We start from the raw sequence: 72,089 nt of genomic DNA on the forward strand, positions 1-72,089 counted from the left end.
AGAAACATTGGCATACTAGTCAGTACCAATGTGCAAGAGTGTATTTGCTCCGGAAGAATAAATCACCTCCAATGTTGGGTCACCTACGTGTGGATATTGCTGCATTATATAACTATTAGAATAGTTTTTCACATTTTAGAATGGGGTGACTCAAGACTGTCCGTAATTTTAAAGGGTGTCTTGACTGATAAAAGGTTAGGAAACACTGCTGTAAACAAATCTTTTTCTGTCCAATTCCCACATGCTAGAACTCCCATATATCGTCCCCTTCACTGATGCACAGCCCAGCAGCAGGATCGCTTTTCCTGCGGAACTCGGAGTGCGGGCTGCTTGTTTCCGGGGGAAGGAGATCAGGACGGAGCCGGCGCTGTCATGGCTGCCTGACAACCGCACGGTGGAGCTGGATTGAGAGTGTCCTGAGCATTCTAGCGAAGCTGAAAGGTACAGAGTTGCTGGGGGCTCAGAGCTCTAGCCTCGGCTGTGAGGAGGAGTGAGTACGGGCAGACATAGAGGGGTGGCCGGGAAGAAGGGGATACTGAGGCCTGTGGAGCGGGCCCGGCCCTCCAGGGGTGACTGCATAAGAGGTTTGGGGCCTGGCCTCCTTCCAGAGGCTGTACAGTGATTAGAAGGGCCCGGGACACAGCACAGAGCACGGAGAGTGTCCGTACATGTCCTCTGACCTTTCCTGTACATGACAGGGGGAGCTGTGCTGACAGGAATGGCGCTGTACTTCCTACTTCAGCCTTGGTCCTGCTTCCTCCCGGGTCACCTTATCCCCCCCCCCGCTCCGAGCCCGTGTGTCCACTGTGTGTGCCTCTGTCCCCCGTCTATCGGTCTGTGGAGGTTCTCCTCTGTCCAGGCCATGGCATAGCTAGTAGCAGTCAGTCACATTCAGCTGGACTTGTCCTGTCACAGTGAAGACATCTGACTTCTTATCTGGAGAGCTCATAATGAGTGTCATGAACATACTCCAGGTGGCTGTAAAAACTGGGCTCTGTTCCTGACACTCATTGGGACTGAATAACCTAAACCTTTAACACTTCTGCTTTGCAGCACTTGGGGTCACTGATTGCTGTCCCAGCCAGATACCTACATGGAGTTTGCATGTTTCCCCCAGGTATTCAGGGCAGGTCACAGCAGGAATCGCACAGGAACGTGTGGTGCGGTGCAGTTCGCGCCTATTCATTTTGATGGGCTGACTCGCAGCGGACCACACCAAAAGTAGTGCATGCTTTACTGTAAAAAATGCATTGCAACCATTTTGCCTGGTACTTCTGCCCAATGCGATCCAGTGCAGGCAAACGCACTGCGTTTGGGGTGGTGCTAAAGAGGAGCTCCACCCAAAAGGGGAAGTTCTGCTTTTAAAGGAGAAGTCCAGCCAAAGCTCTTTTGGCTGTATGTTTCCTGTGGATCACAGGAGTGCAGTTCATTCTGATGTCACTCAGCCGGTCCAGGCTGAGGAACGATCCCAACTTTGAGGGCCGGTTCACACTATAGAAACGCAGTCCAGATGCGTTTTTGCGTGCGTGTTTTTTGATGCGTTCCAGTGCGTTTTTTTTTATGCATTCCAGTTTATTTTTCTCCCCCTCTTTTACTTCAATTTAAATGGAGACATATACGTTCCAGTGCGGTTTTGGTGCATTCTGGTGTGTTTTTGATGCGTTTTCTGCATTCCAGTATAGTTCTATGCAGAAAAAATGCAAAATGTTCTATTTTTTTCTACAGCTGAAACACACTGGTACTGCAAGCATTGAGTTGATCTAAGACATTGACAACTATATAACCTACTTTCTGTGTGTTTTGGATGCATAGAAAAAGCGACTGAAACGCATGTAGTGTGAACTGGCCTTAAAGTCAGGATCCACCCCAGAGCCTGGAGCGGCACCTGGCTCAGCCTCTCAGTGAGCCACTGAGAGCCTGAGGCACCCGTGCCCTCCCCTTCCACAGCCGTACGTTCCAGTCAGTACGGGGGGGGGGGGGGGGAGAGAAGGGGCAGAGTCAGTTGACAGTCACCACTCTGCTCAGAGCAGCTGTGAGAATTCAGAATTCATGTGAGTTCTCACCCGTAGAGCTGGTAGGGGACAGATGCACCTTCGGACCGATGCTGCATCTACCTAGGTAAGTATGATTTGAAAAAAATACTAATTCCCACACTTCTCTTTTAAGGCCACCTTCCCCCCTCCTCTTTACTTAACGGCACTTTTTTTTTTGGAGGGGGGGGGGGGGCCTGGAGAAGGTGCCTGGTTTTGACAGGTACCTGCTCCCACTTCCGCTCTGACTGCCTGGGCGATTGGAGCGGAAGTAAAATCCCCCCCCCTTTTCTTTCCGTAGTCTTCTGAGACACGTGACAGGTCGCAGAAGACTGCAGGACCATTCACAAAGTGCATCATGGCACGCACATGCACAGTGGGCTACAAGCTCACAGCCTGGGGCTCACAGTGTTGGGTGCCTCAATTGTGAGCACCCAGCTGTGACAGCTTGCAGCTTCACACCCAGGTGCCCACAGGTTAGATGTTGGCCTCTCTGACAGGACAGCAATGTTGAGAACAGCTTGGGTGAGCACATCACTGGTTGCTGGGACAGTTAAGTGTCTGTTTATTAAAAGTCAGGAGATACAGGTTTTCTAGTTGCTGAGTTTTTTTAATAAACACCAGTTTAACTTGAGCTCCTCTTTAACTTAACGTTTACACCCCTGCAGAATGCAGGCACAGCACATTTTTAATGTGAGATAAAAGCTGAAGTGTCTGTTCCCACTAGAATGCGGTGCAGGGAACTTGTGTTCCACGATTGTTTCCCTCACTGTGTTCTGGTGGGAACAGGCACTTCAGGCTTTATCTCACACTAAAAAAGACATGAAGGTAGGATAAAGTGGAATTCCTGCCTAACCACAACTATTCTTCGAAATGCCCAACACCCTTCCTACTACCCATCATGCCTACCCTGTATTAAAAAAAAGTGTATACTTACCTTTTTCCAGCTCACTCCAGTCTGGTCGTGTGATCCTGGGCTCCAAGAGCCTTCGACAAGGGCTGGGAATGCCAGGAGCAGTGAAGTCACCCATAGGCTCCCATGTTCCAGACATTGTTGGCGCTCCTTCCTCTTACCTTAAGCTGGCGGCGCATTGACAAAGGGGAGCCAAAGCTTGCAGGGTCACGTGCCCAGACCAGAGTGGGTTGTAAAAAAGGTAAGTATACACTTCTTTTTTACACTGCATAGACTTGATGAGTAGTAGTATGAAGGGGATGAGGGCATTTTTAAGAATAGTTATGGTTAGACAGGAATTCCACTTTCGCCTTCCTACATGTCTTTTTAAGTGTGAAATAGTACCTGGTGGAAACCCACACAAGCACAGGGAGAACATGGAAACTCTTCTCAGGTAGTGTCTTAGCTAGGACTCTGTCTTTTTTACATAGGCCAGGAAGCAGTGGATCCTTTTAAGAATAGTTGTTAGGCAGGAATTCCACTTTAAGTAACACTGAATTATATCCTTCTTCTCCAAAAATAATCAATAGAGATCATCTGGTCAGTGGCCCTGTAATCTGGTTGGTTGTTTTTCTTTTTTTTTTGTTTTTTTTTCTATTTTTCTAATGTGTTTTTTTTTTTTCAAAAACAAATTTTGAGTTTTGAGGAAGCTGAAAGAAATAGAAGGTACTGTTCTGAGTTAAGAATCCATACTTGAATAAAATGGGATTTTTTTTTTCATTTTTGTTTTTTAGACCAGAGATTAGTATCACTGTAATTGGTTCCTGTCTAAATTGCCCCTTGTTTGTGTGTGACATAGGGGCTGTAAGGCTCTTGAGAGCAGGGACTGATATGAAATTAAAAATATGTAATTGCTGTGTAAATTGTTGGCACTATATAAATGCCTGTAATAATAAAATAAAAAAATTAAAAAAGACTACTTGGATGTTTAATTGAATGTCTCTAACATTATAGAACATATCCAGTTGAATGTGTCTATTACTAGCTATAATTTTTTTTCACATTTTGCTGATATACTTTGTACTTAGGATGTCATTATTTATTTTTCTTTTTCACAGATCTTAGATTTATAGCTGTAGCATGGCAGGAGAACAGAAGCCATCCAGTAGCCACCTGGAACAATTTATTTTACTAGCCAAAGGCACTAAAGGTTCTGCGCTTCCAGCTCTAATTAACCAAGTATTAGAAGCCCCTGGAGTTTATGTGTTTGGGGAACTTTTAGATTTACAGAACGTGCAAGAGGTAAGATGCAGCTGTTGTAAAGTTGTTCTTGCTTTACTTTTTTTTTTTTTTTTTTTATCCTTCGTAGAAAATGTAATTGCTTGTACTGCAGATTGGTAGACTCAACATGTTAATGTCCAGCAACATTGGTTCATGGGAGGAAAAATGCCTGGGAAAACAATGCTATGCTGTTGAAGGTCAGAAAGAGAAACTCCCTGGCTTTATCCGGTGAAAAAAAAAATACCTGCCATTATTTTTTAGTGACAGAAAAAAATGCCTGGTGCCAAAGGTCAGTGGTTTGGGAAAATGCCCCAACATTAAAAGGAAACATTTACTCTGCCATCAGTAGTTGAAAAAATGGTGTAACATCAATGGTTGTAAAAAAAGTACCCTGGAGTCAGCTGCTAAAAAAAATGTCCTGGTGTTAGTGGGAGAAAGAAAAGGTCTGGCAGCAGTGAGAGGAAAAAATGCCCCTGAATCTGTGTCAGTGGTAGGAAATGTGCTGCCATTGGCTGCGTGTGCATCCACAGATCTCAGATCAGCTCCCCCCCTTTCCTCCTTAACCCCTTCAAACTGCAGATCAGCTCCCCTGTATCCTCTTCAACTTGTTTAGATCTCAGATTGGGCCCCCCTTTAACACCTTCAGATCCTTTCCCCGCAATCCTTAAAGTGATGTTAAAGGTTTGGCTTTAAAAGGAAAAAAAAATAATTAAATAATCGTCATATTTACCTTCCCTGTGCAGTGGTTCTGCCCCAATCCTCTTCTTGTTGGGTTCCCTGCCAGCTTCCCACTTGACCATGCCTCCAATTGCAAGCTGCTTGCTATGGGGGCACTGGTACGTGCTCACTCCTGAGCCCTGCTCTATGCGTCCATAAGACACACAGAGCCATGTCTCAGCCCCACCCCCCCACTTATTCTTCATTAACTCACTGGCTATGATTAACAGTGATAGGAGCCAATTGCTCCTGCTGCTCTCTCAGCCAATGAGGAGAGGGAGACCCCAGACAGCCAAGGCTTCCATGCACATTGCTGGATCAAGTTGGGTGTTCAGGTGAGTATTGGGGTGGGGGAAGCAGCACACGGAAGGATTTTACCTTCATGCATAGAATGCATGAAGGTAAAAAAACCTTCAGCCTTATAACCACTTTAGACTCTTCAGACATCATATCCGTTGCCCGTCCTCTTTAGAGTGTTACTAAACTCATGACCCTGCATTCACTATATCTGGTCTCCCACAACACACACACCATGGAAATGCAATTATTTTAGTAAATATAAACTGCTAAATACCTTTTCTCATCAGCAGTATATAGCTGTCTTGTGACCTTTTATCAGTGTCTGGTTGAGCACTGATTAAAGCTTGAAAGAGGAATTATCAATCTTCTCTGAGTGTCCTAATGAGGCTACATAACCACAGACCCTCTGTTTGGATAGTGCTGCTTAGCCCTGTACTGATCACATGCACCCTCCCAAAGAAAAAAAAGAAAAAACTGTCTAGCAATACATACTAAAGCATGTGCAGAGTGACCCCCTATAACTCTGTACTATCAGCAGATGAACTGGGGACAGTAGAAGGGGCGGATCATAGAAGACCGGATCAAACAACCTTTTTCCACAAGGCAGAGGATTAACCCCTTAGGTTCCCACAATGAGTATAACAAGCATGCTTTACTGCATATATAGACTGATTTTACTATTGTGGGTTTAGTAACACTTTGACGCTTTCTGACCTCAAATCAGTTCCCCTTCCTCTTTAACCCCTTCAGACCTCAGATCAGTCTCCTTTCCTGCTAACCTCCTTTTCATTGTTGTGAGAACTCTGCCTGGGTGCCACAGAGCACACTGAAGTCTGTCATAGACTTTCCTTGCAACTCTATCATGTGACACTTCAGCACATGGCCAAAAACGGGAAGAGGGGATAGTTTTCCCCACTACAGTTGTGCTGATGTGAAGTCCGTTAAAAGCACCAGGTGCTGGAATGAGCTTTTTAGCACCTGGCACCAGAACATAGTTTGTGGTTGGATGGTTGAACAACCTGGTGGTTCTACTGGGCCCCCCTCCATTGCAGGCTCCATAGTGCCCATGTGTACTGCTATAGTGGTTGTTCCTTTACTGTCTGTGACAGATTTACTACTATAGATGGGATAGAGTTCCACTCAAACCAGGCTCTTGATTAGGAAGGGAGCAGGTTTTTTTATTGTCACAGTGCGCAGATGCAGGAATTTGAGTCAAGCTTCATTAATGATATAATCTGTCTTGCTGATCTTTTTTAGTTTTGCCTTACTGTTCAACAGAATTGATAATTGCCGTCCTATATCGTCCTTTGGTATACATGCCTTTTTAGAGTATATGTAATCCAAAGTTTTTTTTAGTTTCTTTTGCTTTCAGTTTTGAATATGTTAGGGAAGGATTAGGAAATCCATCAGAATCCTATTACGGTTTGTGGGAGGTAAATTCACCCTCTATAATGGTTCTGGTGACTGAACGTGATTGGAAATCCAAACTTTTAAGTTCATCAGAGTAGGAATAGAGGGGAATTCTTCCAGTAGGGTGCACTTGTTCTAGTGACAGTTGTCTGAGAAGGAATGTCCCCTACTATGGAGAGATTTTCTATCACTTGCTGTGTGTTTTATTTTTTATTTTTTTTTTTTATCTCTCTGAGACAGTAATCAATTGGAAATCTTCTCAATAGGAGACAGCAGATGCTAACATAGCAGACGTTAATATCTTCTTCCCATCTTCTGGTCTTTGGGCATCTCCATTGGCTGGCATGGGATGATGAAACTCCAGTGCATATGCAGTAGTCATCCTGGGACACCAAGGACTGTGCTGGCCATGTAAGCTGAGCTGCTCATGTGCAGCTAAGTTTATATGCTGCAGAAGAAGGCGAGCAGGCAGGTAGGTAGGTGTATTTTATTGCAGATGAGACGTTGAATGTGTCTTCTTCAATTTTAGCCTGACTGCATGCCGTCGATTGTAAAATACCTGCAGTTCTGCTTTAATATTGTTCTGGAAGTGGCGTGGGAAGTGCCCATCCTGCTGCTGAAATTCAGTGCTGCCTACTCTTTGTAGCCTAAGCTACATACAATTTATACAGCAGGCATATCTAGTAGTGAAGGTAATAGTTTGTTTGCTCAATTTGGTCCAAACAAACTATTTATTTACATTTCACAAAAAGCTGAAGATTAGCTTTAACATCTGCATGCTCCTCAGTCTTTTTATGGAAGCCTGGAAATAACCTGGTACTTCCAGGTAAGAGGTAGCATGTGACTCTTCTGCTTCACACAGGGCAGATTTGAGTGCCTGGATACCTATTTGCCAGACCCTAACACTGCCAATTAGTGCAGAGTTGTCTTTTATAAGCTCTTGACTTAGAGCCAATCCAGAATTTGCATGGATTTTGGGGGTCTTAGGCAAGTGAACAGGGTAGCATGGAAATAAGTATAAGTTAAAGCTGAAACCCAGACATACATAAAAGACCTCAGCTAACGCAGCTCTGTAATGGTTAAATGTATTTTAACAAGCAGTGTAAGTACCTGAATTTGACTTATCAGCCAGTTTCAGACCCTGTATGGCAGAGTTCACAGAGAGGGAGAAGTAGCACAAGGATCCAATGAGGTGTACAAGGAGCATGTTAATAGGAGAGAGCAGAATGACGGACAGATGAGCCGTTTCTTTTTTCGCTATGTAGTAACAGTGTATGGTGGGGAGCAGACTTGTAGGTAAAAGGTAAAGGCTGAAGCCTAGTACACACAATCAGAAAATTGTACAAAAAATACCGCTTTCGAAATGATTGTACGACAATCTGATCGTTAGTACACAGCTTTTGCCCAAAATTATTCAAAGGGACAAGTACAAACATTTTTCTCGTACAATACCAGATCAGTAGATTGCAGGTGCAATGTCAGGCTACTGCAGACTGTCTGTACCTCCATATGGGTAGGTCAGAGCTGGAGGAAGTGTAATTGAACTGCAGTTCATTGAGAACTACAAGCTGTCTGCCACAGTGGGAGGTGGGACTTGTAGTTCTCTCATTCACAGATTGCTGTGGATTCACAGCCATGCTGTTTTTGAAAAGTGACAGCAAGTGCCGAGAGAGGATCCCTTTTCTGCTGTCATAAGGGGGGTGGGGGGAGATCGAAGGGGGTCTCCGACCTAAATATGGCTGTAACATGCTTCAGAAGGTGAACATATCCTTTAATTTGCCCGATACCTTGCCAGGCAGGGCTGTATGGCAGAGCTGTGTTAATATCAGGACTAAATAAACAAAAATGCAAATTTTAATGATGGGTTAACTAGGAAAAGATAAAAATTGAAAACAGGCAGGCTTTTTACTGCAGAAGAGACAAGCAATGTCTCTTGTGCAATAAAATACACCTTCCTGCCTATTCACAATCTCCTGTAAAATGTACACTGAGCTGCGCAGGTCAATTTACATTCCAGCACACTCACTATGGGCCTGGATCACTGCAGTCCTGTGCATGCAGCACCCTGTGCTAGCCTATCATGATAGGCGAAGGCTGGCATCCGGAAAAGGCCAGGTATAAGATTATGGTGCCTGCCAGGGATCTTACGGGCATAAGTCTATTGGAACAGAGGTAAGTATCTGTGCTTTTAATTTGGTTTGCTATTGGTAAATAAACTTTAAAGTTAATGACATTGCTACATTTGTAATTCTCATTGACTCTACAGACACTGTACTGCAAGTGTCAGCTTACACAGGAGAAGCGATAGCTGTTTCTGTGATCCAAAATGACAGCTAGGATTTCCCAGTAAAAGTGGCAAGAGAGCTACAGGGGAGAAGGAGAATCAACATGTACCACACATGACCAAAGTGTTTAGATGTCTTCTAGGGGCAGTGTGGTGCGGTATGCACAAAGTCCAACTGGTTAAGTATAAGCACCAGGAATGCCTGGTATCCAGAAAAAGTACAAGTTCCAGTTTTTAAACAAATCATGCACTGAGAGAAATACATGAACTTCTATTGCTAACCAAATTCTGAATATGCTAGATGACTGGCAGTCATGCTGATGTTTTGCTTTAATTTCTTGACCCAGAACAAGCAAGCAAATCAAATCAGAATGCATCTTGTTTATAATTGTTGCAGGTCAGTGACTGGGGAAGTATTCAAGCTGTTGTCTTTGTATAACATCAAGGGAAATAATATTTGCAGAAGGAGCATCTTCCATATTTTTCTCAGTACGTTTCCTTTAATCCTTTCACTGCCAGGCCCTATGGTTCACATTTAAGCTCAGGTGGCCAGACTACATATATTAGAATAGACTTGATAGAATAAAAAGATAGTGCTATTGATTTTGTAGGTCTTGTGATAGTTGCACAATGTTTATCAAACAATATTTTCGATAAAAATAGACTCAAATCAGTATTGGCACACACAATCACAATATAACTTACAACATTTCCATTAAATCTAAAAGATAAAATGGTATTGAGTTAATAAATAATTATTATCTTAAATCGTGCCTTTTTTCGGAAACAATAAAGATCAAAGGTATGCAAAACTGGAAATAACTTGCTCTAAAACTCTGGAGGCATGCTTTACACCTGAATGTCACAGAGTGACTAGCACAGAGACTGTGTTACTTTGATATTTGTTTATTCAGAAGACGAGAGTCACAGTACCTGTCTAGAAAGCTGAGTGAAAGGAGACTGGGGCAGAAGCAAGGCTGCATCATCAGATGTACATAAGTTAGTCCTTTGGGTACACGTCTGTGGAATTTTGTGTGTGTGAGTGTTTGTTTATTTTTTCCAGTACTGGAAGCTTTCGGGAAATTTTAAGGGTCTAAACAGACTCTTGATATTTTCCCTGTGAGAGAGAGTTGATAGTGAGCTTAAAGCAAAAAAGAATGCTAAGGACTTATGGCCTACTGAGCTGGCAACTGGAAATGCTTCTGTGCTGATGTAAGCCTCATGTCCTTGGCAGAGAGAGGGTTAAAACAAACTAACTCCTGATTCTCTATTCATTCTGGTTTACCCCACTGTATTCAAGTGTGCTGACTGGTGGTCCTTTGTTCTAATTTTTCCTTTTTTTGAAAGTATAACTAAAGGCAAAACTTTTTTTTTTTTTAGTTTTGGATAGAGTGGAGAGGGATTAGAATACTTATTATTATTATTATTATTATTATTATTATTATTATTATTATACAGGATTTATATAGCGTAAACAGTTTTCTCAGCACTTTACAATATGACAGGAGACAATACAGCAACAATACAGTTCAATACAAGAGGGATTTGAGGGCCCTGCTCCTTGGAGCCTTACAACCTATTAGGTTCTAATTCTGTGTCCCCGATAGAGAGATTCACCCCTCTTTGTCCTGTTTGCTATTATTACTGAAAGTAAAAGAAAATCCCAAATTTTGGGTTGTTCCCAGAAAAGTAATGCAGGGAAAATCTTCCAAATTGGGACTCTAGTCCTGGTGACCTGGGGGTCCCCAAATGATTTCCTTTAATTTGAAGGGATTTCCTCTTACTTTCTGTTTGGCTATGGGACAGGAAGTGAAGGGAAATCTCACAGATGGGGATAGGGGGGGGACCTGACAGGGGTTATAACCCTCCCTTATTCTATCCAAAATGAAAAAAAAAAGTTTTGCCTATAGTCCATAATTTATGACCATTTTTCTTGTTACTCTCAAATTTAGGGTGTAACATGATCCATGCATCCCAGGAATGTAAACAAACAATTCTTACCCTGGCAAAGGGACTATGCACATCACTGTTGATCCCTGTTTCCGTGATCCCCCTCCTCTCCTGTAGTTCTAGCAGCACGTCCTCTGTTAGGTCTATACCTGTGTACAGACCAGAGACTGGGAGAAGACTTGCAAGAGCCTGTGCAATGCACCCACGATGCACTGGTTTTTACAATGATCTGCAGGCTTCCTTGCAAAAAAAAAAAAAAAAGTAGATGCACATTGATAATGAGATTAGTGTTGCTGCATTTACTATAATTTTTTATGGTGTGTTTGTTTAATATCCTATTACCTGCCATTGAGTAATGTCTGTCTGTCCAACTACTTAGAGCGAAACCCTGCTTTACCATCTAGATCCTTCTTGGAAGGACTTAAGTGAAAACCATGGAGTTATTTTGTTGGGAGGCTGCCAGCCCAAAAGCTTGGATGGCAGTAGTTGGCATTGGAAAGCAAATTGCAGGCTGGACATTTAGGCTTTCTCAGATTGTGTGCTGGAGATCGTGAGCTCCGTATCCATTAGGACCGTTAGCTGGCAGTCATGGATTACATACAAGTGCCTTGTTTGTACAATACTGTTTTAATTTTGAATGCAGAAAAGTGATTAGACTGCTATATGCCAGAGGAGCTGATCAACTTTACTATGTGCATGTTTACATGGACTAACAGACCAGCAGTTGTTTCACAGGTAAGCTATGTAATCTTGTACATACATTTAGTTTATTTACACTTTCTTTTTCTTTTTTTTTTTCTTTTTTAAGTTGGCTGATAGTCCGCATTCTGGATACCTGCAGCTCCTCAACTTGTTTGCTTATGGAACATATCCAGATTATGTTGGTAAGAACTACTTTATTTGTGTACGCTAAACATAAACCTAGATCAGACAGCATCTATTGGTGTGTATTTTTTTTTCTCAGTGTGGCATCTGGTGGTTATAACTCTCCCAAAGCAATACAGCAGGATACTTACCCCAAATTGTTCTCATCTTTTGTTTTACCATAAGTCAGGTGTGCCAGTTGTTTTCAAAATCTAATAGCCAGCTCCAAAATGTTAGACAGCTACAACAAACTTTGTTTTGATCTCTAGTTTGTAACTTTCACTGCCCAACCCCCACCCCTCAAAATAGTGGCTATATACATGCGTACAGCAGCAAAACACACACACACACACACACACACACACACTATATATGTATGTATGTATGTATGTTTTATCAACCTGCCTCCATACCTCCCAACTATGCATAGCAGCTTTTTTATATTTTCATACACTGATCACTCATAACTTCATGACCACTCACCTAAATATTGAGTAGGTCCCACTTTGGTACCAAAACAGCCCTGACCTGTGGAGGCATGGAGGCCACTACACCTATGAAGCTATGCCATGTTATCTTGCACCATGTTGTCAGTAGCAGATCCTCGAAGTCCTGTTAGTTGCAAGGTGGGGGAACTACATGGATTGGACTTGTTTTCCCAGCACATCCTACAGATGCTTGATTGGATTGAGATCTGAAGAATTTGGCAGTCAAGTCAACACCTCAAAACTTGTGTTCCTCAAACCATTTCTAAACCATTTTTGCTGTGTGACAGGGCACATTACCCTGCTGAAATAGGCCACTGTCTTTGGGGAATACCATTTCCATGAAGGGGTGTACTTTATCAGCAGCAATGTTTAGGTAGGCAGTACATGTTAAGTAACTTCCACATGTAAAGCAGGACTCAAGGTTTCCCAGCAGAACATAGTATCATACCGCCTCTGCCAGCTTGCTTTCTTCCCATACTGCATCCTGGTGCCATTTCTTCCCCAGGTAAGCAACGCACATGCACCCGGCCATCCACATGATCTAAAAGAAAATGTGATTCATCGACCAAGCCACCTTCTTCCATTGCTCTGTGGTCCAGTTATATTGCTTATGTGCTATTGTTGGTGCTTTTGTCAATGGACACAGGTCAACACCTGTTTTCAACACATCTTCAGGGACAACTTATTTACTTGCTGCTTAACGTATCTCACTGACTTTCAGATGCCATTGTAAGGAGATAATCAATGTTATTCACTTAACCTATCGGTAGTTATAAAGTTATGGCTAATCAGTATGGGTATGTACTTAAAAATTCAGAATGCACGTGGCCGAAAACTGTAATGTCTGGTTATGTGAGGGCGGGGAGGCTCAAATGTATTTATTTACTTTTAATGTGTATTTTTATACATATGATTTTATTGCTATCTCATAGGGGACCAATAGTCCCCTATGTGATAGTATATGAGTGATGGGTCCTCTTTGTAGGGGGGGGCAGTGTGTGCAAGGAGGGGGCAGGAGAGGAACAGTGTATACAGTGAGGGAGCAGTGTATACACTCGAGCTCCCTCACTGACTGCCGCTGTATGTCAGTGCCAGTTTTTAAATTTAATTACCAGCTTTTTTTTTTTTCTTCCCCTTCCCCAAGAAGGAGCTGTCATTCTCCCCGCCGCTAAAGGAAACAAAGGCGCAGGGTCACCCAGCGACATTGCCCAGTGACCCCACCCCTTTGTTTCCTTTAGCGCCTGGGAGAATGACAGCTCCTTGGAACTATAGTGAAGGGGAAAAAAAAAGACAGTAATTACATTTAAAAACCGACAGTGACATTTTAGCGATAGCTCGCTGCATACACTGCTCTTCTCTTGCCTTTTAGATGGCCGCCACCCCCCCAACTCCATCTGCAGTACACACAGCCCCCCATTACCAGCACAATACTGATAGGACTATTTTCGGCCAATATGTTTTGGCCGCCGAAACTTCGGTACATCCCTAATTTTATAATAATGCTAAAAGCAAAACTGTTTTCGTTTTGGTTTGGGTAGAGTGGTGAAGGGTTGTATCCACTGTTAAGTTTTTTAATTGCTGTCTTTCTCACCATTAGAAAGATATACTCCTCCTTATTGCCTGATTGCCAATGTCACCAGGCATGGAAGTGAGGGCATATACATGATTTTAAGTTTCCAGCATGGCAGGCATAGGGGGGAAATCCTTTTATGGGGACACTTGCTCCTGTGACTACTGTTTAATAGAAGATGTCCCTCACATTGAAAAGAAACCGTTTCACTTCCTTTTTAGAGTCTGCAGGAGAGAAATTTAAGGGAAATTTCCCCAATGAGAGATTGGAGGGGGGGGGGGGGGGGGGGGGTTCTGACAGTGGTTTCAACCCCCCCCCCCCCCTACGGGATCCAAAATGGAAAGAAAAAAGTTTTGGCTTTGGATATACTTCAATGACAGTAATGACTGTATTTCTTCAACTGCTTGAGCGCATTTTGTATAAATATTGTATTCTAAAAGAAAACCAATAATGAATTCACTATAGGATAAGTGTCCTTAGTAGTAACTATGGATCTATGAAAGACATTTTACCAAACCAACCTGTTAACAGTCTATGAGGAAGTGATCTGTAATCTGGATAGAGGAAAGCCTGTGGACATGGTGTATCTGGATTTCGCCAAAGCATTTGATACAGAGCCCCATAAATACTATGTTTACAAATTGAGGTCTGTTGGCATCAACAATAGTGTGTACCTGGATAGAAAACTGGTTACAGGAGCATGTCGAAAGGGTGATGATAAATAGTGTATCTTCTGAATGGTCAGGAGTTGTAAGTGAGGTATCCCAAGACTCTGTCCTGGAACCATTACTGTTATACCTAGTTCATAATTGATATTCATGTTGTTATAAATGGTTCAATCTCAATGTTTGCTGTTAATGCTAATGCAAAGCTAAGCAAGGCAATAACTTCACAACAGTCTATAGCAGCTTTACAAGAACATCGGTAAAATAAAAGGGTGGGCAACTACATGGCAAATGAGGTTTAATAGTGAAAAATGTAAAGTAATAAGCTGGTGGGTTAAAAATAAGGATGTCAGTTACTCACTAGGGGAAAAAAAATGTCTGGGGGAATCTAGGATGGAAAAGGATCTGGGGGTCCTTTTTCATACTTACCTGCTCTGTACAGTGATTTTGCACAGAAAAGCCCTGATACTCCTTTTCTCGGGTCCCCCGCTGGCACTCCTGGCCCCTCCCTCCAGTGGAGTGCCCCGCAAAGCAAGCAGCTTGCTGCACTGCGTGTCCATTCACACACACAATGCAGTACGCCCCCCCCCACTCTTTTGTCAATGGCTGACTGGCTGTGATTGACAATGCCTTTTACAACCACTTTAACCTTAACTGTGTAGAGAGTTCTTTACTGTTAGATCAGAAAGGATGTGGAACTCCCTTCCACAGTTGGTGGCATCAGTGAGAAGTGTTGACAATTAAAAAAAGTTTGGATGTGTTTCTTCGTGAATGCAATAAACTGGAAATGAGAAATGGTAGTGACTAACACACACATGCAAGCACACACATTGAACTGGTGTCTTGATTCAACTTTTCAAACTTTTAAATATAAAACACCATTGCCATGATTGGGATGAGATGCAACTTATTGCATATTATCTCTGTAGTTACCTTCCTGTCTCTCCTCCTTTTGTTTTACCATCACAAGGAATTTAGAGAATTAATATTTGCTAACACAGGAACAAATAGTGCAGGTGCAGAGATAACCTCTGTGTTTGTTTTTGATGTTTTTTCCTGTCCCTTCTTCAGGGTGTCACTAATGGGTGACTAGTAGAGAAACAGAATTGCTTGGACGCTTGTTGACTCAAAACACAAGACAGGGTCAGAGTGCTTATTTAAAAAGCTGGGTGATGACTGGGGCAGGAGACAGGCTGTATCATCAGATGTACATGATGGGATCCTCTGGGTACACCTGGTCCTCAAAATGAATTCCTTTGCCTCTAAAAGCAATAGTGGCATTGCATTTTGAATGTTTTAACAGGTTAGTATGGTAAAATGGTTTGGACATCCAAGTCACTAGAAGACTTTCCTGTAAACATAGTGGCTTGGCAATTTGGATGTGTCCATCATTGCTATAAATGACTAAAATGTCTTTGTATTAGCTTTCCATATTCCTCTACATATCAGGACATAAACTAAGTAATAGCAATCACTGTTGAGTCATTCAGGCTACTTTGTACTTTTGTTTCACACTTGAGTTACTGAAGAGTTACTAAATTAAAGTTTTGGTAATTCACATATATGAATTTCTCTTGTACACTTAGCTGTGTTTTTTTTCTTCTTAATTTTAGCAATGAAAGACAGCTTGCCAGAGCTCTCAGCTGCACAGCAAAACAAGCTAAAACATCTGACAATTGTGAGCCTTGCATCCAGGATGAAGGTACATTGTAATTCTTGGTTCATGCATATGGTAAATGTAAACCTAAATGACTGTGCCAGGTGCCACCAAAGGCTGTCAAATCCTAATAAATTCCTGCCAACATTTACAAGTATGTATATCCTAACACAAACATCAACTGTATACAGCAGTACCTGTGTTTATAACTAACAGCTTAAACTGTTCCTGACTGTCAGCCTGGGAACAGGAATTGGACTGTGGTTGACTCCTTGGCCACTCTTTTTGTTGGCTGGGGGCAGGTAATCTTTAGAGGAAAAATATATATCTGGAATTATCTTTAAAGAAACAATCTGTGAAAAAAAGTTTGTAAACTCATAAAATGTTATTGGATGTGTTTTTAGAAAGGCCTGCATCTGTTTTTCTCGGCTGTTCTGCTAGATGAATCTCTGCATATGGCATCACTCACTTTTTCCATCTTTTCTATTCACAAAATTCTTTTCCATCTTTTTGTTTCTCACCATTCTAGAAAATGAGGTTGTATAAATGAGCTAAGGAAATACAGGAGAAATCACGAGGACATGCATAGAAAAAAAAAATCATTAACCCCCTAAGCACCACTGTGATTTAAGTCTGTTTTGATAGCTGGAGCCATATTCATGGTTGGCACAGTGTCTGTTTACAATATAGGAAAATACGAGACCTGGTGCAACAGACTGTGTACAATGTTGTACTTGGTCTGTTTTCCGTATTGACTATATTTTGATAGAAATAGCCAAGCCTATACCTGACCTTGAGCTGCAGGATTAATGCTAATACAGTTTTCTCCTGATAGCACCAATACAGGTTTTGCCTTTTTGGTATTTGTTACATTATGGGGGCTTGCTACCAAGCAAGGATAGCTGACCACCACGCTGTCTCAGAATTAATATAAAAAAGCCACTTTGAGTGTCCTTTCTTTGTAAACTTTTAGGCTTCAGGGATTTATAAAGAACATGTTAAAGTAGAAGCGGCGTCACAATAACTCGCATACTGAAAGGCTTGTTTAGGGTAACAACTGTAACAATGTGGAATAGACGCCTTCAGGAAAGGATATTCACAGAGCTTGTAAAAGACATCAAGTGCGTGTAACCTTATTATAAAATCTTCGGGCATTCTCTAAGATTTGTGCTTCTTCTTAGTTCCATGCAATGACTTTATTTTGATAGCAAGGATAAATCTAGTTTCATGCATGCATGTTATTGTTTTAATATAGTTGCATGTTTCTCCCTCTTAGTGCATTCCATATTCTGTGCTGCTGAAAGATTTGGATATGAGAAACCTCAGAGAGCTGGAGGATCTAATCATAGAAGCAGTTTACACAGATATCATTCAGGGCAAACTGGATCAGCGCAACCATGTGCTAGAGGTGGATTTCTGCATTGGACGGGACATTCCCAAGAAGGATATTAGTAGCATTGTTAAAACTCTTCAGGAGTGGTGAGAATCCTTTTATTTACATACTTGGTACAGAGAATGCTTTTGTGTGTTAAATGTAGAAAAACAATGTACCCATCTTATTTACAGTGGATATAAAAAGTCTACACACCCCTGCTAAAATGTTAGGTTTCTGAAATGTAAACAAATGAGACAAAGATAAATCATTTCAGAACATTTTTCACTTTTTTAATGTGATCCGTAAACTGTAAAATTCATTTGAACAACAAACTGAAATCTTTTAGCTGGAGGAAAGTAAAAATAAAAAACTAAAATAATATGGTTGTATAAGTGTGCACACCCTTAAACTAATACTTTGTTGAAGCACCTTTTGATTTTATTACAGCACACAGTCTTTTTGGGTATGAGTCTATCAGCATGGCACATCTTCACTTGGCAATATTTGCCCACTCTTCCTTGCAAAAACACTCCAAATCTGTCAGATTGCGAGGGCATCTCCTGTGCACAGCCCTCTACAGATCACCCCACAGATTTTCGATCAGATTCAGGTCTGGGTTCTGGTTGGGCCATTCCAAGCTTTCATCTTCTGGTGAAGCCTTTCCTTTGTTGATTTGGATGTATGCTTTGGGTCATTGTCATGCTGAAAGATGAAGTTCCTCTTCATGTTCAGCTTTCTAGCAAAAGCCTAAAGGTTTTGTGCAAATATTGACTGGTATTTGGAACTGTTCATAATTGTACCTTGACTAAGACCCCAGTTCCAGCTGAAGGAAAAACAGCCCCAAAGCATGATGCTGCCACCACCATGCTTCACTGTAGGTATGGTGTTCTTTTGGTAATGTGCAGTGTTGTTTTTTCGAAAAACATATCTTTTGGAATTATGGCCAATAAGTTCAACCTTGGTTTTATCAGACTAGAACACATTTTCCCACATGCTTTTGGGAGCCTTCAGACGTGTTTTTTGCAAAATTTAGCCAGGCTTGGATGTTTTGTAAGAAAAGGCTTTCGTCTTGCCACCCCATAGCCCAGACATGAAGAATACAGGAGATTGTTGTGACGTGTACCACACAGCCAGTACTTGCCAGATATTCCTGCAGCTTCTTTGATGTTCCTGTAGGACTTTTGGAAGCCTCCCAGACCAGTTTTCTTCTCGTCTTTTCATCAATGTTGGAGGGACGTCCAGTTCTTGGTAATGTCACTGTTGTGCCATATTTTCTCCACTTGATGATGACTATCTTCACTGTGCTCCATGGTATATATAATGCCTTGGAAATTATTTTGTACCCTTCTCCTGACTGATACCTTATAACAATGAGATCCCTTTTGATGCTTTGGAAGCTCTCTGCGGACCATGGCTTTTGCTGTAGGATGCGACTAATAAAATGTCAGGAAAGACCTACTAGAACAGCTGAACTTTATTTGGGGTTAATCAGAGGCACTTTAAATGATGGCAGGTGTGTACTGACTCCTATTTAACATGATTTCGAATGTGATTGCTTAATTCTGAGCACAGCTACATCCCCAGTTATAAGAGGGTGTGCACACTTATGCAACCACATTATTTTAGTTTTGTATGCTTACTCCCTCCCCTAAAAGATTTAAGTTTGTTTTTCAGTTGAGTTGTACAGCTTATAGGTCACATTAAAGGTGGAAAAGTTCTGAAATGATTTATCTTTCTCATTTTTTTTACATAACAGAAACTTGACATTTTAACAGGGGTGTGTAGACTTTTAATATCCACTGTATATAGCAGTAGTACTTTCTACAGCTCTTTTGCAGTTTCTCTTCCAGCAGTTACATCAATCCTTCCTAAAATGTCCATACCACAGTAATGGTCATTTTGAATAAAAGCTTTGTTTTATTGGGGTTAAAAAAACTGCACCCAAAGTTGATTTTTGTTTTGATAGGATGGCCAGGTCTTCAAAGATAGTGTACTGACAATGTTCATGAGGGAAGGGATCATTAAAGAAAATAGGGAGGTTTCCATTGTCGGTCCCCTGAAAATGCAGGTTTCTTGGCTGTTTCTGGGAGTGTATTTGAAAAATGACACAGAACAAGAACGTGGATAAGAAAATCGTAGTGCATACAGATGTACATACTTTAAAATGTACTGTGAAATGGGGGTGCAGCGCTAATAAAAAACTAAATATATCTGTAAGTATGTCTCCAATATAAAGTTCACAAATAAACTGTTCAAAAAGTGAATAAAAACAGTTCAAAAAGTGACTCTTGTGCTCTTGCTATTTTGGAACCGGTGTCCGTGCAGTGATATTGTAAGTAATACGCACTCACCGGACGCGCATATAAAATGCGCCTTTTTATCAATATTCCAGGTGTCGTCAAGGGGAGTCAGGAACTAGGTGGTCTTCCCTCTAAGGGATGGTCGGTCATCAGACAGGATCGTTGGGGCTTTGAGTGATCCACGCCACCAGAGTTCCCCTTAAGGGGTTAAGCCGGTATTGCTCCCTGGATGGGAGATTCCCTCTCTGGATACAGGGGTCCGTCCTGAGGCAGTGTATCTGAGAATTGAAGGCTCCCCGAGGGGGTTAAAACAAAGCTACATCCATAGTGTAGTAGGTTTAATGAAAATAAATTTACTGAGGTAAGTTTAAAATTGATGCATCAAAGGTAGATAAGATGAACAAAAGATATTCACTGTGCAAGGGACTGACCGTCCAGTATTAAAGATAAATGTGACGTCACGGCGTGATATGGCTCCTCCTAAATATTGTTTTATTTAGATGTACATACTTGTTCTAGGGTCAATGATTCACAAAGTACTGAATCACTTGGATTAGCATGACAGCCAGGGAACAAGTGTTCCCACAAGGAGGCTCGCAGTGGTTGCTTCTTTCAAATAGAATCTGTTTTGTGAGAAATACAGAGGCTGCTTTTCCTGAACATGCTAGACACCTGGCTGTCTCTGGGTTCAGTAGTCTTTGACCTAATGTCTGGAATCCCGATCTACATACTTGTTCATGGGTAAGAGAGCCAGAACATATAGACAAAGCCCCTTGATTAGTGTGTCAAACCAGACTACTCGCATTTTCAGAAAGATAAATCTGTGTTGGTTTCTTTACATAAATGTGTTATTGTGCTTAATAGGGGCCTCATCTAAGATCTAAATGGTCCACAGCGTTGTGTCCTGTTTTTTTTTTTTTTTTAAATCCGTTTGATTCTTACATACAATGTATTTGTATCTAAGCAGTTGTTTTGACATCATGTTTTGTGGTACAAATTTAAGATGTTTGTATGTAATGTGTAATTATCAGTAGTTCACGGAGAAAATGCCTCTAATGGCAAATATCTACAGTATCCTAGACTTTGTCCCATAGCTGGCTTGGTATAATTGGCTTTTTTGGTCATTATTATTTTTCCTTTGTTCTGAGATGGGGATGTGAAATGTTTTTACAGTACTAAGCATGCTTCTGATTTCCAAATAACTTTATATCTCAGGTGTGATGGCTGTGAGGCGGTTTTAATGGGGATTGAACAGCAAGTGCTACGGGCTAACCAGTACAAGGAGAACCACATCCGCACACAGCAGCAAATAGAGACAGAGGTGAGTGTAAGAAAACTGTTTGAGCATGCAAGTGGTCTATTGTAGCTCACCATTACAGGCTAAATATATATTTTGCACAGTTTATCAGTATTGCTTTTTGCTATCGTTTCCCAAAAAAGGTACACAGGGCTCAAAAGACAACAAACATTAAAATGAAAGAAACCAGCAGTAGTGCCTATAACGCACAACTATTAGGAATCTGCTAAAGGTTAACTTCAGACCTACAGAAAGTGGTTCAATTAAATAATCAGCATGATCTGCCAGTAGAATGATTGGGGCATTATATATTATATTTATTATACTTGTATAGCGCTGTCAATTTACGCAGCGCTTTTACATATAAATTGTACATTCACATCAGTCCCTAACCCTCAAGGTGTGTACAATCTAAGGTCCCTAACTTACATTCATACACATACTAGGGACAATTTAGACAGGATCCAATTAACCTACCAGCATGTCTTTGGAGTGTGGGAGGAAACCCGAGTACCCGGAGGAAACCCATGGAGGCACAGGGAGAACATGCAAACTCCAGGCAGGTGGTGCCATGGCTGGGATTCGAACCAATGACCCTAGTACTGCCAGGCGGAAGTGCTAACCATTTAGCCACTGTGCTGCCCATCTGTATCATCTCACTGGCCAGCCAATCACAAGTATGACCAGTGCAAACACTGTCAGTTTTGGCTCCATCTCTAGAGGATTGTAAAGGCCATATAGAAATGCTTACCTGAGGGCAGAATGCCCAGGGACGCCTGCAATTGTTGCCATAGGGAACTGATATCCTCTGCATCAGGCAACATTGATGTTACATGTAAGGATGCTGTTAGTGTGAAGGTTGTTGAAATGATCAGTTTGACAAGAGGCCATGTTTTACCTTTCTTGAGCTTTCAAAGTTGCTGTCCGTTGTGTTACTACTCTGCCGCTGAATAGTGTGGATATTACTTCCTATTAAAAGGATTTAGAGTGTTGAAGTGATCACTGGAATATGTTCATAACGTGACAGATCTTTGACACATCAAACGACTTTTGACCAGTATTGCCACCATATACTAGAGAGGCTCTCTATTGCAAAATGGGATGCTAAGTGGTGTGCCAAACTCCACAAGCTTTTTTGTGATGTAACGGTAATAAAGTTTTCGCTCTATTCCAATCTGCAACTGTCATGACAAACGGTCAATAATTCAGTAGAACATGGCAACATGGGGGCATTTTGAAGACCATTTGGGTACAGATGGCCACAGAAATAAAATTTCCTCTTATTTATTTGAGGATGAGAAATTAAGTTGAAAGCAAAATTGTACTCCTCAACCTTCTACCCCCCAACCACATGGCTTATTTGTGTCTCCTGCACCTAACAAGCTAATCCCATTGTATCCATGACTGGAAGGTATCACTAATATTCTTTTCAATACTTTTATAGTTCTTTTACTGATTGAATTATCCATAAAGTTTTGTAAATTTTTTTAGTCAGCTACTCTGCATGCGTGATTTAATTACCTGCTTTTAGCAGTCTGTTCTTTACAGCTGTTGTACTTTTTTTTTCTTTTTAATTCACTTTTCAGGGTTCAGCACCCACATCAGTAACCATTTATTAAGTGAGCCAGAGAGCTATTAAATAGGTTACCCCACCTCTGTTTATTGTTGTTTTTGTTTATTTCCTAGTCCAATTGTACAATATACGCTAAACATACCTATCCCCTGTCCAATAGCACATTATGGAGAATATGGTGCGGTGTATTTAACACCAGGTAGATTTAATGCATCACAACATTTTGTGTTTTGTGTGGGTTTTTTTTTGTTTTTTTGTACAGCTCGGTAAACAGCTTTAAACAGTAACAGTAATTTAAGTTCAGTAAACATTTAAAACTTTTTTTTTTTTTTTTACAATATGCATACATCAATCAGAGGGGTTGTGTTGTGTTTTTTTTTTTTCTTCAGTGAAAGTGTAGTTACAATTAAAGCAATTCATAAGATGTCAAGGGCTCTGGTTGCAGGATGCGTTTATACAGATTTAGTGTGACTAAATTAAATGTAAATGTGGGTACCTTTTTTATAAAGTCTTAGCCACTTTTGGCACATTGCCTAGCCATATTGGGTAACCTCACTTATTTCTGTGACCATTATACAGTGCAGCTAACCCTACAGTTCAGTAAGCTACCTTGTTTGCCCAGCATGCAATTTTATCTTTCGCTGAAGAACCTAAAGAGTGATCAGAAAATCATATGGTCCTCTTATGGCAAGCACGGACCTTTATCCTCTCCATGTTATTGGCAGATACAGTTTAGGTAAAGCTTACCTACTGTATGTAACCTTGAGTCTTAAACTACAGTTACAGAAGTTATACAGAACATCATCCATGGGTTTCTAAAGAAGGAAAAGTTACTATTGTGAATAGCAATCAAAATTTCTGTAGAAAACAGACTGTGTGTGCACAATTATTGGGTAAGTGAGTATTTTGACCAAATCACCATTTTTATGCATATTGTCCAAATCCAAGCTGTATAAACTTGAATACTTATTGTATTTAAGCATATCTTGTGATGTGTATTTGTGGAAGGCGGGAGGGTGTGGCCTAAGGAGATCACCACCGTATATCAAGGTGTGCATAATTATTACTCAGCTTCTTTTCCTCAGGCAAAATGAGATTTAACTGACTTTGAAAAGTCAAAAATTGTAAAATGTCTTTCAGAGGGATGCAGCACTCTTGAAATTGCTAATATATTGGAGCATGATCACAGAACCATTAAATGTTTTGTTGCAAATAGTCAATAGGGTCGCAAGAAACGTGTTGAGAAAGACACAAATTAACTGCCAAAGATTTGAGAACCTGAAGCTACCAGGAACCCGTTATCCTCCAGTGCTGTCATATTCCAGAACTGCAAACTATTTGGAGTGCCCAGAAGTACAAGGTGTTCAGTGCTCAGAGACATGGCCAAGGTAAGGAAGGCTGAAACCCGACCACCACTGAAAAAGACACGTAAGCTGAAACATCAAGACTGGGCCAAGAAATATCTGAAGACTGATTTTTCAAAGGTTTATGGACTGATGAGATGAGTGACTCTTGAGGGACCAGATAGATGGTCCCATGGCTTGATCAGTAACAGGCACAGAGCCCCACTTCAGCTCAGATGCCAGCAAGGTGGAGGTGAGGTACTGCAATGGGCTGGTATTAAGATGAGCTAGTTGAACCTTTTCGGGTTGACGATGGACTCCTAATCAACTCCCAAACCTACTGCCAGTTTTTAAAGACATTTTCTTCAAGCAGTGGTACAGGAAAAAGTCTGCATCTTTCAAGAGGATGATATTTATGTAGGACAATGCACCATCCCATGCATCAAAGTACTCCACTGCGTAGCTATCTAGTAAAGGCCTTAAAGATGAATGACAAGGCCCCCTTCCTCACCTGACCTAAACCCTATTGAGAACTTGCGGGCCCTTCTTAAACTGGAAATTTACGGTGAAGGAAAACCGTACACCTCTTGAACAATGAAGTTGATCGTCACCAAGAAACTGACAGACTCCATGAATGGAAGGCTCATGACTTTTTAAAAAAAAAAAAAAAGGTGGCTATATTGGTCACTGATATCTAGATGGATGGATAGATGGATTTCTCTCCAGCAAATTTTTTTTTTTTTTTTTTTTTTTCCTTTTTAAATGTAATTTTGAGTTGTTTTTTTTTCACCTGTTTAACGTGAGAATAATAAACAAGTGAGCTGGTAAAATTTTCATTTAATTGCATAATAATTCTGCACACTAATAGTTGACCAATAATTATGCACACATGGATATTCTCCTAAGAAAGCTAAAATCTCACTTTTACTTTCTTAAATATTGAGGTTTGAGGTGTATTAACATTTTGGATTCACAGAGAACACTGAGTTGTTCAATAATTAAACTAATCCTCAGAAATACAACTTGCCTAATAATTTGTGCACACAGTCTACAACATTCAAAAATGAAGTAAAGTGTAGGGGCATTCTGTTGTGCTATAGGCAGCAAGAAGTTTTATACTTTGAGACTCGTATACAAAAGCCACAGTGTCAGCCAGGTGTTGTTATAAGATGCTTATGTCACACTACGGTTTCATTTCCAAAAGGAAAAGCAAGTAGTAGATGACGTACGGCACTAGATAGTCAACAATCACAGACACTTGTTCTCATTTCTACTTTCTCCAATGTAAAAAAACAATGCTATACTGTAGATACTTAGTGTTACTAAACACACAACAGTAAAATCAGTCTGTATAAGCATTAAAGCATGCTTGTTATACTCATTGTGGAACCTAAGGGGTTAATCCTCTGTATATTGTAAAAATGCTGTTTGATCCTCACTTCTCTGATCCTCCCCTTCCAGTGTCCCCTCTTATCTCCTGATAAGACATATCGTGTAGAGACACTCTGCACATGCTCAGTTTGGTGTGTATCGCTCTTGGGAGAGTGCATGTGATCAGCCAGGGCCAATCAGCACTGTCCAGACAGAGGTCAGGGCTCCTGCATCCTCCAAGAGTAGAAAAAAAAACGCCTCCTACAAGCTTTAACCAGTGCTCTGCTGAACATTGATAGAAGTAACAAGACTGCTCTAACTGCTGATGAGAAAATGTATTTAGCAGTTTGTTTACTAAAATAATTGCATTTCCATGTTCTGTATATTGTGGGAGACCAGATAGAAAGAATGCAGGGCCCTGAGTTTAGTAACACTTTAAACACAAACATTTAAAAGTTTAAAGCATAAAAGTATAACGACACAAACGAGTTCTGTGACTGCACCCTCATTTGACATAAGTCTGTTCTAATGTCAGTGGAGGGCAGTGGATGTTCCTTTTAAAACCAGCAGAGGGCAGTACTTTCCTTTTTGTATGCCATGTTCTTATTCAAAGAGAAGTTATAGTAATTTAATGTGTGGTTTTTATATATTGCTTTGCATTTGAATTTGCGTTTTTTTGGAGTTTTACCTGTTTTAAAATGTCTCAACCTAGAATTTAAATGGATTTTATGTCACTGATATACCCAAAATAATGTGAAGTGGTAAAAAAAAACCCTGAAAAATCTTGATTGCACAAGTTTTCACTCCTTTAGCTGTGAAGCCACTAAAAAAAAGAACTGGTGCAGCTAATTGCATCCAGATGTCCTATAATTATATGGAGGGAGTCCATCTGAGTGCAGTGACACCTGATCTCAAAATAAATACAGCTGTTTCGGAAAAGCCACATAGTTTGCTAGAAAATATATCTAAACAGTATCAGTAAGACCTAAGAGTTCTCAAAACAAGCTTGTAATAGCGTTTTGAGGAATCACCATTCAGTGTTGGGTTGTTTAAAAAAAAAAAAAAAAAAAAAACCCTCAGTGCACTGTCAAATCCATTATTAAAAATTATATCCAAATGTGACTCTGCTTAGTGAAGACTGACCCATAGCTTAGTGACTGGGTAGCAAGTAAGTGGCCAGTGGTTACTCTGAAGTAGCTGAACAGATCCACATCTGAGATAAGCATCCATTCATAGGACAACTATATTTTCTGAATGCAGCCACCTAGTGTGTTGCCATTTTGCCTATCTCTGTATATTATGTGCACTGTCATTTTATTACTTTTTTTATGTAATGTATAATTTGTTGTCCACTAGGTGACAAATATAAAGAAGACTTTGAAAGCCACAGCTTCCTCAACTGCTCAGGACACTGACCAGCACCTTGCGGAACGGGAAGGGCCCCCCCTTGCTGAACAACGACAGCCCACCAAAAAGATGTCGAAGGTTAAAGGTCTAGTCTCCAGTCGCCACTAGTGAACCTAAGAACAGGGAGGAGGCTCCAGGGGTACACACCTGCTCCTGGATTGTTTACAGACTTAACCACACACCACCATTGTGTCAGCCTCTTTCTACCCAAAACCCTCGGAGACCCTGCCTGCTAGGAGGGACAATAAACCCATTAGCGCTAACAATGCTGTGACCCAGCTCAGTTTGCGAATAGTCCTGGCAGATCAGGACATGTTGCCTAAATCTTTGTGGATCCTTCTCGCTGCTGGAGAGGTTTGTTGTGTTAAGTTACTGCAAGGCACAGCGGGCTTCTCTGTCAGAGAGAGGATTACAGAAATGGCTGCTTATTGCTGCGTGGTTATAAAATCCCAGGTGACTTTGGTCCTGTCATCTCTCTGGAGATTTAACATGTGCAGTAGGGACAGGTCTGTATAGTAGGTTTTACTATTTTCTTAAATGTACCCTCTTGAAACATTATTTTTTTCAGGAAATTGTATTTTCTTTCCTCCAATGTCAGGCAACCAACTTTTGACTTCTACAAGAAATATTCTAATAATTGAAAGTCTCTGGGTAAGGGGAGATAGAAACTCCAGCTTTAAAAGCACTTTTTTTTCTTGTATACCTAAACAATGTAAGAGGTTTAAATCAATATTGAACATCCTGCTTAGTCTCTAAAGTGAGCAGAAGGGAATAACATGTAAATACATAAAGCATATATGTATGTGCTGCTTCCATCAGCAAAGCCTTAGAATCATCCAGAGGAGGCATGCATTGATGCTAAGGTATACGAACAAACTCTTTGGCCTCTTTCCCAGCTAATCCATTTTTTTGGACCTTAAGTGTTCTTTGGGGATTTCACAGACAAGGTTCACCTTTGATAAGATACCTCTCTGCAGTATCGTACATCTGTTTCTGATTCGGGCAGCGTGGTTCCATTATCTTGATATACACTGTTTCCCTCTCTGTGCATCTAAATCTCCAAATAATTATTAAAAAAATACAAATCTGGGTATCGTTTTATTTCATTTATGTGGAAATGATGAACAACCCGTTTGCATATTTTGGGATGCAATGGAAGTGAAGTGATATTTTGTCACCATCCATTGTAGCTGAATAAATAACATATAAGTGTAGCAGATATTACTTTTCATTATTGAGATATTTATATAATTAAAAGGCATTGGTGAACTGTGATTTTAATTATGGAGTGTGAAAAAACCTTAAATTAGAGCAGAACACGGGGAATATCTAGGAAATATACTTAAAATGGGACTACACTGCATCTGAGCACCACAAAGAGAAATTTTTATTTAATTCATTTTTCAAATCCAGCTCTCCCATCCATCCATGTCTCCATGCTTTGTTTTGCTGAAAAATTACTATGAAAAATACCCCCTAGCATTTCTGGCTGTGGCCATCTTGAGTAAGGGCAGATGATTCATGTAGCATGTTACTTCCTGTAATCCATCTGCTCTTAGCTCAGGCTTGCAGACAAAACAATGTACTTAGCTGAGAAAACCCCTCTTCCCTGCTTCCCCTTCTGAAGACCCCTTGGATGTATGCTATCATTTGCCTAGGCATGAAAACCAGGAAGTAACTGAAGAAATGTAAAAAGAAAAAAAAAATTAAAACATTTTAATATAATATACTTTCCTATCTATTTACTAATGCTTGCAGCATAAGGATTAACAATAGTCCATGTTGACTGAGAGAGTGAAATTCCACTTTAACTTGATTGTCACTTCCATCTAAACTATATAAATGAAGTCAAGTTGGACCCAAAAAGAAAATTCTAATTCCCATTTTTGTTTAACAATGTAGCAACTGCCTCCTGTACTTTTACTGCTACGGGGCAGCCGCGTTGCACAAAATCATGCATTTATACATGATTTTATATTTCTGGGTAGCTGCCCACCCGGCTGCACTGTCGCTGGCTCGAACAGGAGCCAGTCAGTGGGTGCCGGCCAATGATTTCATGGCCAGCACCTGCTGATTGCCAGAGCGGATCTCAGGAGAGAGATCTGTGTTGGCAAACAACACAGATCTTTCTATTGTCCACTGGAATGTAGCGTTTTTTTATCTCCTTGAAAAGCAGGAAATAAAAACTGACACATCCCTTTGAAAAAAAAATTCACATGGTATAAACACTTGTCACACAGTTAACCTATTGATTGCCCCAGATGTTAACCCCTTCCCAGCCAGTGTCATTAGTACAGTGGTCAGTGTATATTATTAGAACTGATCACTGTATTAATGGAGATGTCCGTTTCAGTTCCCACAAAGTGTCCGATTTCCCACTGCACTATCACAGTCCCGTTATAAGTCGCTGATCGCTGCCATTACTCATATAGAAAAAAATAAATTCTAGTTTTATATCCCATATTTTGTGCTATAACTTTCATGCAAACCAATTCATTTACACTTATTGGAACTTTTTTTTGTTTTCAACAAAAATATGTAGCAGAATACATTTTGGGCTATATTTTAAAAATGTTTTAATTGGATATGTTTTATAGCAGAAGTGTAAAAAAAAAAAGTGTGTGTGTGTGATTTTGGTTCTTTTTTTATTTAGTGCAAAAAATAAAAACCCAGTGGTGATCAAATACCACCGAAAGAGAGCTGTTTTTGTGTAAATAAAAAATAATAATAAATATATATATGAGATCTATATTACGTTTGGTTACAGTGTTGCATGACCACGCAATTGTCCATTAAAATAACACCATGCGGCATAGCAAGAAATGGCCTGGTCAGGAAGGGGGTAAAATCTTCCAGAGCGCAAGTGGTTAATTCTTCCCCAACCCAAGGAAAAAACAGCAGCACTGGTCTTCATCTGGAGTTTTTATTTCCTGTCAGTCAGGTGTAGAGCTAGATACAACTAGATACAAGACACTAAAATTGTTCTATTCAGCTTCACCTATTTTGTAAACCTAAAAGCTAAAAATTTGAATGACTGGCTAAGATTGATGACTGTTTTAACATTTAATCATTTCAAGACTGATTCATGATTGGGGGGGGGGGGGGCAGGAGACTAGATGGCCATATTTGTCCAAAATGTACTATTCACAAAAGGCTTGAGTTATTAAAGGAAAATAAACTGTCCACTTTGTAAGAGAACTTGCCCCAGAGCTTAGTGAATGTTTTATTTTGCAAAGATTAATCATTTGCAAGGGATATTAACAAATGCATTTTTGCTTGCACATGATTGCATGATGGAAATCAGCAGAGCTTCACCTCATTCACTAAGCCCTGGGCCAAGTTCCCTTACAAAGTTAACAGCCTATCTGCCTTTAGTAAATCAACCCCAAAGACTGCAGGTGTTTTTATCATAAAAATGAAGAGACTGCACACAGCCGTGTAAAACTGTCCAGCAGGAGGGCCATTTTTGCAAGGCTTAGACTAATTTATTGGTAGGTATATAGAAAAATGTAACACATTTTATTTACATATAAGGGCAGGCAGCAGCAAATATGTGTTGAAAATCATATGGGAAAGAGTTGGCAGCAAAAGATGTACTAAAGGCAAAACGTTTTTCATTTTTGGATAGAGTAAGGGGGTTTATAATCCGTGTTTGTGTGTTTGTTTGTTTTTTTACTGTTTACCATTTAGGAAATGGGAAAGGGATTTCCCTTCACTTCTTTCCATAGCCAAAACAGGAAGTGAAAGGGAATCCCTGGTTGTCCCCATTGGAAGACTTCCCACTTATTACTGTTTTGATAATCACCCAAAATATGGGGTATTCTTTTACTTTTCTCTTTTGGTAATGAAGGGAAAACATGACAAATAGAAGGGGTGAATCTCCCTAAAGCGAGCACAGACAGCAATAGAAACCTAATAGATGTTCTAATCCATCTCCACTCTCTAAAACTAAAAAAAAAAAGTCTTGCATTTACCTATGCTTTAACCCTTTCGCTGCCAGGACTGTATGCCTTGTGAACCTGACAGCAGCAGGTTTTTATACACAATCCAGTGGCTGCGGCCACTGGGATTGTGTATAAAATTGAAGCAGTCAGACGGCCCCGCTGATTGCTTCCACAGCACTCCCGTTTCTGGGGCTGGGGGACATTAGAGAGGCAGCCTGTAGGACATCGACTTCACAGTCAATGTCCTCCTACAGACTGCCTCTCTGGAGATAATGTTTGTGGCAAGTATATACAATTTTTTTTTTTTTTTTTTTTTTTTTTTTACACATTTATTATATGTATTATTGACTGATTTTTATTTAAAATTTCTATTTACATTTTTAATGATTTGTTCATGCTTGTGTATGTTTCACCATTACAGGGATGACCTTAAAAGGTAAATCAATAAAAATTGTAAATAGAAATGTGATGATGTCAGTAATATAATGTGTAAAAAAAAAAAAAAAAAAAAGGTGGGCTGAACTCTGCACTACAATAATAATAATAAAAAAAACCCTATTGGGAGGTGCAGCAGCAAAAAAAATAGTGTGTGTGTGTTCATCCATGAAAAGGTAAAGCAAATAGGGACAACTTTTGTGGTTTAACTATTGCACGGTCATGCAACATTGTACCCACATGACATTTTTAACTTTTTCACACAAATAGAGCTTTCTTTTGGTCATATTTAATCACCACTGAGTTTTTTTTTTTGTTAAATAAAAAAAAGACCAAAACATTTGAGGTACAAATGTGCTTTTCTTTGTTTTCAGTTATAAAATTTTCCAAATAAATAATTATTCCTCATAAATTTAAGCCAAAATGTATTCTGCTACATTACTTTACTTTGTTGAAAATAACCCAAATCAGTGTTTATTTAGTCAGTAGGAAAGTTATACAGTCCACTAACTATGGGATATATCTGAAAATTGATCAATCCCCACAGTCTATCTAATTTCCGGAGGCCCAAAATGTCAAGACAGTACAGATCCCCCAAATTACTTCCTTTTGGAAAGTAGACAGTCCAAGGTATTTAGTAGGAGGCAGGGCAAGTTGTTTTTTTTTTTTTTTAAGTTGTAATTTTTATTTTTTGGACAATGAAGCAATTCAATTGTTTTTGTGGTGTTTTTTTTTTTTTAAACTTACTCTCACCAGTGCAGTACAGCATCCTCGTATAACTGATGTGGCGGTACAGAGGGACACTTACTGGTGACATTTAAAAAAATGTTTTTTCTTTTTATTTATCTTCTTACTATTTTTTCTTTATTTTTTTTTATTTTGTTTTCTTAAGCACGCTGTGACCAGAGCAATATAATGTTACCATAGTAACATAGTACTATAGGGAAGTGATCAAGATTCACCACTACCCCCCCCCCCCCCCCTTCCTGTGAAGAAGACAGATTGAGTACTGCAGTCACTTTTGCAGAAGTTGTGTTCTTATTCTGGGTCCTCACAACACGGCAAACAAATTGGCAACTTCAGTCACAGAGGCACCAGCTAAGTGGGCACTAGAAATTGGCCCTCTTTGGAGCTCAGTAAGCTCTGACATGACTCCGTATTGTTAGAGCATGTAGTGAATGACAAAAGTGAGGCTTCCCACCTGTTAGCTAGATGGCTTATGACACAGCGAAAGCAAGCGAATGTTACATCTGCTTTCAATGAAAAAAATGTCACTTTTACACTTTCAAATCATGTAGTGTTTCCATATTTTTGGCTAACCCCTGTATGTACCTAATGCTCCCCTGTGTCTTGGCTAGCAAGGCTCTGATGTACTGATTACTGACCACACAGAGCTCGGTTAAATATCTCCAGTTGCAGCCACTTGTTTGTAAAGTGGAACAATTCATACATCTGGAACCTTGTGGGCTTGTTCATGGCGTATATTCCCATAAGAACACACACTGCATTTGGAGGGCCATGAATATCCCTCTGCTTGGCTAGAATTTCTCCCTTGAGCTTTGCGGCCTGAGGTTGCAAGTCAGAGTAGATCTTTTGGGGTCCCCCCATTAAAAAGGGTGCTAGCACATCTGCCAAATCCTGCTTGGGCAGTTTCTCCCGTTCTGTAACTCTGAGATTTTGAGATAGTTTCAACAACATCCTCCAGAGACAATTTTTGTAATGCGCCTTCCATCAGCTGCTGGGGTGTAGACTGTGTCATGATTTGCCTCTCCAGCAGGACCTGTATCTGCTGTTGTAAAGACAGGTTCACTTGTTTTTGTCCCTTTTTAAGGGGGCCTGTTGGGCTTCAGTCAACTGTGTAATTAAAGTGCTACTAAAAATTCTCACATATAGCCAGTGCAGTGATGAGCATTAGGTGATACGCAGAGATAAAACAAATCCTACATAGGTTGTACCTTTTTATCTGTAGCTATTTCTTTTCTGGATTGTTTTCTCAACTCCAGCAGCAGGGGCCAGGGATCATAAGTCTCACGGTGCAGATTTCTGGGAGGGGAGCTCTGACCGTGGATTGGAGAGAAGGACAGACTCTCTCCCCCCCCCCCCCCCCCTTTCTCCTCACAGTACACAGGACCAATGCAGAGCTATGGCTGGGAATCACAAGCTGTGTACTGGAGCTCCTCACCCATCACCTTTTTATCTCTTGCTGTTGGGAAAACCTTGCATCCATGAGACCAGGACAGGCAGCAACAGTCCAAACTGAGTTGTCCTGCATTTATATTCATCAAGGCAGCAAATCAACACAGATTCAATGTGGGAGGGCTTTGTACAGCAAGTCCATAGAGCAAAACGTAAGAGAGACCTATGCATCAGTAAGCTCACATCTAAAAAGCCTATGGTCACCTGAGACTGATTACTGAGGTTTGGCCAGGGTTGTGCCTACAGAAAATAGTCCCCTCTATACACGCTGGAGGCCCTTTCCCCACCCTTACACCTCAGAGTCCCCTGTACACACCAGAGTACAATCTGAGTCCCTGCTTTACATCTCAGAGATCCCCTTTTACACAGCTCATCCCCTCACTTCAGAGCCCTCACTTATACATCATAGTGCCCCCTTTACACTTCAGAGTCCCCTCTGCACCTCAGAGTTTCTCTTGCACTTCTTCGCCCCCTTCACATCAGACTGCCCCCTTACATTAGGAGTGCTCCCTTTCCACCTCAGAATTCCCCCCCTTACATGAAGAGTGCCCCCTTACACCCCAGACCTCTTACACATCAGAGATCCATCTTTTTCCTCAGAGTGCCCCTTTAGGCATCAGATTCCCCACTTACACATTAGTGTCCCTCCATTACGCATCATAGTCCCTACACACACATTAGAATCCCCACTCACTTTTCACTTTAGAGACCCTCATACACATCAGAGCCCCCTTTCTGAATCAAACCCCCATTACACATCAGAGCCCCCTTCAATGGAGGGCCTTCCCTTTTACATCAGTGTCCCCTTACAGCAGGAGTGCTCCCTTCCATCTCAGAGTCCCCCCTCACACAAAAGATGAATTCTTAAGATTAGAAGTCCCTTACTCATCAGAGTCTCGCTTCACACATCAGAACCTCTCCCCTTAACATGAGATTTCCCTCTTATACATCAGTATGTCCCTTTACATCAGGAGTGACCCCCTTACACATCAGCATCCCCCTTCCATGTCAGAGCCCCTATACTTATCAGATCCGCCCCTTCAATATCAGAGCCCTCCTACACATCAGAGCCCCCCCACCTTACCTATCAGCATCCCCCCATTACATATTAGGGTCCCCTTTTACACACCAGAGTCCCTCATACACATCAGAGATCTCCCTTTATGCCTCAAAGTCCCTCTTACATCACCTCAGATCTCCTTCTTGCAGATGAGAGTCCCCCATCCCCCTTAAACATCAGAGTAGCTCATTAGAAATCAGTATGCCCCTTACATATCAGAGTCCTGCCTAACACCTTGATGTTCCCACACACATCAGATTCCTCCCTACACCTTAGGGCCCTCCCTGTACAAATCAAAGCCCCTCTTACACAGCAGAGCCCCATTTACACATCAAAGCCAAACATACTCCTTAGAGTCCCCCCCTTACATCTCTGTGCACCCCCCACCTTTGTCATACCTGACACGCACATGGTCAGAGCCAGGAGGACAAAGCGAGGAGGCAAAACAGGTCTGAATGGAAGTTTCATCCTCATGTAAATGCTGATGCCTGCATGCCGTTTGCTGCTAGGAAGCTGGCAGTCCTGGCAACCAAGGATGGGGGGGGGAGCTTGCACTGGATACTGCACAGGCACCTGCACACTTGAGCTGCATATTTCATGGGGGGGTGCAGTGAGGGTGAGCATCCCTACTGCTGACTGGCACTCCTTCAAGTGCAGGTGCCAAACCTGCCATACCCTAGATATGCCACTGGGTCTCGCAACCATGTGAAATGTGGAAAGAAACAGAAGTACTATCCCACCTAAAGCTTTACAAAGTCTTAGTGCTCAAGGACCAAAACCAGAACATATCAAGATCTCCCAAAACAAAATGTTTGTTTCCTTGGTATCAGACACAAACACTATTACCACTCGCTATATGTAAGTAAGAAACATAGTTGACACGTACACACTTTCCATGTTGCATATATATATATATATATATATATATATATATACACACACAACACTCACTCTCTCTCTCTATATTGCCAAAAGTATTGGGACCTTCCTCCAAATCAAAAGATTCAGGTGTTCCAATCTTCCAATCACCTCCATGGCCACAGGTGTATAAAATCAGGCACCTAGGCATGCAGACTGCTACAAACATTTGTGAAAGAATGGGTCACTCTCAGGAAGTCTGTGAATTCGAGTGTGGTACCGTGATAGGTTGCCACCTGTGCAATAAGTCTATCTGTGAAATTTCCTTGTTACTAAATATTCCACAGTCAACTGTTAGTGGTATTATAACAAAGTGGAAGCAACTGGAAACAACAGCAACTCAGCCACCAAGTGGTAGGCCATGTAAAATAACAGAGCGGGGTCAGTGCAGGCTGAAACGTACATTGCGCAGAAGTCACCAACTGTCTGCAGAGGCAACAGTCAAGACCTCCAAACTTCATGTGGCCTTCAGATTAGCACAAAAACTATGTTTAGAGAGCTTCATGGAATGGGTTTCCATGACTGAGAAGCTGCATCCAAGTCTTACATCACCAAGTGCAATGCAAAGCGTCAGATGCAGTGGGGTAAAGCACGTCGCCCCTGGACTCAGTTTAGAGCACTGGATATATGTTTTCTGGAGTGACCAATCATGCTTCTCTATCTGGCAATCCCATGGACGTGTCTGGGTTTGGCAGTTGCCAGGAGAACGGTACTTGCCTGACTGTATTGTGCCAAGTGTAAAGTTTAGTGGAGGGGGGTTATGGTGTGGGGTTATTTTTCAGGGGTTGGGCTTGGCCCCTTAGTTCCAGTGAAGAGAACTATTAAGGCATCAGCATACCAAGACATTTTAGACAATTTCATGCTCCCAACTTTGTGGGATCACTTTGGGAATGGCCCCTTCCTGTTCCAACATGAGTGCGCACCAGTGCACAAAGCAAGGTCCATAAAGACATGGATGAGTGAGTTTGGGGTGGAGGAACTTGACTGGCCTGCACAGAATCCTGACCTCAACCTGACAGAACATCTTTGGGATGAATTAGAGCGGAGACTGTGAGCCAGGCCTTCTCATCAAACATCAGTGCCTGACCCCATAAATGTGTTTCTGGAAGAATGGTCAAACATTCCCATAGACACACTCCTAAACCTTTTGGACAGCCTTCCCAGAAGAGTTGAAGCTGTTATAGCTGCAAAGGGTGGGCCAACTCAATATTTAACCCTATGGACTAAGACTGATATGCCATTAAATTTCATGTGTGTGTAAAGGCAGGCGTCCCAATACTTTTGGCAATATAGTATAGGGCTTTTTTTCTCAGAGAATAGGTGCAGGAACTGCACCCTTTGTTTCTGATCCTGATCCACCTCTGAGCACCGTTACTTGTTTCCACCCCATATCTCCCTCCCAGTACCACCCAAGTAACATTTTGTGGTGCTAGGTGCTTTGTATGGAATTTGTTATTGATAACAAGAAAGGCAGTAAAATAGATACCCTGTAGCCAGCAACAATAGACTCCCAAGAGCAAGCATCAATAGACACCTCCTTCAATAGTAGATCCCTCCCAGCTACAACTGACCCCCCCAAGCAACAATAGACCTCCCCAGCAACAATATACTCCCCCAGCAAAAATAGATCCCCTCCAGCAACAATAGATCCCCCAGCAGCCAGCATCTTTAGACCCTCCAGCACACCTTGCTATAACATACATTCAGTGCTGGAGGTGCCGAACTGCGTTCCTCCACGTTCCCGCTGAAACAATGCCCTGTGTATATATATATCTATATATATATATACAGTATATAAACACAAACAATGCCTGTGCTTGAAAGCAATTATTTGACAAAATCAAGAGGAGATTGATTTGGTCTTATTCAGATAGATTTTTTGCAACAACATATCATTCATTTAATTTAAGAGCAATTGGCTTTTAAGTGATCTCATTTTTTCATCACAGTGCTTGTAACATTTCACAATCAAATTCAGTGTCTGGCTAGCATAAGGCAGCAACCAGAAACCTTTAGCTCTAGTAAACTGAAATTTTGGTAGTTTGCAATGTGTTAAAGTGCATTATACCAAACTGACCTGCAGGAGATGCTAGGGCACTTGCTGACTGATCTGTTAGTTGCTATGTTGATGTTACTCTTGCAAAAGAAAGGCCAGAGAACTGTACTAAATCCAACATGAAATAACCACAAAAAAAGGAAAAAATGTTGGTCATAGTAGTGTTACAGGTACCTAATGCTTACTTGAAGGCACACAACTAAATTGAACAATCTCTATAACAGAATTGTACACAAATCTGCATGTGGGGGCATATAGGGAACAATTTACAAACTAGCAGCATAGCTTTACAGTGGCAAACTGCTACTTTAACAAATAGAAAAGTGAATTTCCAAATCATTATGATGTGCTTTACAAGTGTGCCCTTCACTTTGCTTGCTTTGGGACTCTAAAACAAATGAAGTCCCATTTGAATTAAGAAATAGGGAAAACAAAAAGCCACAGGAGAAAAGCCTGGTCAGATGATTGTGATTTCTGCTCCACTTTTTATTTTGTCACATAGTATTGAATTGTTTTTTTAGAAATGTTGTATAAAACGTTATGAGCATGTTATGATATGCTAGCCATACACGCAATATTTTTCTGGCCTTCACTTGTTTCATACAGATTTCAATCACAAAAAAAAAAAACAAAAAACATAGATTAACCTTCCTCGTGCCCAAATTATAAAAACAAAAATTAAAACTGTTAGTTTTAAGCTGTTTTCACATGTTACTGTATATGTAACATTCACCGCCTGTTACATTTGCCAAGGGTGCATTTCTCCTATTATCAATAGAACATACAGTATATGCAGCCATGCACATGTGTCAGTGAATATACATTTCTAATGATGTTAGCAATAGATTGCTGTCCTCTGTGTCAGCTTTGAACAGACCAAGCTGTACATTTGACGGAAAAACTTTTAATAAGTGACACAACTGGTTTGTGTAAGAATATCCTAAAACACTGTCTGAGTATCCAGCCAAGGACTACACCTTAAGGCTTTCACTACTGGGATAAAGTATATCTAACAGTTATGCCAACTACTTTAATCCCATGACAGCAGGCAAGCATTACGTAATCCAGCTGTCTGACTGCCCTCCAACACCTGGAATCTCCATCCAATTCAGCCAGTCAAGCCAGCTCTGTGCAGAACATTAGCAGAAGAGACTGCGAAGGCTTTCTGCAGGTCATGTGACCCACACAGAAAATCCTGGAAAGAATTCTGTTCATTGCTTCTAAGGCAGCACTAAAAATGCAATACACACACGTTCAAAATAATATCAATGTGTTGAAAAAAGTGAATAAAGCTCCAAATCCTTCTAATAGCTTTTATTTCCATACACACAAATGCATTGGCAATACTACACATTCTATTCCAAATCAAAACATGAAGAAAAATATATCAAATTTGTGTTGTTCCTCTAAAAAAATTGAAGAAAAGTGAATATTAGACTGTTCAAAAAAATAGCAGTGTTTGTATTCTTCTTTACAAACTTAAACATTCACTATATAAACTGAAAAATGTTTGAAGATTTTGCTTTCCTTTGAATCACTTAATTAATATTTAGTTGTATAAGCACTGTTTCTGAGAACTGCTGTACATCTGTGTTGCATGGAGTCAACCAACTTCTGGCACCTGTGAACAGGTATTCCAGCCCAGGATGATTGGACTACATTCCACAGTTCTTCTCTATTTCTTGGTTTTGCCTCAGAAACTGCATTTTTGATGTCACCCCACAAGTTTTCTATTGGATTAAGATCCGGGGATTGGGCTGGCCAGTCCATAACGTCAATCTTGTTGGTCTGGAACCAAGATGTTGCATGTTTACTGGTGTGTTTGGGGTCGTTGTCTTGTTGGAACACCCATTTCAAGGGCATTTCCTCTTCAGCATAAGGCAGCATGACCTCTTCAAGTATTCTGATGTATTCAAACTGATCCATGATCCCTGATATGCGATAAATAGGCCCAACACCGTAGTATGAGAAACATCCCCATATCATGATGCTTGCGCAACCATGCTTCACTGTCTTCACAGTGTACTGTGGCTTGAATTCAGTGTTTGGGGATCGTCTGACAAACTGTCTCCGGCCACTAGACCCAAAAAGAACAATCTTACTTTCATCAGTCCACAAAATGTTGCGCCATTTCCCTTTAGGCCAGTCAATGTGCTCTTTGGCAAATTGTAACCTCTTCAGCACGTGTCAGTGGGACTTTGTGAGGGCTTCTTGCAGATAGCTTGGCTTCACATAGGCGTCTTCTAATTGTAACAGTACTCACAGGTAACTTTAGACCTTCTTTGATCTTCCTGGAGCTGATTGTTGGCTGAGTCCTTGCCATTTTGGCTGTTCTTCTATCCATTCGAATGGTAGTTTTTCGCTTTCTTTCACGTCTTTCAGGTTTTGCTTGCCATTTTAAAGCATTTGCGATCATTTTAGCTGAGCAGCTTATCATTTTCTGCACTTCGTTATATGTTTTCCCCTCTCCAATCAACTTTTTAATCAAGGTACGTTGTTCTTCTGAACAATGTCTGGAACGACACATTTTCCTCAGAATTTCAGAGAGAAATGCACTGTAACTAGCATGTACAACATTTGCTGCCTTCCTTCCTTAAATAAGGGCAATAATTGCCACCTGTTTTTCAAAGAATGAATTACCTCACTGATAGAACTCCACACTGCTATTATTTTGAACATGCCCCTTTCAATTAGTGATTCAATTACACAGAATCAGCAGCATGCATGTCATGACTGTTGGGTCTGTTGGATTTCTATTACTCTACTACACCTGCTAGTAAATTATTTGCCATGTAGAAATATCATTTCTACCAAAAACAGTGATTGATCAGGTTAGTGATGTCTGACTGCTATTATTTTGAACACAACTGTATATATATATATATATATATATATATATATATATATCTCCATACAGTGGGTAAAATAAGTATTGAACGCGTCACCATTTTGTTCAGTAAATATATTTCTAAAGGTGCTATTGGCATAAAAGTTTCACCACATGTCGACAAAAAACCTATGCAATCCATACGTACAAAGAAACCACAACAAATAAGTTCAGAAATTAAGTTATGTGCAAAAAAATGGAATGACACAGGGAAAAAGTATTGAATGCTAACTGAAATGTATTTAATACTTTGTACATAATGCTTTGTTGGTAATGACAGCTTCAAGACGCCTCCTGTGTAGAGAAAATAGTCGCATGCATTGCTCATGTGTGATTTTGGCCCATTCTTCCACACAAACAAAATGATAAAGGTTTTGTGGGCCTCTTCCATGAAAAGAAGGATTTGAGGCAGCCCACATCCACAGAAGATCCATGATAGTTTTCCAAGATGTCTCAACCTACTTGTCTAGTTCTTTCAAGAGCTTTGTGCAAGTGTACCTAGAAAAATTGATGCTGTTTTGAAGACAAAGTGTGCGTGGTCACACCAAATATTGATTTGACTTGCATTTCTCTTCCGTCCATTTTTTTTTCCTTTTACTCATTTTTGTTAATATATTAACACTTCTATTTCTGAAAGTTTTCTTAATTTACAGCATTTTTTCACACCTGCCTAAAACATCTGCATAGTACTGTGTGTATATATATATATTTATATATATATAAATACATTTTCACACATGCAATATAAGTAGTTTATTGGGTTTAACCTTTCATTTGGGATTTGGAAGGGATGAAAATCTTTAGCCATGGTTACAAGATTGGTCAATTTCCAGAAATTGTGCCTAAAGGTGCTCATACTCTTTCTAGGGCAGAAAGGGTGCACCCAAGGGCACTAACACAGCACAACATGTTTCTTCAAATGATTGTGTGTTTAAGTCTGCAAAGAAAAAACTGGAGATGCAGAGTGGCACTGGCAGGTGCTCATGTGCCACTCATCTCAGGGGGCGAAGAGAAGCAATTGAAAATTGTGTCTCCGAGCAACTCATTTTATTGGTACCCTAATGCACTAGGAGTATGCTTATGAGTTTCAGTGAAGTGCACTGCAATGCTTAGTAATGCCCTACCAAACATTGTGGTGTGCTGCATTGCTAAAAATGGTGAATGCCCATTTTTTGCCAATTCTGATGATTCAACAACCCATTTTAATAAATGAGCTATCTTACAGCAATGCACATGACTTAATATGTGTTGCGATAATGCAGCACACCAGTACAGAAATATGTGATTGTGGATTTTGTTTTCAGTTTGAGGGATGAGACTAACAAGGTCTGCAGGACTTTTTGAATCAGCTGTCAGTCCCATCCCTACAAAGTACCCTGTGACCAGGGCTGAACCGGAAGGAGCGTGGGAGTGGTGAGCCACTATTTGTTGCATCTCTGCAACGGAGGACTCTGCCTACCTGCGTGCAGAAGTAGGGGGCACTACTGGTAAGTAGATTTCTCTGGCACAGGGATGCAGCTTAACACATCTGGAGCACATAGAAGCTATCTGTAAAGGGCTCAGCCTGCTTAGTGATGCTGGCGGCACATTGTAAGTTTTGTTAATGACTCCCAGTTACTGTATGGGTCGTGGACCCAGCCCTGGACACAGTTGGCTACACCCAGAGAACTGATATGACTTTGAGCACCAGGGCATTGAAAACTGCAGATAGAATATTGTTTCTCAGTGAGACACATATTGTTTAATAGTCTAGTAGTAAGTAAGATTCTGCTGCACTACTAAATTGGAAGCAAATCCTAAAATGTTATAAGTGAACACGGCTATTGTCATATCACAACTTAAATATTCTTAGAACCAGCTTTTAACACAATAAAACACATACCTAAAATACAACATACATTAGAATGATCTACTGAGCCAATCTACACTGATTTGCAAAGCTAATTTTACATTTGTATATCCAAAATTAATAATAAGTGAAGTAACAAATGAAAGCAATCAGTGAACAGAAATACATTACAGAAAGCACTGCAGATGTTTTTTGCAACTTGCTGTAGACAGAATCCACAGAACCTCTCATAGGGTCCCTGGGAGTGTACTTCCTGAAGACTGTGCTGTATAACTTCCCTCTTTGCCTGTTCCTAAATCCACAATCACCTAAGATTCACCACAGGTTCATTTGATACCTTAATTTATTTTCACTGGAATGCAACCTTTACCTGCTATTATCCTAATTAACCCAAAAACTTTATTGAGCATTCCAGATAGTGGGTTAGTGGGCTGGGCATAACTTAAGGGATAGCGAGCTTATTTCCAAAGTCGGAGAAGATAAGCCTCTAGTGATAGCGTATGTCCAGGACTTCTTGGGTGCAAAGAAGAAGGGAGATGCATACTTTTTTTAGTGACTTTAAGGCTTACAATAAACAGGAGACCCAATGAGTATCAATTTAAAGTAAACTTTCTGAGAGTTTGCAGATTTTTATTACTGTCATAAACAATTCTGGTAAGTTTGAATATTTGTGCCTGTGGATGATCATTGTACACCAAGAGATGGTTGAACCAGGAAAGAAAAGAAAATGCTATTTAAACTTCAAATGGTTTGCTCCATGTATTGGGCTGTGTCATCAGACAGTAAAATATAGTGAAGAGGGTAAACAGAAACACAAACTTGTTCAGGGTGTTACAAATGAATCTATGGCATCTGTCAGCATGTTTAAGCATGTTTATGGAGCAAACCCTTTTCTGATGGTTCAGGACCCATTTCATAGTTGCCTCTGTAATAAGCTGTGATGGCAGATTCCTTCTTCTTTCATTCTCAGTTACCAAACTTTGTCTGCAAAGACTTGTAGTTTCGTTTCTCCAAATTTTAACTCTGGGGTTCTCCCGCAATTTTTTCCATATTCTTTCTCTGTCTTCATAATCATGGAATCAGGCAATCACGTCTCTAGTGGTGTCTGATGTTATGCCTGGTGGGCTTCTTAATCTATGTATTCTCTCAATCTTCAGAAGATCTGTGACTAATCTACCCGTCAATGGGTTGAACACTTTCTTTACTTTTTCTCGGAGGTCTTCTTCATGCAAATCTTCTGGGAGGCCCCTGATCCTTAGATTATCTCTCCTCTCTCTATTTTCTTGGTCTTTCAGTTTGTATGACAGCTTCCTCTGTTCCCTTTGCATCTCCTCCAACTGCGTTTCCAGGTTAGATATCTGCTGAGCCTGTGTCTCCATTTTCTCCTCCACTTCTTCCACCCTTGTTAACATTCGTCCAAGATCCCTGTGGATCACCTCCATTTCATTTTTCATAGAAAGTTTCAGTTTTGAAAATATTTCCGCCAACTCTTTTTTTGTGGGGATTTTAATATGACTCCCTGTGGTTCAGAGATGTTTTGATTGTTTACACTGTCAATATTTATAGATTCATTAGTCTGATTCTCTTCCCGTACTCCAAATGGCAATCTAGACTGTTCCCCATCATATTTTCTTCTTCCTTCCTGTTGTTTTTCCAGACATTGTATCTTTAGGCTTTTTGCCTGTTCTGTCAAGTATTTCTTTTTTGCGCTAGTATTTGCACTGGATTGCACGGTTTTTCCTCCCCCACCTTTAGTGGATCTACTCTTCATATTAACTATGCTTAGCTGCAGATATTCTACTCAATGTTCAAAATACAAAATTCTCACACCTCCAGGGGGGCCCGTCTCCAGTAACTTTTACAGTCCCGAATAACATTTATAGTGCACACGTTATTAACAGCAATACTTGGCCCCTGAGATACCTTGACTCCTTAATCTTCTGACCGCCCAGCCCCACAACTCAAGTATGCAATTACTTAGCAACAGAAGACAATAACGACTTTAAATCTCCTGCCGTTGCCCACAGCAACTCACCATCACCTTCCAAGCCTGGGGTTCTGTGTCTGTCTGTCTCTAAGCTCTTTTCTGTCCCCATCGGGGTCTCATGTCCCAGTCTGTAGTATCACCTGAGGTGGGGTCTGCATGGGGGCTCAAGATGTCCTGTGTCCATATGTCCTGTATCTTTTGGTATCCACTGGCCTCCAGATCTCCTGTAGCATGTCATCCAGCCTGCCTTGTGCATCCCTGCATTATTATTATTATTATTATTATACAGTATTTATAAAGCGCCAATAGTTCGCTCAGCGCTGTACATTACAAAGGGGGACAGAACATGTGACAGAACAACAACAATACAATGCAAAACATGAGGGGATCAAGGGCCCTGCTCTTTCGAGATTCTAGGAGGGAGGGGATGGTGGCACAGGAGGAGATAGCTGTAGGGGATGGGGTGGTAGGAAGAGTGGAGGAGGTTGGCAAGTTAGCAGGGGGTGGGGTAGGCTTCCCTGAAGAGGTGGGTTTTCAGGGTGCGCCTAAAGGAGAGGAGAGTAGGTGATAATCTGATGGGTTGGGGCAGGGAGTTCCAGAGGATGGGTGACACCCTGGAGAAGTCCTGGAGGCGGGCATGGGAGGAGGAGTCCAGGGAACTAGAGAGAAGGAGGTCTTGTGAGGAGCGGAGTGTGTGTGCATGGACCATCTCCCCTGGGGTCTTCCTCCCCTCGGACGCCTCCTCTTCTCCCTCTCTCAGCACCTCCTGTGCTCCGACGCCGGTCGCTCCAAGGGCTCCGGGATCCAAGCCTCTCAATCCCTCCTGCAGAGCTCACCGCCGCCGCTGGTCGCCTTGTGACCAGCGATGGGGGGACACCGCACGGCACTGACTGGGAGCCAGCAGCAAGGCCAGGTGAGCTTGCGGGTAGTATAGTGTAAGTCTGGCCCCAGGCAGCTTCTTCATGGTGGGCATCGGGAGCTCCTGCACTTAGGCCACTCCCCCCACCCCTCTGACTTTATTTTGTCCCAGCTGCAAATGCTTCCTATTGACATTCATGTGAACAGCTCCTACGAGTAATGGGGCTTACTCCTTTTGATATGATCATTCAATGACTCAATTGCTCTGATACTATGAAAAATCAAAGGATTTTCTAGAGGGCAAATTAAAAAGAAAATGGCCAATTTTGGAAACAATATACATGTGCCATGTGCTGTATTCCAAACTATTTGTCAAACCATTGTCTATTGTATGACCTGAAACAGTCATAATTGCATCTATATTTTTGGTCAAACTGAAAAAACTACCAAAAGATACAGTATGTTATATACTGAAAATATTTTTTCCAAATACAATAGATAATTAGAATAAATTTTAAAAAATTGAATTGCATAATTGATGAGTGGCTATTTTAAGAAAGCCAAGCAGAGATTACATTTGTACCATGACTTATCAGCCAGGGTGTACAGTAGCATGAAAGTCTATTCACACCCTTAGAAAACGTGCATTTTTACATTCTTTTTATGTACATTTGAATATGCTTTTTTCTTGTTTGCCTTAACATGATTCATTTTTTACTGGTGCTTATTAATGTTAATTATTTTTTTTAAAGAGAAAATAAAACCCTAATATTCCATATGTTTCCTGTGTAAAAATACTTTGTAATGCCTTATATGTATGTTTTATTTGACAGAGTACAAAAAAAAAAGTTGCTGCTGCTGGTCACACAAAGTGTCTGCAAGCAGGATTTATAACCACTGGCAGTCATTGTGTGAATGAAGCCTTAACCACACCCATTGACTTAGATATAGATTAGATTTGATCTGCAGATTCATGATGGTGTAGCCCACTTTGGGAGGGGGGTTATGAGAAATGACCCTCCCCAAACAGGGCGTTGCACTAAACCTGTAGGTAAATAAGAGAAGCAGAACCTTTGCTAAGTGGAAGAGTGGGTTTGATAATAAAGTAGAAGAACGACTGCAATCACCATATATCAATAACCATAAAAATATAGATGCACACTAGTAGAGAATCAATAAAAACTTTATATAAGAAGAGATTATTAGCAGTACATGAATCTAATATACAAACAAATATTATCAGCAAAGGGTCTAATAGCAGTCCTGATGAAATTGTGCAAATATACCCGGGTATATATAGTTAATAATAGTGATAACTGCAGATGAATGTTGCAGCAAAGTCCAATGACAGGGGCCCCAGAGTTTAATGCTGCATCTGTCTTCATGTTGGAGACTTGAAGACAAGAGTAGTAGTCACAGGGGTATCCTCCAACTGTTGTCCGACCAGCCTAGAATGGGACATCTCACTGACAGGAACTGTGGTGTGGAACTGGCCCTCTGGAGTCAGCCTATCTACACCGCACTTTAGTCCCCCCCTAGTTTATAATACTTTCTTCTGGGTGAAAATACAACAGCAGCAACTCCATGGACAGGACATGTGTCTTAATTCTCTCTCAGTCTACTTCTTGGAAACTCCCCTTTATAAAGATATCAATGTCCTCCAATCTGGGGTTTCTTACCCAGCTAACAGGGACAGGAAGTGATGTACATAAATAACTCTGTAACTCTAAGAAACATAGCCACTTACAATTACACATTTACAGACAGTAGAGGGCAACATATCCCTACAGTGGTACAATGGTGAATTTTACTGCAAAACCACACAGATGTGTGATGACCCAAACTGCATGTCATTTGATTGGATTGTTTAGGTAGGCCCCTACAGCTGTTGCTATTTTTGGGGATCTGACAAATATTAAAAATAAAATATGCCTGTGTATTGGTCATCTTTGGTTTCTGATCTTTTATTTTGCACACCAACAATGACTAGACTCTTTTGAGATATTGTATTCCTTCAATCTAGAGCACAGGAAACTCTAGGTGAAATGATACATGAGTTCAATGACATCTTATCAATGAAATATTGTACATGAATGCAAGCATTTGCAGTGTCATAGTTTTGATGTTTCCTGTAATTCCTAATGAGTAATGGATAAACAATACAAATAACTACCTATGGAAAAAAGTAGACATAGGCCAGTGTAGTAATACATTGTTCATTATTGACCTATTTGTTACATCTAATATTCATCTGACCATTTGTGATTTAGCTGTAAGGGTAGACATATGCACATAGCTTTCTCATGGCTCCTGAGTTTGCACAGGTATGATCAGGATGTAAATATCTAATATTAAACATTTTCTTTTTTTGTCCGTAAAACTTATCTCTGTGCACCTGTATTATGGTAACTTAACACTAAACTCATTTTTTTTACATTAGTTGTTCTAAAATATTAAGTATACAGAGGCTCTGTTTTCTTTGTTTGCTATTCAAAAAGTCTCTTACTATTGTTTTCAGGTATCTTTTCTGTTCTGTGATCCTTCACTGATGCACCTCACCGCTACTAGTGTAGAGCGAATTAGGGGTTCTTTAAGTCTGATTTACTATAGTCAAAGGATTTCCCACCAAAGCATTGGCGTTATAGAAATTCCTTATAGAGATTCACTGAAAGCAACTGTAATGCACATAGATGAGTGCTGATAGGTACACCCCGACTTGGGACTTTGTGCTGCTCTCCCTGTGTAATCAACAGATCTCCACTGTCAGTGACAGCCACGACTCTGCATTAGGATAAACAGCAGAGAGAACAGCTGTCACAGAGTTCTGATGATTATGCAGGGAAAGTCCTTCTCCCTTGTAATCTACAGGACTTGAGCTGTCATTTTGACAGCTTTGTCCTGCTCACTGCTCAGCAATAATTTGTAAACAAAAAATATAGCTAAAGCTTTCCTTCATATAGATCTCAGTTATGTGTAAAAAATGTTTGTATCCCCTTAGTTAGTCCTATTTAATTTTAATTATTATTATACAGTATTTATATAGCGCCAATGGTTTGCTCAGCACTGTACATTATAATGGGAGACAGTACACGAGACAGTACAGTAACAATACAATACACAAGGGGTTCGAGGGCCCTGCTTCTTGGAGCTTACAATCTAGGATTAATTAACTCCTTCATCCCCTTCCTCCCTTAGTTTTTTTTGCTGATTCTTTGTTATCATTTGTATGTCATTTTTCTACATTTACGTTGATTTGTTTTTTTTTAATGCTTTACCAAGAAGCATAGGGGTTGAGTTACTAAAATTGGAAAGTGCAAAATCTGGTGCAGCTCTGCGTAGAACCCAATCAGCTTCCAGCTTTTATTGTCAAAGCTTAATTGAACAAGCTGAAGTTAGAAGCTGATTGGCTACCATGCACAGCTGCACCAGATGATGCACTCTCCAGTTTTAGTAAATCAACCCCATAGTGTCTTTATAAAAGAGAATAACTGGAGAATACAACCTGTCATTTAACCTAATTCATTTTCATTCACCCTAACATTTATAGTTAGAATTTCAGTTAACCATAATTTGCTTTTTATCAAGTTCCTTTCCTCTTCCTTTAGATTTGACATCCTTGCCTTGAGTGCAAGAGGGCGGGCTTAGAAGAAGTGTCTCTGTCATTGCTGACAGAATGAAGTTTTTGTATGCAAGCGATCAGTGATATGTGGCTTTAAAACTTTCAAATGTAAACAGTGCTAGAAGACCTTGTCTTTGTACTGCTGCAAGGCATCATACAGCTTGTATAGCATAGGTGCTGTTTTTTTGTTGACACCCCCCACTCTACTTGCTGATACAAACATTACCCTTGGGCCCTTTTAAAGCATATATATGGTCAAAATGTGAAATCATATATTCTTTTCCACATGGCATTTTAATTATTTCTAGCCTACTTCTATTAATCTGATCTAGATCTTTAAAGTGTTACTAAACCCACAACAGTAAAATCAGTCTGTATATGCAGTAAAGCATGCTTGTTATTCTCACTGTGGAACTTAAGGGGTTAATCATCTGCATTGTGTAAAAAGAATGTTTAATCTTATCTTCTCTGATCCTCCCCTTCTTCCAGTGTCCCTGACTAATCTGAAAGAACATAGTCTTGGGGAAAAGCTGCACATGCTCAGTTTGGTGTGTATTGCCAGAGTTTTTAGGGTTTTTTTTGTGGGAGAGTGCATTTGATCAGCACAGGGCCAATCAGCATTTTCCAGACAGAGGGTCAGGGGTCCTGCAGTCTCATAGGACATTGAGAGGAGAATGAGAACTCTTCCTACAAGCTTTAACCAGTGCTCTGCTGGACTCCTATAATAGAAGTCACAAGACTGCTGTAACTGCTGATGAGAAAAGGTATTTATCAGATTATATTTACTAAAATAATTACATTTCCATGTTCGCTGTACTGTGGGAGACCTGATATAGTGAATGCAGGGTCCTGGGTTTAGTAACACTTTAGGTTTGCAAACTTACTTTGTGAAGATCCACATACATTTACTTCCCTGAATTCTGTGACACATAGTCATTATTAGGGGATCCACCCAACTGACGCCTTTACCACCAGGGAACCACTAGCCACCAGGGAATCTTTTTACTAGACCTGGATGAGTATTTTTTATTGATAGTCTTGATGTGTATGTTTTTATGCTGATGGAACCACTAGCCACCAGGGACTTATCAATTAGACCTGGATGTGTATGTCTTTTATGCTGAGTGAACCACTAGCCACCAGGGAGCCTATGAATTAGGCCTGGATGTATTATTTTATGCTGATGTGAGTTCCTTCCTTTTGTTTGCTTATAATACTCTGAATAAACATACTTCACCATTAGTACCTTCTTGCCTCCCGGCTCGTTTTTTAATGAGCTTTGCAAGGTGGTGATCTGGAATAACGAGCCAGAGGATGCCTGGACAACGTTGGACCTGCTGACCCTGATGTCCTAATGTGACCAGGTGCTGCTTGTGCTGCTGACCAGACCATGATGCCTGGTTGCTGATAATTTACATACAATGCTCATATTGTATGTATTTGTGGTAAGCGCACAACCGCACTAATCTTTTTCCACTCTATTGAACTGGATTTGGAACATCATAGGATCATATCCATCTTCCTTCCTGATACATTATATGAACTACTTTATTGTTACTATTTATGGTGACACTCTCTTTGTTTGAAATTTATTCTTTAGCGCTGCATACCCCATTTATATTTTATGTTTTAAGGTACTGAGGATTACCCTGTATGTTAGCTGCTTACCCTATCTGTTTGCGCTCACTTACCTACCCCCTACATAGTCATTATGTATCATTGCTGTGTCACGCATTTCACAGAGCCTGCCTTCGAAACTACAGAGGTGCTGAGAGGAGGAGTTTCAGGAAGAGGAGCCAGTACAGGAATCACTGCTTGCAGACAGTAAGGGACCATGGGATATGTAGTCCTTTGAAATTGTCAGTAAACAGGAGAGGAGAAGATGCAAATCATGCACGGAATCCAGGAAGTTGTCGAAAGAGATGGCCAATGAACTGACAGAACTCGCAGCATGAAAGAGGATTTTTCATGTAAACTTATGGTGGATTGTCAAAAATAATTATTGTTTGTAATGTTATTACAATGCTAAAGTGATAAAAAAAAGGAAAGCACATGCTGAACTCTGCTGCATGATCATTAATGCAAAATGTTAATACATGAAAGAACTCTTTGCATACACAGTATGTTGTCTTCAAATATATACAATTTATTGTTAAAGGATAAGTTCCCCGGAGTTCTGTGAATGAATGAAGTACAAGTCCCCACAGCCTTTAGGACTGTTGGCATGTAGTTCTCAATGAACTACCAGGGTGCTGTTGAGCACTGTGGTAGTTCATTGAGTCTTCCTGTCACACTGTATCTGCTGGCCCATATGGGATGAACGAGCACACAGATACATTGACGGTTGGCAGGAATCCTGCATGGCACCAGCTATCTGCTAATAGCTGGTGCAATGCTTTCCAGGCTCCAGAAAAAGAAAATAGTAAATGCACATTTTTTTACCTGCAAAAAAATGGAAATGGCATTTATTTATTTATTTAGAAGTGAACTTATCCTTTTACGTGGAATTAAGGCCTTTCATTAAATAAGATATGCTGCAACATCAAATTATAAGTGCATCTTCACTTACAGTTTTCACTTAGCTCCCCAGCAGAATCCCACAAATACCTATTGATTCTGCTAGTGCAGTCCACCAAAATGCAGCTTCTTGTAATGGTGTGGCAACAATTCACTGCTCCTTAATTCGGAGCAGAGCTACTACTCTCATGTATTCTGCGTTTGCTATTACTAATATGTTGCAGGGGGTGTGGCTAATAGCATGTTGAGTAATAAGCCTGTAGCTTGTCAATCAGCACCTGACCACACCTAGTTCTGCCCACGGCTTCTCAGCACTGCCTCTACTGCTGAAACCCTCCCACTGTGAGCTGCAGTGTCTGGTAGGGGGGTCATGTGAGACACAAATGAAGGAGGATTTGGCTCAGTCAGGGAAGGTAAAAGAAGTTGTATTATTTAGCTTATAAGCCTTATGCATCACATAATAACTGGATTTGGGACTTGTCTAAGGTGTCGTACAAGAGCCTTTAGTTTTCCTCTTTTGAAATTTCTTTTTTTATAAAAAAGACATGTGCTGAACTGTATTCAAATTTACCTAAAGCTAGCTTAGATTTAACTGAAAAAAAACCTGTCACAACCCCAGGCAATGCAAGCTAAGCATGATAAAGATGAAAAACCATGTAAACCGATATTACCGTCAGTGAAAAGCGCATGTCAAAATGATCAGTAGATGCAGAGCTACAGGCTGCTGAAGCTAAAGCAAAATCTTGCCTTTTTCCTAAAGCTAGGCTCTACATTTTTTTTATCAATGTTTACTTTAAATTGCAGAGGTATCTGACAAGTTTTAGGTATATTTAAAGCCCAAACTTTTTTTTTTTCAATTTGGATGGAGTAGGAAATGGATAAACCCCATCAGTTCTTTGAATTTTTTTTTACCATCTGTGTCCTATTGGGGGATTTCTTTTAAAGTGTAACTATACTCATTTCCCCATTCAGAGATGTGACTCCTGCAAACTACCTCCCCAGTGCTGACATATTTCTCCATCTCTTTTGTCTAGTTTGGGTTCTTCAGGCATTTTGACTGTTGGCTGGGATAATATAACTCCTGAACGGGAGTTCATTCGTACCAGGACCAAGTCATGCAAGGTATTCTAATGGCCGAACTAGATGGACTTGTGTCTTTTTTCAACCCAACTATCTATATAACTGTGCAACTATGCTGAGAATGTACACTGAGCTGCACATGTACATCTCAGTGTACATTCTGAATAAACTTGCAAACAGGTCAGGTAAAAACGTTTTATCGGAGAAAAGACACAGTAGTGGGGATTTACTTAAACCGGAGCACTCAGAATTTGGTACAGATGTGCATGGTAGCCAATCAGCTAAGAATGCTATCCTGCTCTTCACTGTAAAGCATTTGTGCTATTTGTGTAGACACTCTTCATTCATGAAGATGGGCCTCAGGCCAGTAGCATGTGAAGAAGAAGCAGGGCAGAGCCCCTAGCCAACTTGGCGGTAAGTGGCAGGAAATCCAGGTCGCTTACATGTTGACGTCATCACGCTAGGAGACAGAACTTTGTGAGCGCTGTGCTGCTAGAATTTGCACTTGCAATGGATTTTATGCACTTATGATATGCTGATGTCTTCATCACATATGTGAGTTTAATCTCTATTATTTAATAAAGCTATTTTTCAATACTTCAGTATTGCAAATTTCTTTTATATTGCTGGGGAGTCTATCCTGAGAGAATATTTTGCGGTCCATATAGATTAAGATTGGCGCTACGCAGTGTATAGATGCATTTGTGTCGCTGGGGAATGGGTCTCCATTGGTGCTCAGTGGTTGGTGAAGGGGCAACATTGATAGTGAGGGTAGGGGGAAGAATTGTTCTGAAAAGGTGGAGGAATTATAAGGCCCAGTGATGGTAACAATATTGCCCATTGGGAGGGAGAGAAACAATAGTGGCCAGCAGAGGGGGTGAGAGAGACAAGAGTGTTGAGAGGGGGTCAATAGTGCCCAGTGGAAAGTGGGGGGACAGTAATGCCCAATGGGGGTTAGGGAGAAAAATAGTGTTCAGCAGAGGCTGGGGTTAACATTAATGGCCAGAGAGGGGTAGGGGAGGCGCAATAGTGCCCAGGATAAGTGGGTGGAACAAAAGTGCCAAGCGTGGGGAGGGAGAGCTACCCAGTTATGCCTAGTGGGTGGGGAGTTGGGGTGAGAAAGAGCAACAGTACCCAGTAGGGGGTGGCTGTAAACATTAGTTTCAGTAGATAGTAGACTTACCTTGCACAAGAAGCCAGTCCCCAGTGCTGGTAATCTCTTCCTACTCCTCCTACTCTGGGACAATGTAAACTCTACTGGAATGGGGATCAAGTCTGCATAGAGCTTGAGCTGGCTGCTGGAGTAAGCTTTCCAGCATTCTCAATATGGTTGTAAAGTATGTTGCAGGGGATTTAAAGACTGAAGAAATGCCTCCTTCTGCCTGCAGCAGGCTGATTGCATCATTCCCAGATTAAACATCTCAGCCTAGTCATCATCACTTAATCAAAACAACTTCATATGAGGAAATCACAGCTTATTAAAAGATTATACAGTTGATGTATATTTTGATGTGTAAGTACTTTATTTATGCAGTCTTGTAAAACTGCTGATCAGGTCCACATTAAGCCCAAAGTCTGGTTCTGATGTCAAGGCTTTATGTCAGTGCCTCTGTATTGGCTATAGATAGTTTTCTGTATTCTGATATCTGAGTTTTAGGAAGTGATTAAAGCATGTATCCTGATCTATTTTTATTTCTGTATATTAAGGGTAAAAATGAGGTTATTACTGATATCTGTGCAATAGAAAGTGGTGAGAGACATGTGTCCCAGAGGCAAATAGTTTGGGTTGGTTTTCAAAAACAAGTTCCAACAAAGTATAAAAAATTGTCACACTAAGCATTCCACACAGATGAAAGATTTCTACAACATACTGCAGAACTCCTATATAGTATACTATACATTAGTACAATAACAATTTGGCAACACATACATCTGAGCTCCTCTTGTACATTTTTTACATGGGTAGTGTTTCTTTGGCCCCGCTTATTTCAGTTTAGAGTCTAAAATAGCAAACTGGAATTAGTGAGCAATCCAAATTTCTCTCTGTAGTGTCCCGCTTAGTGGTTACAGTTCAGGCCCTATGCAGTATCATGACTGGCCAAATAACTCTTTCAGTGACCTCTGCATGTCTACTGCAGATAGTTTAACATTTGGCCTTCCCTTAACATGTATGTAAAACACAACAATCAGGGGCGGACTGACCATTTGGAAACTCGGGCACTGCCCGAGGGCCCGGGGTCAGTAGGGGGCCCCATGAGATGCCCATGGTACCTTTTTCATAGGCTTTTTTTGAGTTTGGGCAAGGACACAGGGGCCCCATGATCCCTTATTGCCCAGGGGCCCCATGAGTTGTCAGTCTGCCCCTGACAACAATTAACTTTTTTTTGCTCCCTTTTGATATGTTAAATTGTTAAACTTTCTAATAAACACATTTTGTTATATCTGTTTGAGCAAAAAAGTGCTCGTTGATCCTGCCAGAAATCCAGTTCTGTCCTTTGTCCTGTGCACTCTGAAATAATATCTCAAGAAGTGTAGTCAAACCTGCCCAGGTTACCTCTGTGAACTACAGAGCAGCTCCCCTCATGTTATCTCCAGAGATAAGAGAGGGATGCATTCTGCAGTCCTAATATACTTTCTGTCCTATGGTGACATACTGCTCCTCCGTACATACAGTACTGTGAGCAGTGTCACCTTTGTCCAGCAAATGTGTTACTGGTAGGATCACCAGGCGAAAATAAAATTTAAAAAAAGCTTGAAAACAGAAAACTAATGCAGCCAGGGCTGGGACAAGGGGTGGGCAGGAGGGGTAGCTGCCCTTGGTGCAAACGAGCAAGGGGGGCAGACAATGATCATAGGGCAATATACCCATTCTTCAACATGCATTAGCAGTGGGGGAGGGGGTGCAGTGCCCTGGGCGCTGGATGGACCTGTCCTGGTACTTAATGTAGCGACCAGGGGCGGACTGACCATTCAAGCACTCGGGCACTGCCCGAGGGCCCGGGGTCAGTAGGGGGCCCCATGAAATGCCCCTGGTACCTTTTATAGGCTTTTTTGGGTGTGCTTTGAGTGTCGGCAAGGACACAGGGGCCCCATGAATTGTTAGTCCTCCCCTGATAGCGACCACACCTAAGGACTGATAAGCTACGTTGTACAACATATTGTACTTTTGTTCTTCTTCTCTTTAGATACACTTTAAATAGCAGAGAGGCACTGTCTATGTTACATGGCATTCCTGCTTTAAGAAATAGCTTGACTTTCCGATACCATTCTAAATCTGTTTATCAGTTGCAGATCAAAACTTAGCTGGAACGTTTAGAAACCTAATGTTAAAGTGACACTAAACTCTGGTTTCAAAAAATTCAATTCAAGTATATATTTTTAACTCAGAAAAGTACCTTTTCTCAGCATCCACCAAATCTTCTCATTTCTATATTTGTTGTTGCTTTGATCTGACTTCCTGTTAGAGGGTGGTTATGTTTTTTCTTTATGGTCCCACTGTATGCAGGACTGTGGCCTCCCTCTCTTGCTCGCTCCCATTAATGGGATAGGGACTATGGACTATGAGATTTGTAGCATACATAGAGAAGTACACATGATGGCAACTAGCGTGCACTGCTCATTCCAAACTGACAGAAGTGACGGGGCAAAGGAGAGGTTCAGGAGCTCATGAAGGACATGACAAGGAGGCAGAAAAACACAGTGAGAAAATGATTTCCTGAAAAATAGATTACATGAAGTAGTGGATGTGTATGGATTAATTTTGAAGAGTACGGATATTGTTTAACATCACATAATTAAAAGTAAAAGAGTAAAACATACAGTATTTCATAGAAGTGAGTACACCCCACACATTTTTGTAAATATTTTAATATATCATTTCATGTGACAACACTGAAGAAATGACACTTTGCTACAATGTAAAGTATTGAGTGTACAGCTTGTATAACAGTGTAAATTTGCTGTCCCCTCAAAATAACTCAACACACAGCCATTAATGTCTAAACCGCTGCCAACAAAAATGTCCAAATTGGGCATAATTAGCCATTTTCCCTCCCCGGTGTCATGTGACTTGTTAGTGTTACAAGGTCTCAGGTGTGAATGGGGAGCAGGTGTGTTAAATTTGGTGTTATCGCTCTCACTGTCTCTTACTGGTCACTGGAAGTTCAATATGGCACCTCATGGCAAAGAACTCTCTGAGGATCTGAAAAAAAAGAATTGTTGCTCTACATAAAGATGGCCTAGGCTGTAAGAAGATTGCCAAAACCTTGAAACTGAGCTGCAGCTCGGTGGCCAAGGCCATACAGTGGTTTAACAGGGCAGGCTCCACTCAGAACAGGCCTCGCTATGGTTGATCAAAAAGTTGAGTGCACATGCTCAGCATCATATCCAGAGGTTGTCTTTGGGAAATAGATGTATGAGTGCTGGCAGCGTTGCTGCAGAGTTTGAAGGGGTGGGGGGTCAGCCTGTCAGTGCTCAGACTATACGCCGCACACTGTATCAAATTGGTCTGCATGGCTGTTGTCCCAGAAGGAAGCCTCTTCTAAAGATGAAGCACAAGATAGCCGACAGTTTGCTGAAGACAAGCACACTAAGGACATGGATTACTGGAACCATGTCCTATGGTCTGAGGAGACCAAGATAAACATATTTGGTTCAGATGGTGTCAAGCGTGTGTGGTGGCTACCAGGTGAAGAGTACAAAGACAAGTGTGTCTTGCCTACGGTCTAGCATGGTGGTGGGAGTGTGTAATGGTCTGGGGCTGCATGAGTGCTGCCGACACTGAGGAGCTACAGTTCATTGAGAGAACCATGAATTCCAACATGTACTGTGACATACTGAAGCAGAGCATGTATCCCTCCCTTCGGAGACAGGGCCGTAGGGCAATATTCCAACATAACAACCCCAAACACACCTCCAAGATGACCACTGCCTTGCTAAAGAAGCTGAGGGTAAAGGTGATGGACTGGCCAAGCATGTCTCCAGAGCTAAACCCTATTAAACATCTACGCAGCTAGCATATAAGTACTAGTATTTACAACCCATACTGAAACACACTCTTAATCAAACTAAGGTGTACATGGTGACATGGGTGTCAAAGTCAATACATCAATGGAGTAACATAAGGAAATCTGTGACTTTTGTGGTAGGTAGTGTGGCTGTGGAATGCACTAACCAGATAGCGCATTTGATAGCGCATTGGAGTAAAATGACCTACTCCTGGTCACTGGATAGGGAACTCTGCCGGAGTGTTGGTAGTCTCTGCCACAGTCACCAGAAACATCTGTATCGATAAACGTTCATCCGATATGTTGTGGAATCCTTTCTGACAGCAACCTCCAGGGGGTGCAGTGCACGCTCATAAGACAGGAGTCACCTTGAAGGCTCGGAAATAAACCCAAAAAGAGAGGCCTCCGATAGTGTAGTAACTTTTATTAAGGGGTGTAAAAACAAATGAAGCACTTACATGATATATTCACAATTCCAGGTAGGTACAAGAATGGCCGCCCGTATCAAGGTGTGGACCATGTGGACAGTGGTAATAAGTCAAATAGCATCTCTCTAACGCGTTTCGTGGCAATGGCACGTTGTCAAAGGCCTTCCACAACATATCGGATGAACGTTTATCGATACAGATGTTTCTGGTGACTGTGGCAGAGACTACCAACACTCCGGCAGAGTTCCCTATCCAGTGACCAGGAGTAGGTCATTTTACTCCAATGCGCTATCAAATGCGCTATCTGGTTAGTGCATTCCACAGCCACACTACCTACCACAAAAGTCACAGATTTCCTTATGTTACTCCATTGATGTATTGACTTTGACACCCATGTCACCATGTACACCTTAGTTTGATTAAGAGTGTGTTTCAGTATGGGTTGTAAATACTAGTACTTATATGCTAGCTGCGTTTATCTCTATTGAGTTTGTCATATTGCATTACGAGGTAATCTCAATATTCTAGCGCTGCATGCTTTTTCTCTTTGTGACTGTTATCTTATGAGGCGTTTTGAGGTTTGCCTTTCATGCGAGCTGCTTTATATTCTGTTCTAATATCATCCAGCGCTCGTTTTACCCCCTTTTGTTTACCTATTAAACATCTGTGGGGCATCCTAAAATGGAAGGTGGAGGAGCTCAAGGTCTCTACCATCCACCAGCTTCGTGATATCATCATGGAGGAGTGGAAGAGGACTCCAGTGACAACCTGTGAAGCTCTGGTGAACTCCATGCCCAAGAGGGTTAAGGCAGTGCTGGAAAATAATGGTGGCCACACAAAACATTGACACTTTGGGCCCAATTTGGACATTATCACTTAGGGGTGTACTCACTTTTATTGCCAGCGGTTTAGACATTAATGGCTGTGTTGCGTTATTTTGAGGGGACAGCAAATTTAAACTGTTATACAAGCTGTACATTCACTACTTTACATTGTAGCAAAGTGTCATTTCTTCAGTGTTGTCACATGAAAAGACGGAATAAAATATTTACAAAAATGTGAGGGGTGTACTCACTTCTGTGAGATACTGTATGTGATTATTCATTTAAAGTAAGACAAGTAGCAGAGACTTCTCTCGCTACAGACCCATAGTCCCTGAAACTCAGAGTGATCATCAATCCAAAGCACCTTATCATTAGCCATTAATATTATTATTATTATTATTATTATTATTATTATTATTAGTGAGGGTGTCATTGTGTTTATGGTGTTTTTAATAATGAATAGATGTCATGAAATCCTGGATCACAATTTATGCTGGTGTCTATATGGCTTGCCCATAAAAATATACTGCAGTTTTGTTAGAAAGATTGCTTCATTATCTTAGATTGTAAGCTCCAAGGAGCTGGGCCCTCCTAACCCTCCTGAATTGAACTGTATTGTTGCTGTATTGTCTCCCATTGTATTGTAAAGTGCTGAGCAAACCGTTGGCACTATATAAATCCTGTATAATAATAATAATAATGCACAGGAGGCAAGCAAGTTGGTTGCTAATTAAGTCAAGTACGTGTAGTGTCTTTCTAAATCTACCAAATCCATTTAAAGCACCCAAAACTGGCCATAAATTATACACGCTCTGTACATTTTCCTTTAGTGTTACCATCATTATGTATTATGAAGACATATCGAAACAATCCATTAAAATTGTATTTAGACAAGCAGGCCCCTGCCCTCCATAGTTGTTGGCACAACATAGATTCTGGGTTTTATTTTATGATACGGTTCAAAGAACAATGATGTGCAGTAATGAGTTACAAGCAATCCGCTTTGTTTAGTTCAGTTATACTGTTTAAAGGGGAGCTCCAGATTCCAGCACAATTGGTTAGAGAACTGCCTACACTGTTGTATTGAACTTGGAAAGTCAAGCTTAATTACCTTCTACAATGTCATGTCATAACAGGCAGTATTTGCTGTTTCATCTGTTGTGGGTTTGTCTTTCAGGCAGGACATAGGTTTTCCCTTTGACTGTTAGGAGAGGAGATCACCAGGAGTGGTGTTTGAATGCACCAAGTGAAGGAAGGAGTCCAGCAGGACTGAGAAAGAAGATGTGTGGGACTGGCATGATCAGAAAGATGAAAGGTGACTTCATATTGATAACTACATGATATCTAGCTCTCCAGGAGCTGCATTAGTGGCTAGGATTGGAATGTCATATTTTGGAGGAGGGATGGTGTTCCCAGAATATCAGCTTACTGGCAACTATTTTTTTGTTCGTTTCTTTCTTTCTTGTTTTCTTTGTTTTTTTATTTGGTGGTAGAAGTTGGCCTGTTGTACAATAAGATAGCCTGGATAAATGTGGAACTCCTGCTCATTTAGGTTGTTTTTTTCCTTTACAGTGCATGGCTCCATTATTACTGTTAACTGGCCTAAATACTTGATTGTAACTGGTTGCAATAGGTTACTGCACATCCCCAGCATTTGCCCTACTAAACTGTTTGTGTTGCCCATAGTACCCAATTCGATTTTAACGTTAAAGGTCTGAATAAAATATTCTTGGTCAAATAGGCTGTTTTTTTCCTATATGTTGCATGGCTTTATTGTCCTTGTTGACTGGCCTAAATACTGTATGTAACCAGTTGCAGTAGGTTATTGCATATCCCTACTGTCCTCCATTATATGTTGCTTGCCTCAGTTGTCACTGTCAGCTGGTCTAAATACTGTATGTACAGTAACTAGTTGCAATACATTACTGTAAATCCCCACTGTTTCCCTACTGGCCCTTTGTAAGAAGGAAGAACTGTTTGTGTTGCCCATACTAACTAAAGTTTAAAAATTAGATTCTGCCAGTTTCTGGGCAACTAGACCAGCACTTTATGCAGACACCTTTACTGTATACAAGACTCTTTATTGCTGTGTCCATGCGTTTACTTAGAGCAGGGGCAGACTGAAAACTCATGGGGCCCCCGGGAAATAGGGGGTAATGGGGCCCCTGTGTCCTTGCCCAAACTCAAAAAAGCTTATGAAAAAGGTACCAGGGGCATCTCATGGGGCCCCCTACTGACCCGGGCCCTCGGGCAGTGCCCAAGTTTCCAAATGGTCAGTCCGCCCCTGACTTAGAGTAGGATTTTTTTTGCATCCATGTAACAAAGACAAAGGTTACATTCTAATTCATTGACTCAGGGTGGCTAGTGTATAGCTGGCAGAGCAATGTATTTGTGATGTGCAGTCCTGTATCTCTGTTTCCAAAATTGCACTGAGCTTCAGTGATAAAATAAGTAACTAAGTAGTAAAATGTCTCAGAACAGAGAAATAAAGACAGATTACAGATGTACATGGAATGAAGTTTTCTTCAATTTGTTTCTTTTATCTTAAAACGTTTCAACTATTTAGGACAAAATGTTACAATGTTTGACCCCGTTCATTTAATTACATAAATAAAAGTTCTTTATAAATATCTCTTTATAAACAATATAAATAGCTTTACAACATAAATACAATGATGCAAGGTGAGACTTTACATATAGCTCTGTCAGACCCCTTCCCTCCCGCACCATGTATACAAGTACCCCAAGAGACGTAATCCTTGCACTGCTGGATTGGGTCTCTCTGACAAAGCTTGCGGGCTTCCTAATGTAAATCATGGAGTGAATACGGACTTCATGTGTGATTTGCCTGTTCGGTCTAGTGTGTCTGGGATAGCTTCACTCAAACCCTTTGCAAACAGATTGATTTTTGTCCAAATCTGACTATGTAGTTACCTATCCCAGATAGTTATCTCTGGGCAGTGGCAGAATTTTATGAGTACTGAAATGTTACATAATTGTATACACTTTATTAGTATACGTTTATTAGTCCAGCATGAGCTGGGAAGACCTAGGGCTATTGTCTAACTTCACATTACGTCCTTACTAGACCATTTCTGCAAGTGCACATGTAATGTTAGTGTATCATGTTGGCTGGAACCCCTATGAATTACATTTCCACAGCTGCAAGTCATTCTACATACAGTAATTCCCTGTTTTACTATAATAATTTGCAGCTCTGTAACAAAGCTAAAAATAAAAACACAAAAAATAAAACATTGCGTGCATATCATTTAGAACATTGGAGCTTATTTACTTGGCCACAAGATCAGGGTAAAACTGACATTAAACTAACAGACAGGTTTCAAAATCATTAAGCAGCCACTAAAGTTTCAAGACCGACCATTCTCCCAGAAAGTACTATGGCCTTATTTTTGTATAGCTGGATAAGCAAAACTGACCTCTCTGGAAGAGGCTGGTCATTAATATAGACATGGCCAGTTGGTAAACCACAATGTGTTGCCTCATTACAGTAGCTCAAACACTTTCTAAAGACATTGAGCTGTCAATGGTTAAATCTCAGCTAAGAGACAGGTATGTGATGATGTAACTGTAACCTGGGGAGGATTTCCATGCGGCTGAGACATCAACAGGCCATGATTTAGGAATGGTTTTTGCACATACAGAGCCTAGTCACCCTACATGTGAAGAACACGAGTGAGAGTCTGCTTGGCCACCTAAAAGGTGAAGCATGTGTCTGAACACTGATATGTAAACATCTAGGCAGCCCTCGTTACAGATATGTACACAGAACGCACACTTATGGCTCTTGTGTGCTGGGAACAAAACGAAGACAGACAAGTGGTAACAGCAGGTCCTATGTCCCATCGTACCGGCCCGTCTCCCCAATGCAGAATCTTTGGCTTCTGGAAACGTAAGATTCTCAGCTGGGTGTCTACACTAAGACAGGATAATGACCAGTGATCAGAAAACCGTTGTCAGTGCTGGGAGCCTGGAAGAGAAAAGACTTTGGATTAGTATTGTTATTAGTGCAAGGCAAGCCAGGTTTCTGACTTCTCTCATGCAGCACTTCAAGGCTTGTAACAGCACATGGAAAATGCAGATGGAATTATGATCCTAGTTATTAATAACACAGCCCCAGGATTTTCACTGCCAGAAGCCTGGGAAGCACAGCTCTGGCCTGAAATCATTCATTTTCCTCGAGTTGTCACTGTATTCCTCCCACAGGCTGCAGGCAAACCCTGTACCTACTGCCCGTGTTTAAGCTGTACAGTTGGTACACAGACCTCCTCAGCTCTCTTTTTTCTACCTACCCTGCTATTTGTAGCTTCTTTCAGACACACTGCAGAGAAAATTCTGCATATACTTTAGTCTACCCTATATTCATAATTAAATGTGTTTTAAATCCAAAACCAAAAATGTTACATATTGTAGCCTATCGATCATTAGATGTAGTGACTGCATTAGTTTTCTTTTAGGCTTTTTTGCTTGCTCTGTTTTCATATGGTGATCTAACCTGTAACATTCCTCTTGTATTAGAATGCCTCCACTCTGGATGAAGGAGCACAGGGGGCACCTTTGGACAGCAGCATTGTCAGTCTGGTGGCAGTAGAGTGGTAGATGCACTGGCAGATTTAAATACACTACCACACTGAAGCTAAACTCCAGCTAACACTTTATAGGCAGTTACAGCAAACAGATTTTTATCCTTGGAATAAAGGATTTAAAGAAATATAAGTTGCTAATTGTAAGCACCCCTGTCAGTGTTAAAGGGTTTGTCTCATCCCTGTAACTGCTACATCTGCAGGACAGCTTGTTCTGATGAGAAATAAGAGACTTACTAGCTGGATCGCCAGATGTAAATAAAAGAAAGAAAGCCTAAAACGGAAAAGGATGTAGCCATCACATTTAATAATTGGTAAGCTACAATATAATAAATATTTGCTTTTGGGCTTAATACCACTTTAAAACTGAACTCCAGGCACACATGAAAGACACAAGTACAGCAGCTCTGCAACTGCAGAAAGTGTAAGGACCTGAATTTGACTTGGTATCAGCTTTTTGCATTCCTTGTACAGCAGAGCTCAGACTAGGGGAGGAAGAAGCAGCACAAGAAGTTAATCAGTTGTGCTGCAATGCTTTGTGCTGACAGCGAACATGCTGATAGGAGGAGAGAGCAGAGTGAGAGAGAGTTGAGCTCATCCATCTGCTGCATGCCCTTTCTCTGTACAGCCACAGACTAAGGAAGGGAAGGAGACTTGTAAGTGTTATTGGACTGTAACAGAGAAAGACAGTAGGTCTCCTGCCCTGCCAGACAGGGCTGTACTGTATGGCAGAGCTGGGTAAACCTCAAGATTGAAAGGACAGAAATACAAATCCTATGGCAGGTAAAACAGCTCACTTATAATTTTTTGTTTTCTGTCCTATATAAACATACTGTACCTGCATGAGATGGCATTATCTTCTACCCAATATAATACTTGAACAAGGAAACAGCTCACTTATATGTCTTTTATCTGTGTATTTAGATGTCTACCTGGAGTTACACTTTAAAGTATTGTTCCACCAGAGTCCAGCTGGGAATCCTCCCCCTGGGGTCTTAGCAAGGTATAAGAAGCTACTGCAGGACTAAACCTTCCCATAATCAACACAAAATTTAACTATCAGTATTCTATGGACATATTCTTTACATTTACTTGATATTTTTAAACTACTCCCATGTTTAGCAGGATTTTCAAATACTATTGTTGAATTAACTGCTGACTAGTCAGCATTGACAACAGAGATTTCCACATTGCACAACAATGGCGTTGGATCTTGCCCCGGGTCTGACTCAATTACATTTAGCATAGTGCAATGTACAAGGTGTACAGGTCAGCATTACACACAATAATACTGCCTTGTGCATGAACAAATACCTTTACATTTTTATTCATCCATACAATATATACAGAAAAGATACAGAAGGCTGTTTAGAAGTTATAACGTTCACACAAATATAATGATGCTAAAATATGTTGCAGTGAGTAGTGGAGAAGAAAGACTCGAGTAATAAATGTGTATTATATCTATGATAGCATGCAGAGGAAAAAAAATAGACGAAACAATATAGCAGTTCTTACTAACCACCACAAGATGGTGCTCCAGCTTCTAGCACCCTAAGCCACTCATGGCTCCAATGCGGTCCAGTTTGAGACCAAAGCAGCCCTTGGAGATGCCCTTCTTGTTGATGCCTTTAAATTTGCGGGAATTGGGGTGTTCGTTGAGTAGTCTGGTCCAAGCAGCCCGTGAGCGGGTGTCAGCACGAATGTCCCTCAAAAGACGAGCACGAGTTTTGGGGTCAATGCTTCGTTCTCCCCTTTCTCCAGATACTAAATAATCAGCCAGTTCCTCTCCCAGCAATGCACGAAGTGACTGCAAGACAAAGCAGATCAGTCCTACTTACAACGGATCCAAACGGGAAAGAATCGGACAAAACCAGGACAATGAGCTACTTCTGTGTTCAATTACCTACAATATGGGCTATACTGATGTACAAAGGGGGGAATCCTACACTGAAAAGAACTGAGATCGTGTATGCCAACCTCAAATCTACAATAAGTCCGATGGTGGGCTCTACTGATGTACAAGGGGGGGGGGGAATCCTACCCTGAAAAGGACTGAGATCGTGTATGCCAACCTCAAATCTACTATCATAATATTCTGGAAGGAACTCAGCAATGCGATGTGCTACTAACCCAGGACAACTGGCATGTACAGGATTGCTGCCAGGATTACACTACAAATTCCTGAAGAGCTTAAGTGCATTTGTATGCGGCTCACAAGCAAGCCAAAGGATTTCAGGGGCTTCTCAGCTGCATTGGCTTGCTTCTGAGTGGCTCTGAAAAAAAATGCTACGAGCTGCTTCTGAGCTGCATTGGCTTGTTTCAGAGTGGCTTTGAAAAAAATTATTCAAGCTGCTTCTGAGCTGCATTTGCTTGCTTTGGAGTGGCTCTAAAAAAATTCAGCAAGCTGCTTCTGAGATGCATTGGGTGCTTCTGAGTGGCTTTTAAAAAAAATGCTGCAAACTTCTTCTGAGCTGTATTTGCTTGTTTCGGAGTGACTTTGAAGAAAATGCTTCAAGCTGCTTATGAGCTTCATTGGCTTGCTTCTGAGTTGCTCTGAAAAAAATGCTACAAGCTGCTTCTGAGCTGCAATGGCTTGTTTCAGAGTGACTTTAAAAAAATGCTTGAAGCTGCTTCTGAGCTGCATTTGCTTGCTTTGGAGTGGCTCTAAAAAATGCTGCAAGCTGCCTCTGAGCTGCATTGGCTTGTTTCTGCGTTGCTCTGAAAAAAAAAATGCAACGAGCTGCTTCTGAGCTGCATTTGCTTGCTTCTGAGTGGCTCTGAAAAAATGCTGCAAGCTGCCTCTGTGCTGTATTAGATTGCTTCTGAGTGGCTTTGAAAAAATGCTCCAAGCTACCTCTGAGCTGCATTGACTTGCTTCTGAGTGGCTTTGAAAAAAAATTATTCAAGCTGCTTCTGAGCTGTATTTGCTTGCTTCTGAGTGAATCCCAAAAAAATGCTGCAAGCTTCTTCTGAGCTGCATTAACTTGTTTCAGAGTGGCTTTGAAAAAAATGCTTCAAACTGCTTCTGAGCTGTATTTGCTTGCTTCTGAGTGGCTCTGGAAAAATGCTGTAAGCTGCCTCTGAACTGCACTGGCTTGCTTCTGGGAGGCTTTGAAAAAAATGCTTCAAGCAGCTTCTGAGCTGCATTTGCTTGCTTTTGAGTGGCTCTAAAAAAATGCTGCAAGCTGCTTCTGAGCTGCATTGGGTGCTTCTGAGTGGCTTTTAAAAAAAAATGCTGCAAACTGCTTCTGAGCTGCATTTGCTTGTTTCAGAGTGACTTTAAAGAAAATGCTTCACGTTGCTTCTGAGCTGTATTTACTTGCTTCTGTGTGACCTTGAAAAAATGCTGCAAGCTGCTTCTGAGCTGCATTGGCTTACTTCTGAGTGGCTTTGAAATTAAAAATGCTTCAAGCTGTTTCCAAGTTGCTTAAGACAGGTAGTTCACATGCAAAAATCTCCTATGAGCCCTAGAGTCAGTTCATCCAAAGCAGAAATTGACCGACCAGTGGAACTAGTGACCTGAATTACCTGTAGGGGTGACAGCAGCAGGACATTCCCACCAAAGCTCCTAATACACCCCAGCCATGGAGACACTTTGGCTGCAGGAAAAGTAACTGAAAAGCCAACAAGCCCAGCAATACCATCTAATATTGGCATTAAACTGGGGATGAATCTTTGAACTCAGGTACAATAATCTCAGTTTGGAGTTCTGAAGCCAATGTAAGCTTGCTCCTGTTACATACACCCAAACCTGAAATACAATGGTGGAGGGGTGGTCGAATCCGAACCCTGGTGCAGAAGACTGAATGGAGCTGGCACAGTGCTCGCCTCATTTTGGGGCTTTACAGTATTGTAGCCTACAGAAGAATCAGCCCTGTAATAGACTACATTCACCTTCAATTACACGCAGTCACTGAGAGAGCCAGACTGGGAATAGACTTTCCATGCTAATCGGTGCTATCTAAATTGGTTAACTAAGAGATAACTTGATAAAAGGCCAATTGCCCTTGAGAATTCATCGCCTGCTTTCTAGTATCAAAATGTGAACAACATAACCTGTTCACACCCACTGCTTATAAATAGGGGGATAGAGAGCAATAAAAGGGATTATTTCTGGACTGCCATCAGTCCCAGTTTGCTGACTAGGTGGTGGACTCTGAGCTGAACACTGTCACTCTATGAGATCATGTATTTCTTCACCTACTTACTAACCCTTCCATGACATGCACTCTATTTACTATATAGGTAAGGTAGGCACACGCCTGCCACAGCCCTGGATCAGGTCGTCACCAATCAATTGTTCTTAGAAGTCACACTTTCTGCTGACTTCAGTGTCTGCATGTTCCTAGTGAAGTCCCTGATCCTGATATTATATCTTCCTACTAAAGTCCCTCATCCTGATACTTGATCTCCCCACTAAAGTCCCTGATCCTGATATTATATCTTCCTACTAAAGTCCCTCATCCTGATACTTGATCTCCCCACTAACGTCTCTGATCGTGATACTAGATCTCCCGACTAAAGTTCCTGATCCTAGATCTCCCGACTAAAGTCCCTCATCCTAGATCTCCCCACTAAGTCCCTCATCCTAGATCTCCCCACTAAAGTCCCTGATCCTGATATTAGATCTTCCCACTAACGTCCCTGATCGTGATACTAGATCTCCCGACTAAAGTCCCTGATCCTAGATCTCCCCACTAAAGTCCCTGATCCTGATACTATATCTCCCTACTAAAGTCCCTGACCCTGCTACTAGATCTCCCCTCTAAACTCCCTGATACTAGATCTGCCCACTAAAGTCCCCGATCCTGATACTAGATCTCCCTACTAAAGATCCTGAGCCAGATACCAAATCTTCCCACCAAAGTCCCTGATTCTGATACTAGATCTCTCCACTAAAGTTCCTGATCCTGATACCTGATCTCCCTATTGAAGTCCCCGATCCTGATACTTGGTCTCCCTACTAAAGTCCCTGAACCAGATCTCCCCACCGAAGTCCCTGATCCTGATACTAGGTTTCCCCACTAAAGTCCCTGATCCTGATACTAGATCTCTCCACTAAAGTCCCTGATCCTGATACTAGATCTCCCCACTAAAGTCCCTGATCCTGATACCAGATCTCCATATTGAAGTCCGCGATCCTGATGGTAGACCTCCCTACTAAAGTTACTAATCCTTATACCAATTCTCCCTATTGAAGTCCCCGATCCTACTAGTAGATTTCCCTACCTATATCCCTTATCCTACTCCCCACTAAAGTCCCCGATCCTGACAGTAGACCTCCCCATTAAAGTCCCCTATCCTGACAGTAGACCTCCCCACTAAAGTCCCCGATCCTGACAGTAGTCCTCCCCACTAAAGTCCCTGATCCTGACAGTAGTCCTCCCCATTAAAGTCCCTGACCCTTATAGTAGACCTCCCTACTAACGTCCCTGACCCTTATAGTAGACCTCTCTACTAAAGTCCCTGACCCTTATAGTAGACCTCCCTACTAAAGTCCCTGATCCTGATAGTAGACCTCCCTACTAAAGTCCCTGATCCTGATAGTAGACCTCCCTACTAAAGTCCCTGATCCTTACACACCTCCCACAATGGTGTCTCACTTCTGCCGCACACAAAATAAATGAACGGGAGCATCCTCTCTTTATATAATTTCCTCTTTACTAATTGTTACCATCACAAGACTACATACCAAACCTGACAGGAGGATATGAGCTTGTGGGGGTCCCAACGACTACGATTGCCTATAGAGCAGCATCAGATCACAATGTATGCTAGCAGTGATAAGTTGCCTCTGAGATATATTGTAAGCCAGGGGCACAGTTGCTCAGAACAATCTATCAACGTGACTGCGGTGTTAATTTGGTGACCTACTCATTCATCAATTGACAGTAGCAGTTTTCAGCAATAAATGTAGATATTTTACATACAACAGCAGCTTGTATTGACAGCCTACCGCTTCTATGCTGTAAGTAAGAAGTGACAGCTGGCACAGCACAGCACCTTAAGAGTTTCCAGTCCCAGTGGTTTAATTTAAGCAAGGAATTATTCTCATGAAGGACAAGGAAAAGTTAATGCCTTGGACTCTAGCTATTTATCTGCCTGGCAGTTGCATGCTGCATCTGCGCTACAGAGTGCCCCATGATTTAAATATAATGTCAGACAGCCACCTGCTAAACTAATTTGGGAAGCTCGTTAAGGAATATCATTTATATCTCTGCCTTTCTCCATTCCCCTATCTTTTTTTATACCTATACCAATATCGTTATTAGATACATTGCTTATGGTGAATCTGTTTTACTTGTATAGTATTTTATTTCGGATACATAGGCTATGATTTAAGATCCATCCCTAGGATATGCTGTTTTCTGCACAGGGCTACCCAAGGGCATACATGGTCTATCTACATACAGCCAATTTCTTGTAGGACATTGAATTTGTTAAGGATCTGTCTCGGTTTTTCCACTTAAAAGAGCAGTTCTCAAGGGATAGCCTATGTTGTTACACAATGATAACATTTTTTCAACCATCTGCTTTTATGAACTCCCAATTCTCCATAAGCGCATCCTCTGGTACCCAGCCAGACACCTGGAATCTCCATGAGAACTCTAATATGTTGCCTTGGCCAAATACTTCTAGAGGTCTAAATGGGTGGTCCACCAGTCACCTCTTAGCTTCTCTATGGTCACCTCTGTAATACTCTACACCTATTATGAAGAACATGTGGGTAACCAGTTATGCTATGCTATGAGCAGCGCAGTGGCTTAGTGGTTAGTGGGTCAGGTCATTGTATCTGCATGGAGTTTGCATGGTTTTCCTGCGCTCGAGTTTCCACCACACTCTATAAACATGCTGGTGGATTAACTGGTTCCTGTCCAAACTGGCCCTAGAATGTTTATCTATGCGTGTCAGTTAGGGACTTTAGATTGTAAGCTCCTGAGGGCAGGGACTGATGTGAATGTACAATATGTAAAGCGTTGTTAATTGTGTGCACTATATAAACACCTAAAATAAAAGGCTCCATTCAATCTATTTATCTGAATGCACCACCAACTTTGGATAATATATTCTATAAAATGTAGCATTTATCTCTGGGTTCTGTCTGCATACAATGTGTCCACTTGTGACATCTGCAAGTGATTGTTGGAGCATTGCTTGTGATACTCGGGTAGGTAAATATTATACACTTAAAAACACAAAACTTTTCATTATCAGTCCCATAGATGTGTTATTATACTTTATATCGGAATTCTACACTTTGTTCAGGATCCTGCTCTTTCTCCGCAGACAATGGAAGGATTCCTTCACTGAGAGTGTGCTGCTACTCTGATCCCTCAACTATGCAGAACACTTTCCAAAATCCTGGACCTTCTCAAGGAGCAGACCATCTTGTCTAGGAAAACCTGTCCATCTTGTAAAGGAAAACTAACATAAAACGTTTTGCAGTTTTTTTTAGTTCCCCGCAAGCCTCTAAATTCTACGATGTCCTGCTCTGAACCTCCCTTGCTCAAAGTTCTTGGCTCAACATATCCTATACAAGCTGTCCACAGGCTTTGAGTGTCACAAGCATCTCCACACACTTCTATGGGGAAATCTCTGGACTGACACAGCAGTGTAGGAGATCTAGGAAATGTCAATGAGGGGAATACAGAAGAGAACATTACAAGAGGCAATCAGGTCTCCCAGAACCCATAGCAGAAGGCGTTCATTGGCATACACCTTTAAAGACCAGCTAAACTATTCAATCATTCCTGATTATAATATATAGTGTTGGAGAAAGTGGGGTAGCAGTTATCAATATGCCCATTAGACATACAGGGGGTTATCTACTAAAACTGGAGAATGCAAAATCTGGCGCAACTCTACACAGGCAACCAATCAGCTTCCAGGTTTTATTGTCAACGCTTAATTGAACAAGTTGAAGTTAGAAGCTGATTGGGTACCATGTACAGCTGCACCAGATTCTGAATGTTCCAGTTTTAGTAAATCTCCCTCACAGTACATCAGGGTGATATCTAGCAGCATCCAAGAGAACATCTGCAGTCAGTACATGGAGAGTTCAAATGCTCAGCCAACTTTATTCAGGCAAGATGAGATTTCATCCTGTGTATTGCCAGCCTTGGTGGGACTGACAATGGCAGCCTCCCAGGTTGAATCCCAGGAATATCTGCTCCACTGTCTCCAAGCGTAAGGCACAATTGTCTATGGTGTTGATTCTATTTATCTATCTACCCATCCATCCATTGTCTATCTATCCATTCATTCATCCATTATCTATCTATCTATCTATCTATCTATCTATCTATCTATCTATCTATCTATCTATCTATCCATTATCTATTTATCCATTATCTATCTATTTGTCCATTATCTATCTATCTATCTTTCTTTTTTTCTATTTATTTAACTATCCATCCATCCATTATCTATATATCTCTCCATCTATTTATTCTACTTACTTACTTACTTACTTTTTCTTTCTTTCTTTCTTTCTTTCTTTCTTTCTTTCTTTCTTTCTTTCTTTCTTTCTTTCTTTCTCTATAGTAGTGATTGGAGCAGCTCAGTGAGTGCCCACTCATCACCCCATCCACCTGTTACCTGTTGATTCCCGGACACACATCAGCCTCCCTGTGTCACCAGGACAGGAGACCTGATTGATCCCAGGCTGGGGACTGGCACAAAGTGTGGGAAAGTTTGCTGATGAATACAGTGGAAAGAGTGACCGAACACACTGTGAGCTCCGAGAAAGTAGCCATGAGTGCAGCCAAGGCACGCCAGGTGCCCACTTACCTTCTGATGTGCCTGGGCTACAGGTTTAGCCTCTGTCCTTAGACACAGTACAGCCAGCACAAGTCCCCATCCAACGATATGACAGAAGTGCATCCTGACTGTAGGACTGTGTCGGTTCAGCATATACCCAATCCTCAAGTGTTCAAGCAGTAACAATTCAGCCAGCACAAGAGCTGAGAATGACTTGGGATCCCTCCTCCTCCTCCTAGTTCCTTGCTTCTGTAACACTCATATCAACACCCCATTCATTTTAT

The 72,089-nt window shown here is 41.1% G+C and overlaps 2 protein-coding genes across 2 annotated transcripts; one reads left to right on the forward strand and one right to left on the reverse strand.

The window, feature by feature from the left end:
- Positions 1-288: 288 nt before the first annotated feature.
- Positions 289-27,864, forward strand: COPS7B (COP9 signalosome subunit 7B). The gene is made up of 7 exons (XM_089680082.1): positions 289-441; positions 4,041-4,224; positions 11,673-11,748; positions 16,065-16,153; positions 17,385-17,587; positions 20,999-21,104; positions 26,724-27,864. Exons 2-7 carry the CDS (start codon positions 4,063-4,065, stop codon positions 26,880-26,882), a joined length of 795 nt encoding a protein of 264 aa, XP_089536208.1. The 5' UTR covers positions 289-441; positions 4,041-4,062; the 3' UTR covers positions 26,883-27,864.
- Positions 27,865-60,943: 33,079 nt separating this feature from the next.
- On the reverse strand, positions 60,944-72,073 carry NPPC (natriuretic peptide C). The gene is made up of 3 exons (XM_089680084.1): positions 71,836-72,073; positions 64,565-64,852; positions 60,944-62,429 (listed from the first exon to the last, which is right to left on the reverse strand). Exons 1-2 carry the CDS (start codon positions 71,956-71,958, stop codon positions 64,589-64,591), a joined length of 387 nt encoding a protein of 128 aa, XP_089536210.1. The 5' UTR covers positions 71,959-72,073; the 3' UTR covers positions 60,944-62,429; positions 64,565-64,588.
- Positions 72,074-72,089: the final 16 nt, after the last annotated feature.

The sequence above is a fragment of the Staurois parvus genome, unplaced genomic scaffold, assembly GCF_062004578.1.
Source record: "Staurois parvus isolate SC_StPar_1 unplaced genomic scaffold, SC_StPar_1.0 ptg000235l, whole genome shotgun sequence".
Taxonomy (NCBI): Eukaryota; Metazoa; Chordata; class Amphibia; order Anura; family Ranidae; genus Staurois; species Staurois parvus.

Bases quoted from the DNA above. Each gene is read 5' to 3' on its own strand.
- COPS7B (XM_089680082.1), top strand. From the start codon at position 4,063: ATGGCAGGAGAACAGAAGCCATCCAGTAGCCACCTGGAACAATTTATT. The intron at 4,225-11,672 runs GTAAGATGCAGC...TTCTTTTTTAAG, and splicing joins ATTTACAGAACGTGCAAGAG to TTGGCTGATAGTCCGCATTC. The intron at 16,154-17,384 runs GTACATTGTAAT...TCTCCCTCTTAG, and splicing joins GCCTTGCATCCAGGATGAAG to TGCATTCCATATTCTGTGCT.
- NPPC (XM_089680084.1), bottom strand. From the start codon at position 71,958: ATGCTGAACCGACACAGTCCTACAGTCAGGATGCACTTCTGTCATATC. The intron at 64,853-71,835 runs GTAAGTGGGCAC...TTTGTCTTGCAG, and splicing joins TAGCCCAGGCACATCAGAAG to TCACTTCGTGCATTGCTGGG.